The sequence below is a fragment of the Solea solea genome, chromosome 12 (genome assembly GCF_958295425.1).
Source record: "Solea solea chromosome 12, fSolSol10.1, whole genome shotgun sequence".
Lineage (NCBI taxonomy): Eukaryota > Metazoa > Chordata > Actinopteri > Pleuronectiformes > Soleidae > Solea > Solea solea.
In genome coordinates, this window is record NC_081145.1 from 21,318,330 (window position 1) to 21,379,277 (window position 60,948).

Consider the following 60,948-nt stretch of genomic DNA (forward strand, 5'->3'; position numbering starts at 1 on the left):
AATGAGTTTAACTCATGCATCATGTGTATGTAATGCTCAAGCATGTCTTGAATAGACCTGGCGTAATAGACGTTTTTTTTACATCAGATATTTCTTTAATTAAATAGTACGACAAACACAGGATTTACCAGTAACATTAATTAAGGTTCCACTCCAGTATTATAATATATATAATATACAGAGCTGTGTTATTGTTCAAGTGTAAGGGTGGATCACGCCAAATACTTGACACCTGTAGAGGATGGTTTAGGGTTTTTTTTTCAGATTTTTTTTTTTCTTCTAAACAACAAAAAACTGCATACATATTTTCTGGATGTGTTCCAGTAAAGTGAAATTAAAATAATTATCTAAGACTTCTGCACAGTACTGTGTATGTATCTATATATGTATATATACATATACATACACATACACATGTACATATATATTAGTAGTATTTCTCGGACCCCCAGGCTATGGGTTGTGGACCCCTACTTTGAGAACTACTGCTCTAAACAACCAATAACACAGTTTTTCAATCATCTAAGTGCAGGCAGACACACTGGTATGTTGCTCCTACTGTGACAAGCAGACATGTGAGAGAGAGAGAGAGGGAGAGAGAGAGAGAGAGAGACAGAGAGAGAGAGAGAGAGAGAGAGAGAGATCCACCCCGCATTGTTCCACTCGAGGCCATCCAGGGAACCAGTGAAGCCACCTAACGTACATAAAAGACCTGTCCTTCAGCGTCACCACCTGTCACACCCTGACACACAAAACAAACCTACCCTGACTGGAGGCCAGGACATACCACGCATAACGGGCATACATTTATGTAATGAACCTTACAGAAAGAGGCGTGTGACCCAGGACTAAATAAAGTCCACATGAAGCCTTGACTTGCTCAAGCATTCTAGATCAAGAAAAGAGAAGAGAAGAGAAGAGAAGAGAAGAGAAGAGAAGAGAAGAGAAGAGAGGAGAAGAGAGGAGAGGAGAGGAGAAGAGAGGAGAGGAGAGAAGGGTTAGATTGAAAGCACAAACAGGTTGACTCACTGACTTGACTGGTTCACATAGCTGACATTCCTACTCACATACACACTCCTCTATCTCTGCCTCGCTCTCTCACTCAAAGATTCCCCCGTAGAAGAAGCACAAAGGCAGAAGGGTAGAGCAGAGGTGTGAGTCAGGTTTGAAATCATTACGTCTGAGTGAGCTGATTGTCTTGGGTGTGCCTGCAGGTGAGGTCACATTGACAGAACCCTCCTGTCTCATCACACACCACCGTCACATACTGGCTCATGTATTCTGCGCTCTCTCGTAGAATTTGAATTGTAGATAAAGCAAATGGGTTCTTTTATTTATTTATTTATTTATTTTATTTCAGAATCAGAATCACCTTTATTGTCATTTACAGTGTACAACGAGATTATATATAGATTATTTGTATCGCATGTTGAATCCATAAATGTTCAGTTTTGGTATTCGTTTTACACTCAGGGGTCAGATTAACCTGTTAAGGTGCCACAGCCTTATTCTACCTGGAGCTCCCGTCCTCCCTCTTTAAATGTGACATATTTATTCTGCTGAAAGCACATTCCACCACTTTTCCATATTTACTACATGCTTAGGCGGTCTAGCCTGTGAAAACAGTTGTAGTGTTTGCACTGGGATTCATCAACAGTGCAGGTCCAGGTGGCGCTGGTGTTTGCCACTTAAAGGTACAGTAGGCAGATTGCTCTAAGACAGCAGGGGAAGCTCAGCCTCCTCTAAAATGTATGTGTATATATATTATATATATATATATATATATATGTATATAAAATGTATGTAAATAAATAATAAATAAATACGTACTGTGTTGTATTTACATTTCAACTGTTCTCTATGGGACGGAATAGTGTAGGTGTATGGTGATTGGACAAATGCAGCAAAATCATCACTTCCAGGGAAGCTCAGCTTCTCTGGGAGTCAATGGGACAGTGAGCGGACACGGACGCTGGAGGAACTGTTGGAAAGGCTGAACCAGTTTTTGATTGACAGCGGAGCCTTTTCTGCATCAGTCCTGTGTGGATTTAGTAAGAAAAGTCTGTAAGAAAGTAAAAAGAACTCTCTCTGCTGTTAGCAGTCCCCTCCCTTGTTCTTTCATCACCTTATGAACACATTTACACCAACAAACAGCCCCTAATCTCACAAGCAGAGTGATTACTCGTGTTACTGAGCAAACACTGTACAGTAGATCAGTGATCGCTGTCAGAATATAGAGTTGTTCAGAGTTTGACTGTTACATTTCACTGACAGCAACTTTAAGGTTCCCCTCGGACCAAATAATGAATTAATTCTGTGTCTCTGACAGCTTTATTGCTCAGATCGAGCGCTGACCAGTGACAAGTGAAACACAACATCTGGTCCAGACACTGAAAATAGCTTCTACATCTGTGCACTGTACAGAGTTCAAATCACCACCACTGCACAATGAAACGAAGGGGATCAGCTAGTCCACTGTGTTTTATGGCTTAACTCAAGCAGCCTGTTGTACAGCACATGGTCACATTAAGACTATTCCACATTATAAGTGAGCTGTTATCTGAGGTCCTCTGGAGACATGTAGAGCTGTGATTCATCACGTTATGTCTTTTCACCACTCAGATCTTGTCGGTGTGTTTCACAAAGATGCAAAGTTGTCAGCTGGGAAGAAAAGGTGCATGCTTTTTTGTTTATTGCTATAGCCAAAACACAATGCTCCTGAAAGACCCACATGATGAACAATGCTGCAGTGTTCTCTCTAAATCTGATAGTCTACAGACATGAAAGAAACAAAACAAAAAATACTAGGGTCTCAGCTACTCAGCGATATCCAAACGTGTCAGACTGCTATTATTGGCATTCACACTTTTGGAATTCACTGTTAAGATGATTCACCATGATGTGTGGAGATTGTTTAAAGGAACAGTTCAGGTTTTGAAAACATGGCTGGGGCGAGGTACTGACACATGACTAGTGCTGACTAGTAATGGCTGGAAACACAGGAAAAACATGATTCTAGCCATGGAACAAAATAATCTACACCTGTTTATATCTATGATATCTTCTGTATTTATTTTTAGTCGTGTGTGTCCTATACTGGCAGCCGTGTTATCATTTGGGATGAGCTCCTCTCTGGCTGGTTCTGACCATGTGCCAGGACCTCATACTTTGAAGAACCTGAACTAACTCTTTAAGACCTATCACGGTTCCTGTTAAGCATTCTCCCTTCTCTGTTATTCCTCCTCCTCAGCTTTTGCCCCCTCCCATCCACAGGATTTACACCTCCTTCTAATATGTTCCTAATCATTTTCGGTACCAGCCGGTACAGGGGCAGCAGCATGTGTGTGTGTGTGTGTACTTGACCCTTACATGCTTATGCAAGAGGCTATAATTACCAACAACAACATGCCTTCAAGACAAGGATCCATAAAGAAACAGAGAAGAGGACAGTGGAAACGTTTCCTTCCAAAAACACATTTCCATTATTCGGATCCCCTGTTGATTCCTCAGTTACTCCCTGTTCTCTTCACCTCTTCCCTTCCATCATCTCCTCAGCTTTTCTTCTCCTCCACTCCTCCGGATGACCTTACTGTCCCTCCATCGCCCCTCTGAACCTCCCCCTCCTCTCTCTGTGCTCTGTGACGATGGAATGTACAGAGCAGAGGAATGTGAGGAGAGTTTAGGGGCTTAGATTGGCATTGCATCTTGTAAAAAACAGCCAAACCATGTTCATTTGTGTTGTGTTGTGTTAATTATGTAGGCGCATGTGTGCAAGATCAGAAATGGAAGTGAGGATTTCATATCAACATTAATTCTCTTGTGTTTTACTGTGATTCCACTGATGACTCGGAGAGTTTACTTGTCAAAAGAATGTAATAACATTAATATTTTAACAATTATTGTTACAAAAGATTTTAAAAATAAATATTGAATAACATTATAAATAATATGTTTAGCCATTGTTGTTACAAAAGAGAAAGCACTCCGAGAGCGTAAACCTCCCCCCAGTCTGCTAAATGTCTCCTGTCTCCCAAGTAAACAATTTAAAATATATATATGTATAAATCATTCCTGATCCATAACAACATTCAATCTAAGCATTGCTTCCTTGGGCCATTATCTGCAGTTTCCTAACAGACAAACAAAGCCAAAAACACAACCTCTCTGGTGGAGGTAATAATACATTGTGACCATGGGTGTTGCAACAGCATAGGCAAAGCATGAGGCCCCAGGCTGAGTGGGGACAGAGCTTCCTCTGTTGTTGTCCTAAAGCTCTGAAATTACCTCCCGTCCCACCTTTCTTTTGACAACTCAGCAGCCACAAGAGTCATGCTCGACCTAAGTTGTAGCTCCATTAATGTGTACAGCAGGTACGATACATACAGAACCACAGCGTGATGCATTTTTACCGTCCATCTCGCCGCTGACTGTTTGTTTTTCTGTGACGTAGAGGTCAACAGGAAACTGATTCTATACGCACTAGCTTATAGAGCCACCTACGGAGGCGGAGTCAGACGTACTCGTCTGTCTTAGTTCTACCTCTGCTTCTGTTATTTTATCTGTAATGTGTACAACGTCTTCTTCTCTGTTTTTTTTTGGTGTAACGCTACAGCACCACTTACAGTGCTGGCATATGGACTATTAAAGCGATTTGAGTTGTTCCAGGGGGTTCCGTGTGGACGGAAATATTTCCTGAAATGATGCCGTCTTTACGGGGAAACTTTTTGAAAACAACAAAGAAAAAGATTGTTTACATTTCTGTCTGGATGTGGCCTTATTGTAGTTTCACTAAAGTGCAGTGTGAAAGCAAACGCTGACTGGCTGAACGTTGAAAGCCCCTGTTAGGTGTGAAAACTGCCTCAGCCCCCCTGTTTATATTGCACGGGGCCCTTAAGTACCTTGAAGCACCCCTGTGGCTGCGTCTATTTACAATACAAACGTATTAAAATGTATCTAAAACACAATTCAGATTTTTTTTGTTGTCTTTGGTAAAACATTGTTGATGATACATTGTCATGTTATTTTGTTTTCAGTAAGTGACGACGTTTCACAATAATCTGACCCAACCCCGAAGGAAGGTACAGTATCCTTAATGCCCCGCCCCCTCTGTTGTGAGCTCCAGTCCGGTCAGGTTAGAGGAGGAGGAGCAGGAGGAGGAGAAAGGGTTTCATAGTCGCGCTCCTCACTCGCTGCACGTCCCACACCGGATTTACAGGACTACACCTGTCGCGAGCACTATGTGTGTTGTCATTTTAGCGTCCGTGTCGTGACACCGGACAGCACGAGACTGACACGAGTGTCGACGTAACATTTAAAAAAACAAAACAACAACGAGCGCCTCCGCTCCCCCACACCGACCGACACCACCAGCTTCATGTTCCCAGTGATATTTTAATTTCACCCGAGGAGGACAGCTAGAGGAGGCAGCAGCAGAAGCAGCAGCAGAAGCAGAAGCAGCAGCAACCATAATTCCGGTGGATGGCTTTAGTGTTTTTTTAGTGGCTCAGCAGAGCAGCCAGCCGGGGAGCGGGATGTCGAGTCAGCACCATCAGCAGCAACACCATCAGCAGCAGCAGCATCATCATCAGCTTCTTGCGCAGCAGCAGGATAGCAGCAGCAGCGACACCAGCAGCAGCGTCATCCTCATCAACAGCAGACCAACCAGCCGGGAGAACAGGATGTCGAGGCAGCAGCAGCAACAGCAGCATCATCTTCAGCAGCAGCAGCAGCAGCAGCAGCGGTCGTCGCTGAAACTCTACGACACTGTGGTGGAGGTCAAGAGCAAAGTGAGTGCCGGGGCTAAATTATGGGCATGTTTGACCCTTGTTTGTTTGGGCGCTAATGACAGGACACGGACGCTGCTGTAGCTCAGTGGACAGCCGTGCTGTCTCTCTTTCTCCACACTCACTCACGTCGTCGACATTTCACGTATTTTCACGGAACATATTCAGCGTTAGCGAGGAGCGGTTGTGGAGCAGCTGACAGACAGACAGACTGACGGCCTGCCTGCCGCGGTGAGGAAGGAGCAGGCTGCCAGAGCCGAGGAGCCGCCGCCGCTGTGTTCCGCAGTCTCTCCGCCTCAGAACATCCACACTGCTGCTTTCAGTACCTCTCTCTCACCCCTCCTTTCACTCTCGTTATTGTCTCTCCACTTTCATCCAATTAGTCGTCCCATCAGGCATTTCTGTCCCTGTGCTGCAGTGTAGTGTTACCTCACTATTGTGTCGGTGAGCAGCAGCAGCAGCAGCAGTAGTAGTGGTGTGCAGACATGCTGCTCTAAGCTGCGTTTGTCTGTCATAACTTGTTTCTTGTTTCTTTCCAATATCTTAACACGAGGCTAAATATTGTTTTGGATATCATCATATCTTGATGTCTGAAAGAGCTAATGTTACAATTTGACAATATTTGTTCATGTCCTTGCAACAGAATGTGGAGCAGTTACCTGCATGTTAAAGCAGTACTATGCAGGATTTGTACCCTCATTTAACAGCTCTGGAGTCACTGTGATTGTAGCAGCTTTGATCCTGAGTAGGCTCTTGTCCATGGACCCGTGCGTACAAGTATCATTCTGCGGTCCTGATACATTTAACAACTTTTATTTTGGCAAAATAAAACATAACATAGTGACGGTCAACAAAAGAAAAAGCTCACTCTCTTTGTTACTCCTAAACCCGCCAAAGAAATTAATTGCTGATGAACCACGGGTTACAAATTACACCTTCAGTACAAAAAAATAGACAAAAACTTCAGGAGGGTCTGGTGAAGTCTCGGGTCTCGCAAGAAACTCAAATCACTACAGGGCACTACACACACACACACACACACACACATAACCTAGCCAGGTACCGGCTATAAGATCAAGGCAGCGATAGCGTTATTTTAGACGTTCATCATGACAGAGTCGGCGAAAAAGAAGCAGAGAAAATTGTTGTTGGGGGAAGCGAGAAAGAGGATATGATTGTGTGACCGAGCGAGGGGCCACACACAAGAACTGAAAAACGCAGAAGCATGCAAAATGGATGTCGACCTGTATGGACATGACTCCACGGCTTATGTTCTCCGGCTCCATTGAAAACAAATGCACATGGCCAGGAGAGGAGAAGGGAGGGAGGGTGAGTCTTTGCTACAGTGAGGATAAAGCAGAAGGCTGGATGGATGGATGGATGCTTGCGGTGGTGTCGCAGAAATATGTACTCCGGAACTGTAGGGGGAGCTCCGTAGAGAAAAAGGCGACTAACAAAGTTCCACTTTAACACAGTACACAGTAAATGTTGACTTTAAAAGGTTATATTTAAAATCAAATCATTATATGTCAGATAAATTACAATTCAACTTCCCCCCAAAATTATTCATCTCTAGTACTGATCTTAATTCAAAACTAATTTAACAAGTTTTCTCCACTTTTAAGTATAATTAATGCTACAAAAGATTTGATACTATTATTTCTTTCAAATTTGAAAAATCTGGTATCAAACATAAAAACAACTAAAGAAATATACCATTTATCATCAAAACTTACAGATAGCTGTATTTCAAATATGTAATACAGATCAACAGCTCATCAACAGCGCCTGATTGGGAATGTTTCTATTTTTCAGCATGACAAGGCTCCTTAATGTACTATGAATACAATGAAATCTTATTTAGAGAGAGATTGGTTTTATCTTAATGAAGAGACTAAAAAATAAATTATAAATTGTAATAAATTGTTGGAGGACTTGCGATCGAGGAAGACACAAACTGATTCACTCAGAACACCCCTGATAAAGTGTCAGGAGTGGCACTCGGTGTGGTCTTCTTCTGCTGTAGCCTACCTGCTTCAATGCTTGAGGTGTTGGGGGTTCAAATATGGTCTTTTGCAGCCCTAAGTTGGTTTAATATGTGGTTATTTGAGGTTCTTTTGCCTTCTGTCATCTCAAACCCATGGAGCCATTTTTCTCTGACCTCTGACATCAACCATGTCTTTTCCCCCAGAGAACCGTGGCTCACTGATTAAATATTTTCTTTCTCTTTTGAACCATTCATCCATTGTCTAGGGGTTTATCCCCCACACGTCGTGGGGTCGTGGGGTTACTGGTGCCAATCTCAAGGCAAAAGTTGAGGCACACGCTGGACAGGTTGCCAGGTCGCTTGTCCATCACACGAGTCATCAACGAGTCAACATATACTATAGAGATGAACAACCATTCATTCACACACTCGCTCACAGTTTAGAGTGACCACTTAACCCTCTGCATGTTTTTGGACATGTGGGAGGAAACCCAGGAACCTGGAGAAAACCCACACAGGGAGGACATGCAAACTTCACACAGAAAGGCCTTGACTGGGACGTGAACCAGCCACCCATACCACATTCAGCGTTACTTAAAATCTACTGTGTGCTCCTGTCACCATTGATCTTTGCCACTTGTTCTTATCTGTGAGCCTGTTTATAGCAGTTGCTGAGTTTGCAACACTTCTTAAGACCTATTTAAGCTTTTCCTTTTGGACTTTTCAGCTCCCATTTTTTCTATTCTCCACCCTGAATGCACTGCCGCGGGAAGTAAACAAAACACAGCTGTGGTAATTGAGTAATTTCTTAAATAATGTGTTAATTCTGGCAGTACTATAATAGTATATACTTACCGGTTCGTTCCTATCCACCAGTATGGATGGCTCAGGTATCATGCTAATTACATATTAAGACCTAGAAGTTTTGGATGAAACGAGAAGACGAGCGCAGTTTATGTGGCACTACGAGCCAACATCTGTTGCATTAGATTCGACTGTTTTAACGTTCTAAACCTTCTGTTTCCTTGTCAGGCTTTGCTTTCATCATAATCTAAATTATACAAGTGGTGGCGACTCCATTCAAGCATTCATTATAAAAAAGTACTTGTCAACATTATTGCATAAAGAACGCAGTTAGTTGAGGCAATAGTCCTGATAATCCAATTATATCGTTGCGTAAAACCAGGCTGCACCAACTGAACTATTTCCAGTGGTTTAATTACGGGATTTAATCTCCACACCCTAAATAATAATTATTATTTCCTGCCCAAGTACATTCAGACCCAATCAAAAACAAACTACAGGAAGTCACATGTTGACATGTTCATGACATTGAATAACGACTGGGGTGTTTTTACACAGGCTGATTTTACCCAGTCATGGATTGTTAAAGGCGACATAGAATGCTTGTATCACACATATATGTTAGTTATGGAGGTCTACTTACATATATTAACTTGTTTTCATGATTAAAATCCTCCTAATCGCTGCAAACGAGCCGATCAAAATATCTCCTCGCTGACGCTCTCGTCAGCCGCGCTGTTTCAGACCAAACAGTTGCTGTGATTGGCCAGCCAACGAGAGCTTTCCTACTGTCCTGTGATTGGCCAGGTACCTGGAAGTGACGTAATAGATAGGCCAGCTCTCAGATACACAGCTCCCCCTCTGGCACGGTGGATGCTCTGCATCTCAGCAGCTACAACGAGACTAGTTCTTCTTCTTCTTCTGCGGTTGAATGTACGCAACCGGATGTGCCCGGACTAGTGCCCACACCGGGAGGCGCTACGGTGGTGAGGATTTCTGATGACGACATCAAATTAAGGAAGTGTCGATCCGCTTCGCAGAGCCCAGGAAAACAATACAACACTATTTTCTCAGCAGTGGCTGAACTGTTTGTTCTGAAACTTTAGGGTTTCATAAACGAGGTAATGACGCAGATACACACAAAAACGCAACGTTAATTGGAGCTTCCGGTCTATGTCACCTTCAAAGGCTGATTAAACAACGAGTTGTTGAATCTTTATCTGGAAAGTGGCACCTCCAGGATCAATTGCTCAGTCCTTTGGTTTTTGCTTTTTTAACTCTTCTTAAATGTGATTGAATGAATTGAATATGCACTGTTTTCTCTTTGGTTATTTTCCTTGACTGACTAGATCAAGAGCTGTGCACCTGCTTGCTGTAATATAGTTGACAGAGATTAAAGGAGGGGTTTCTATACATTTTTCTTCATCAATATACATTAACAGTGCTCACAATTATACAAAGGTAGTGAAAAAATGTGTCATGTCTACATTGTTATAGAACTTAGTGTATCAGAAATAACAAGGGCTGAGCAATTTAGGCAAAATATGATGCTCAATTGTGATTTTTCTGGCAGATATAGTCAGTCATCATCTACCGCTTTATCCTCAACCAGAGGGTCGCGGGGGGTGCTGTGCCAATCTCAGCTACATCGGGCGATAGGCGGGGTACACCCTGGACAGTTCGCCAGTCCATCGCAGGGCCACACACAGATAGAGACAAACAACCATTCACTCTCACACTCACTCCTATGTCAATTTGGAGTGTCCAATTTACCTATCCCCACATTGCATGTTTTTGGACTGTGGGAGGAAGCCGGAGTACCCGGAGAGAACCCACGCACACACGGGGAGAACATGCAAACTCCATGCAGAAAGGCCCTTGTTCCAACCGGGGTCTTCTCGCTGCAAGGCGAGAGTGCTAACCACTAGACCACCGTGTGGCCCTGGCAGATATAGTGATTGATATAATTCTTAAAGTCGGGTTTCAGTTCAATAATAACTTGTGTTGTAGTGTCGTATAATAAAAACTAAAAACTACCATACCCTTAATAAAAGGATTTTCAATTTCAGAGACAACATGAAATTGAAAATTTGCTATGTGCTAATTGCATTGTTTTGTGTGTGTTTTCATTGTCTGCAGTTTGAGGCAGAGTACCGTCGCTTTGCTCTGAAGAGGAACGGTCCAGACGGTTTCCAGGAGTTCTACCACCTCCTCCAGACTATTCATCACATCCCTGGGGTTGACGTGATCCTGGGATATGCCGACGTCCAGGGGGACCTCCTCCCGATCAACAACGACGACAACTTTCACAAGGCTGTCTCCTCAGCCAATCCGCTGCTCCGTATCATCATAACTAAGAGAGGTATGAGGAGAGGACACGGGGAAAATCTGTCCCTGTGTTTCAAATGTGCTGTGCAAGTGTGTGTGTGTGTGACAGAGCCGGGAGCTGCTCACAGCTGCAGGGAAGGTCTTTGTTCTTCACATCAAATGTTTTTTTTCTTTACACACACACACACACACACACACACACACACACACACACACACCACCTGATGATTTTCTGCTTGCCTGTTGTTTTGGTCTCTGACACAGTTTTCATGTACTGTAGTTCTCTCCTGGGTAAATGTGTCTCCTTCATTAGACATGGCAGCGTCAGAAAGCGATGAAATAGAGTCAGTGTTTGTAGAGTTTGTATGTGAGGCTCCAGATGAGCAGAGGGATTGAACTTTATTACTTTGAGGTTGTCATTGGCAGAAGAGTTTTGCACAAAAGTCACCTTGCAGTTTTGCATTTGTTCAAGAGCTTTTGGCAATAATACACACAGTAAGGGCTGGACACTTGGGCCAGTTCCTATTTGAACAGTATCTACTAATAACACACATTTTTGGTGCCTCATGTTTTGGTTTGCTTCTATGAGCTGCCATGTCCTCCACCTCACCACATTCTCCTTTTAGCTTAGGTTTGAAAGTGACACAATTAAACGTCCATCCATCCATCTGGTATGTTACTGCACTGCCGCGTCCCAGTGTGCCCTCTCTTTCCACGTTTCTGTATCTTGCATAATTCATGATGTAATGATGCTTATCTGCTACTTAGCAGACCACAATGGTTGTTCAGAATCAGCGACAGCTTCTGGTTAATCCGATTATCTCAGTGGTCTGGGATAGAGAGGGAGCGGAAGAGAGCTCGGTAAAAGCAAGATATCGGAGAGAGAAAAAGAGGGCAAGAGGAAACTTGCTAAATGGTGTTTAGAAACATACACACACAAAGATATTCTCACCCAACATTTTCCTCGTGATCCTTTATTTTTTCATGAATGTGTGTGTGTGTGTGTGTGTAGATCCATCTCACTAGGACTGCTTCAAAGCCTCATTAGTCTCTGTGGCTCCATGTCAAGCCAGAACAGTTCAGCAGGCAGACATTGCCCAACCTCATTCATTTCATTCCTTCATTCTCTGTGACCTTTACGTAGGGTTGTTTTGTGTGTGTGTGTGTGTTCTTGTATTTGTGGCTTTTTTAGGACCAAAAATCGTCTAAACCATAGAGTTAGGACATTTTGGCTGGTCCACTTTAAAGGGATTTTCAGGGGTTAAGGGTTAGAGTTAGATGGTAGAGGTTAGGGTTAGGCACTAAGTTGTTATGGTTAAGGTTAAATTGTGGTTAGGTTTAAGCATTAACTGGTTATGGTTAAGGTTGGGGGACAGCCATTTATTTAGGCTGTGCAAGCCAATGTGTGTGTTTGTGCACATGCTCGTGTGTGTGTGTGTGTGTGTGTGTGTGTGTGCATGAGGGTGATAGTAGCCCATCTGGTGTGAGACATTAACCACTGAGTGGGATTATTTTACTCTGTAAGTGTGCATTAATCATATCAGATACCCTTATTGCCCTATATAGTGTGTAGAAGGCTGTGAGGAATCTTTTTGATTCAAGATATTTGGATATTTTGGCCTTGTGAGGACTTTAAAGGATATTTTGGAGGCAAATACCTGCCAATAGTTGCCATAGGCTGTTTTCTAATGAGTAAGGAAATCCAGCTGTACCTGAATCTGTTTAATAATGTCATGTGTAGTGAAATGCTGAGTCACACGATGATGTAGCTGGTTAAGTATTTTCCATCAGTCCATTTCATTAAGTAAGTTTTTTTTTTGCAGAAAGTACAGTCGATGATCATGACGTGTGTGTGTGCGTGGTCAAGTGGGGGGTGATTGAGAGACCGAGGGAGAGCAATTGAATGGAAGAACGAGAAGGAAGGACTGGGATTATAGCAGGAAGATAAAAAAAAGGAGAAAAACAGGGGAGGTTGGGGCGAGGGGTTTATCTTCTTCCTACCAGAGAGTGCCACAGAAATGACTCTCCCAGAAATAACAGCATCCCTCACACATACACAAAATACACACACATAAAATACTGCTGCTGGGGTTGCTGTTGTGTGTGTGTGTGTGTGTGTGTGTGTGCGTGTGTGTGTGTGTGTGTGTGTGTGTGTGTGTGTGTGAATTTGTATAGGAATGTGTTTATTTAAGTTTTAGCTGTGAGTGCCAAAGCGCTCCTCCTGCTCTCTAACGGAAATGTCTAAGTTATGGATGAATAGCTGACGATAGACAGCTGAAAATATCCGTGTACAACGTGATGATGATGGGAGGAGAAATCAAATATTTATACATAAGCAGTGAGATGCAAGGATGAAGGGGAGGGAAGACAATCCGAGAGCAGGAGAGAGGGAGAGGTTTTCTGTCCGCAGCTCGTTTTCTCTGCCCTCTGTCTTGAATTCCTGGCCTGCCGTCACAGTCATTATTCTAATGAGCTGAAATTAGTCAAACTGGAACGGACTGATACAGGAGGACTTGTGACATAAGGAAGAGAGTTAATGTTGTCTGAGGTACTTTGGCATGGAAGAGAAGAAGGAGCTGTAGTAGAGCAGTGGTTCTCGAACTTTTTATACCAGTAACACCAGTATCGCAGATTTATTCCCAATAAGAGAATTTGCTTTCTCGTCATCCTCCTCTTCCTCACATACTTCACACACTGGTATAGTGAAATTGGATATGGTCACCTGTCTTTCACTGGCCAACATTCAGAGTAGGGTTAGCGTTAGGATATATCTAATATCTAACTGTTTTTATTCAGCTCGCAGATGCACTTAGCACTCTGTCAGTCAAAGGCTTTCAAAACATGTTCCCACAGCATCACTGAGCACTGTGTGGATATCAGTCAATTATTCAGTTATACACACGGACAATTAGACACAAGACCTCTTGTTTTTATAAGCCAGTCAATGCAGCATGATGCTTATAGCTAGCCACTCACCAATTCCCACAGCATTCACCTGCTCAAGGCACATGGACAAGTCCATAATCAGTTCAGACCAACATTAATTAGCTTTATAGAGGCAGAAGGTGTTGAATTTGATCATTTTACGACCTGCAGCAGCGTTACCTGTTTGCATTTAAGCTGACTGTAGTGTTTGTTGTATGTGGGGAAGCTTTTACAACACAAAACAGATCACATTTACAACCATTGATCAAAATTGACTGGTGTTACTGAGCCTGCTTTCAGGGCCTCATCATTTACAATGGTTGTTTAAGATTATTGGTTTTCACTTTAAAATGTCCAGAAATAAAACATGAAGCTAGTCTGCGATACAGAAATAGGAAGCCTATTTTTACAGTTAATGCACTCGCCTTTCATTTTTGGTCAGGAAAACTGTGACATGATATTTTCATATTGTCCCATGTCGTGGATGTGTTGAGGGTTAATACCACACCCTCACGGCATGAGCTGAGTACGTGTTTCATCTTGTATGCCGTCCCTTTCCCTCCTCTCTACACAAGCTTGTGGACCTGCTCTCAACCCAGCCATATGGCAGCCCCTTGGGCTCCAGATGGTGGGCACTACAGAGTGAGGTCACTGTTACACACACACACACAGAGTTAATGGGAGACTTGTGATGCATTTGGGACAGATAATGGACGCACAAACACACTTGCAGATGATAACTTGCGATATCGACATGAGATCACTCACAATTTTGGTAATGTAGTTCAGGATCTTGCCGAACTCACCTACCATGTGGTAAGCATGAAGGTCACCAGTTCTAATTGTTTGCTTGTTCTCCCCTGTTTACTACTCGTGGGTTAGGATACATACTGACTCAAAATTGACCATATATGAATGAATACATGAATACATATGAATTCATGAATGGTTGTGTTTCTGCCCAGACATGTCCATTATCACAAGCTTCCCCTTATTTCAAAACATAGGACACGAGGGTAAATGTCCCTTGAAGGTTTTCCACAACAGTAGATTTGCCAACCACGAGCAGATGTTAGGGCCAAATCTTCGGTTGTGTACCTGAGCATCATGAGGTTTTTTGACAAGACACCTTCCACCACAGGGCAGTCAAACACCTGCGGTGTTTCCACTGATTCCCTCTGGCATACACATTCAGTTGGACATGAACTGATGAGATTTTGTTGGTCAAAAGGTCAAGAGTCATTGTCACTTTTGCTTTTTGTGAATGTGTCATTGTACTAATACCTCAAAATAATCCGTTCAATTTTGTCCCAAACATTGACTTGGACTCAACTGAACTGATCAGATTTTGGTTGTCGAAGGTCGAGTCTGAAAGAAAACCTCTGCTACAAATGTGTTTGGTAGATTCTCCTTGACCCTTGAATCCTCCTGATGTCTTCACTTCAGTAATATTTTCTCACTCTGAATGTTCAGGGATTGGTCCCCACACAGGCAGAATTCCACAGATACACACACACACATACCTACATACAGTAACAAACTGAACACCACGAAGAAGAGACTCAAAAGCATGACCTAGAAAGAAAGTGACTTCCCAAAACTACACAGGAGAGAAATCGAATCCAAAAGGGTCAGGCAGAGGAAAGTCGCGCTCTAAAGAACTCAACAGCTTGTGCATAAAGAACTAAGACACAGAGGGAAGGAAGCTCACAGACTAAATACACAAGAAGAGGGGAGACAATGAGACACAGGTGAAACAAACCAGGGGCAGAGCAGACACAGGGCAGGAAGACAGACTGTGGAAAGAAAAACACATGAGATATCCTCTAACATTTGGGTTCACAGTGGGATGAATTAACCAGTAACTCTATGGACTAAAAAGCTGTTAAAGAGCAGTTTACGGACAAACTAACTTTTCATTATCAATTATTATTTTCTAGGTTTCTTTGTTTAAAAGGAGCAACAGAAACCAGACACTGTTCCTCATTTAAGAAGCTAATTAATCAGAGAGAAACACTCTAACTGATATATTGATTATCAAAATTGACATGTAAATTAGCAATCACTTAAATCTTGCAGTCCCAGTTGTATGATGCTGTCGTAGACATTACAAGATTAGGCCAGTCTGTAAAATGTACAAGGAATTATAACATTGCACAGATCTGTTCATTAAATGAAAGGGCTGGTCTAGTATTTTAGGAAGACAGTCTAGTGTGTGTGTGTTTGCATGTTTAAAGGGGGCTTTAGCAGTGTCTGTGCCCTCAGGCTTTAGACTGGCTCTTTCCGTTGAGGTCCTGTCTCTGTCCTGCCTGCCCTGTCAGGAAACACACACACACACACACACATTTGCCTAGCATTCGTAGTGAGGACACTAATGCAATGATAATGCATTTCCTAGCCCCTTACCCTAACCTTAACCATTGCAACTAAACTCCTCACACTAACCCTTATCCTAACCCTAAGTCTTGATCCTCAAATATCCCAAAATGCCGTCTCTCTCTCTGAAAATGTGCTCTCTTCCTGTGGTTTATACAGGGTTTTTTTTTGGTCCTCACAAAGATACCCATACAAGAAAACATACACACATGCACCTGCATGGACACACTGGTGTGACACACAGAAAGAATGTTGTTTGAGGAGTGCAGTGGTTCAGGTATTTGTCTCCAGCAGAGATTCTAGCTTCACCTCCCTCCCGTTGTTTGCGCTTTTGTTCAACAAGCAAATTAAATAAAAGCGCTGTAAGACAATTGGTGAGTGTGTAATAATAACTTTATTTATAGAGCACCTTTCCAAACAGAGTTACAGGGCGCTTTATAAAACAAATGATGCAGGGTGTTTAAATGATTTAAGTAGCGGGAAAGCAAATGTAGCCAAAACAAAAACAAATAAATGAAAAGACTGAGTTTTAAAAAGACATTGAGAAAATGATTTGTTCCACCTTTAGTGACAACCCTGGACAAGTGTGAGGACCAAAACTGTCATCATCATTTAATCTGCTGATTATTTTCTTGATTAGTTGTTTGTTCTACACATTATGTTGGTCAGTGTTTCCCAAACTTCAAAATGACAACGTCCTCTCATGTCTTGCTTCGTCCACAAACCTCAGATACTCAGTTCAGTGTCAAGAAAACATATTTACATACGAAACTTTCTTTAATGTAGCAGCTAAAAACATGCCGGTGTAGCCAGACGTCATCATTAAACAGTGAAGTGGAATGAAAGTGGAAGACATGTTGTTTCCCTCCTCAGGGTTATGGAATGTTGTCATTCCAGTGCTGAAAGAATGTAGCTGTGCCTAAGACATTGTTGACATACTGTAGCCATGACACACCATTTAAGTGCGTCTGCAAATATGAATCATACATTCATCCATCCATCCATCCATCCATTCACTCATCCATCTTCAACCCAAGCTCATCCTTTGGCTGCACTCCCACGTACGAGCTTTAATGGTTGACTGTGGCCAATTTCATAGCTAAAGGTGCTATTGTTGCTAAAATGATGGCAACATGGTGTCAGATGTTATGCTAGTGCCAAAATGACTGACCGGTGGTGCCCAAAAGTCAGTTTAATCAAGCTAAGGCCTTAGTCCAACTAAGACTGGCAATCAGAGAACATGCTGAGTCCGTGTATACATGAGGAGAAAACTATAGTGACTCACTATCACTCTATGGATGGATCTGTGGTTCTGTGTGCTCTATATCTGTGTGTTCTATATTTTGGCACATGCGCTGAACACCACGTCCGACTAAACATCTACATGCAGGAGTAATCAGACTATAAATGGCATCATCCAGGTATGTTAGTCCGACTAAGACTAGCACGTGTTTACCTGACCTTTTTAAGAAAACTGCTATAATCGGATTATTTACGTGCATGTAAACAAAGTGACCGTCACGCCTAGTTTGCCGCATAATATAAAGACTTTCTCTGAGTACACAGAAATTTTACTCTCTGTGTACTTACTCATAGTTGCTCTATGGAAGAAATGTATTATATTAAGAGATAGAGGAAACATGTTAAAGTGAAATAGTGGTGGTTGATATGTACAATGTAGTGTATTCACAAAATGCATTTTCATTAACACAACATTAACTAATAATGCAGCAAGTATCGGTTCAGTATTCCCGTAAATATGGCCACCACGCCCCTGCACTGTTTTTAATTGGGATTACAGGAAGCGGTTGTACTTATTTGACATAGTTCATAGTAGTTACCAAGTACTAAACCCTGGGGCAGTGCTCCTGTTCTATCCTGAGATTGGTTTTGGATTCTTTAGATCACTGACTGTGAAATTGGAGCCCGTCCTTCTTAGATGCCCACGAGGATACACATTACAAAAGCAATTCAAATTCTGCTGATTTTGATTCAATGTGAAGTCAGTGTCTGTTGCAGAATGAGGTAACACAACAACTGATGACACAGCAATACTGTATGTGTGTTACTGTGTTGGACAAACGCTGTGTAGGATTTACAGGAAGCAGCAAACCTGCTCCTTCAGTGCTGTTCAGGAGCTGAAACTGAACACACTGCAACAACTCCGGCCACACCCTGATCCTCTGGCACAGGCAGAGTTTATTCAAATAGTTCTTAAAGGCTGACAGCGACGAGGCAGGTGATCTACAACTGACAGCACGGTTTGTTTGGCGCGGGATTCATGGCAACACAGGAACACAACAACACACTGTCTGTCTGTCTGTTTTCAGTGAGACAGAGACCTTGTTGAGTCTGACAGCACTTCTTAAATGAAGCTGCTGTTTGTGATTATTATTCATTTTAATCATATTCATTAGTGTGGACGACAATCTTAAGTGTCTGTAGTTTCACCTTTTAAAGATTTCCTGGGCCTTAGGTTGCACCCTTTGTCATTATTATTATTATTATTATTATTATTATTAGAATAATTATTGATTTAATAAAGGTGTAACTGACCTTGGAATTGCCTGCTTGTGGAGATGAGGCTAGGCCATGCGATGGTGCAGTGGCTAGTATTGTTGGAAGAAGGTCACTAGTTCAGATCCTGGTTCGGCCGAGTGTTTGCTGGTCTGAGTGCTAAGCCCAAAAACAGGCAGAGGCTAATTGGACACTCTAAATTGACTGTAGGTGTGAATGTGAGATTGAACGTTTGTTTGTCCTGCGATGGACTCTTAACACCAATCTTCTCAAACTGGCCCTTTGCGATGTCATGTCTTGTTTTATTGCTTGTGTTACTTTATAATTTATAATTTGCTGTCGTCCTCATGCGTTTGTTTCTCTTTTGGTTCTTTCTATATTGAATTGTCAGTGTGTTGAACCCTCTCAAATCTTGGCTCGAGTGCAGGAACATAAGCTTGTTGTGCTAGTGCTGTGTATATAAAGAAAACACACACACACACGTACTGACTTTCACAAACAGCAACACAAAGTAAGGTGTTGTTCCTCCGCGAGCCTTCGGGGAGTGTGTGTGGAAGTCTTCCAGAACACATTCCCTCAAAGCTGTAATACAATCCAGCTGATAATGGAGACAGGCAACTCTGTTGTTACAGCCAGACTGAAATAGAAACTGGACATGCTTAAAACAGAACGGGTGTGTCAGCTGTATTCTGCGAGCGAAAAGGTCCACCATGGTTTGTTCCTACCCTCGGATAGAGCTCGACAGGGAGTGTCAGTGACAGGCGCACCAGGAGACCCATGTCTTTATAGAAATAAACACGCAGTTACGATGGTGAGGAAACCGGCTCAGTTTTACAGAGGAAACAAACATCAGTCTCCTGTACGGCTGCACATATATTATTATTATTATTATTATTATTATTATTATATTTCCAAATGAGATTACATATCCTGTAAAACCTCTATAGAGAAAGTAACAAAGGAATATTTCACACAGTCACTTTAACTGCAGCTCTGTGGTCTCTTGTGTTTCAACTTCATAGAAAATGTGCCTTTTAACCCTCTGAGACTCAAATACAGTTGCTTTGTATGTAAGTGTGCAGCAGGGACTCACACATGATGGATCAAAGCTGTCATCATCATCATCATCGTCATTGTCGTCTGGAATCTTTTCAATCCCACTACTATCATCGCTGTTTACTCATATGGTTCCCTGCTGGTCATAATCCACAGTGTGTGTGTGTGTGAGAGGAGAGCAAACATAATCATCTGCCACCGAAGAACGACCACGGGATTACAGACTGAGATTAAATCGATCACATCTGGCTTAATCTGCCTCACTGTCTCAGCCCGACACCCCAGAGCCTCCGCTGATGTGACCAGATATTAATCTCGGTCATATTATGTTCTGTGTGTCAGTCATCGACTTTAGACTAGTTTAGATTAGTTCATTTGCTGAAATGTAATGAAAGTAAATATTACACACACACACACACACATAGTGAGCAGCCTTTATTTACTGCAGCTCCAGAGAGCTACAGGCCTGACAGGCTTTTTCACAGGGACAGTTACGGTCAGCTGGTTGTTTTTGTTCGACTGAGTAGTTAATGACTGACTGTGCTGTGTCTGAGATGAAAAATCTAAGAATAAAAGAAAAAAGAAAAGCTGCAAGGTCACTCCGTGAGATTCCATTAATGGTATGAAAGGAAACATGAATCGATGCAGGTTTGATAAATATTATCATGGAAAAAATCATTATTAATTATTTAATAATCGATTCTTTTCTCGATGAATCAAACACTTTTGGTCCTTTAAATGTCAGAAAATGTAGTCCAATGGTTCTCAAACCTCAAATTGATCATGTTCTCAGTTCTATGATTTCGTTTGATATCGTTGATTTGAAGTCTCGCTGTGGCCGTGCGATGGACTGCGCCTTTCACCCTCTCAGCAGGGATTGGCTCCACTGGCCCCCGTGATCCTAAATGAATGAATGAATAGAGTCCTGCTGTCACAGACCAAGCTGCATAGAGAGAAAGAGAGAGAGAGAGAAAAAGAGATAATAAACACAAGAAACAGAGTTCAGAGATGGTTACGCGAATAATGAAATACAAATATTTATACACTCTCGCTGCACGCATGAAATCTGACTCGGAGAATAATATTTCGGAGTGAATTGTTTGAAAAGAAAGAAAAATATTCACGCGTACTGTTCCACTTGATTAGATTATAAAGACGAACCTGCATTGGTGCTCTCTCTCCATGTGAATGATTATCTTATCTTTTATCAGTCTTCTTTAACTCCTCCTCCTCCTCTGCTGCTCCTCCCTGTGAATGACATTGAACCTAAAGTCAAGTAGGGATGGCCATTTCACGAGAAAATCAATATTTATGGGGGAACTGCTCAGCAGATAGATAGATAGATAGATAGATAGATAGATAGATAGATAGATAGATAGATAGATAGATAATTATTTGGCCAGATGAGAATAATACAGTATATAAAGCTGCTTTGTAAGATAGTCTTATCTAAACACATACTAGTGAAAAATGTTAGATTGGTCATAACCTGTCAGATGATATTTGTTTTAAAAACAGACTTGGACTGTGTTGTGATTGGATGCACCACAGTGAGATTAATGGACAGTTTTTCTGCCTCCCTGTGTGTGTGTTGTCTTCTTTAAGAGGATGAACCTGTTGTATTTGGAACCAACTCCCTCCAGAGGCGTAAAAAGGGTCTGGGCTTAACTGGACTGCGCCCCACCGGATCGGGCTCCACCCACTCAAGGAGCAAACCGGGCCTTATGATTGGGCTCCCGCAGAACTTCCGTCAGATCTCGTCCATCATTGACGTGGACATTTTACCAGAGACGCACAGACGTGTGCGGCTTCACAAGCACGGTACCCACAAACCACTGGGCTTCTACATCCGCGACGGGGTGAGCGTGCGCGTGACGCCGCAGGGCGTGGAGAAGGTGAGATCAGTCGCTTCCGACAAGAGGATACATTTATTGTGTGATGTGCTTTTTTTTGAATGTGATCATTTGACACGATGTTGAAACACGTGACGCGTGCTGCTGTAGGTTCCCGGAGTGTTCATATCTCGTCTGGTACGCGGTGGACTGGCGGAGAGCACGGGGCTGCTGGCTGTCAACGACGAGATTCTTGAGGTGAACGGCATCGACGTAGCGGGAAAATCTTTGGACCAGGTAAATATTTGCTCAATGGTCAAAGCACTCTAAGATACATTATGTGTGTATTTGTTACAGTTGTTTTACTATATTTTCTTTTCTTCAGTCCAAAATTCTACCTTGAAGCTGATAATTGTCAGAGATCGTTCCTGAAGTATTTTTGAGTTGTTGAGTTGATATGTGATTTTGCACAATGTTACCACAGAGCAGGAATTCATGAAATAATGGGAAGTTGTGGAAAATTCTCAATACTGAACTGAAAACAATATCAAAAAAGCAAAATAAGAACCCCAGGAAGTACACATTTCTTCCAAATATTATATTTTGCTAAGTTAAAGGAGAAGAGATGCTGAGATCCTCTTGTTATTTTTCAGGTTACAGACATGATGGTGGCCAACAGTCACAACCTCATTGTGACTGTGAAACCAGCGAACCAGAGGAACAACGTGGTGCATCGTGGGAGTAAAACCTCAATGGGAAACTCTGGTTCTGTGGGCTCAGCTGGATCGACGGGCTCGGCTTTGTCACATGACTCGCCGAGCCCCGCCTCTCAGAGCAACCCCATTACCGCGAGGTATGACTTTCACACTTTTAGAAACAGAAGTGAGGCGGTTGCACAAAACATTTACCAGAAATGGGAACCAGGAAGCGTGATTCAACCTTTACCTGTCGTATGTTTGTCACCACAGCAACAGCATCGCAGAGGGCGACAGCGACGACGACGACGACGACGGCGACCTCATCCTGGAGAACGACTGCCTGGTCCCGTACGAGTCCCACCGGCTGAACAACAGCTACAACACAAACCTCAACAGAGACTCAACGAACAACCGGTCGCCCCGCTCCACTGTGGCGAGGCCCCTCCCACAGAGCATCTCGTTGCCCAACAGCGTCGGGGCGTCTCTGACTGACAGCTCGATGACGACGACGTCCAGACACAACGAGAACGCGACCAGTAACAGTCGAGAGAGCATGAGAGAGGACGGCAACGTGATAACACTGTAGCAGGGAGGACTATTACGGGATGTCACAACCGCGGCGCGCTGTAACCACGGTAACCGCAGGTAGCCGCACTCTCCCTGGTAGACGGACGTGAGGCGGTGTGTTGCCGTTGGCGGTGACTGTTGATAGTTTACTTTTAAAGGTGGACTGAGTCTGACAGGACACACACACACACACACAGTTTCTCATCTACAGTCATGACATACGGACTTTTTATGTCTGCAAGTGTAAACTGTTCACCTGTAAGCTTCTGTGAGCAAAAAAAGAAGTACATATACATAGAGAGAGAGATATATATATGAATATATATATATATTCACTGCAAGTGAATGATTTAAATGGGAAAGATTGAGAAATAATTATAAAAAGCACCTGTAAAAGCCATAAATCCATTTGAGGTTCACTTTCAAATTTCTTTTTCCTTTTTTTTTGTCCGAAGTGACAACCATTAAACGATAACCATAAATGTGAATTACTGTGAAATCAGAGCCAGGAGAAGCCGCCCGGCCTAGTGCATCAGGACCCTGTTTCCATTTCAGCGTAAACAGCCTCTACGGCGACAGGTGTCGACGTCGCGGCTGAGAACAGCGAGATGAAATGAAATAACAACAATAAGAGATGAATGTTTGAAGGATGAGCTCAGCGTGCAAAGCCCAGGACAGATGCTTGTAATGTGCACTTTCCAAAATAGCTCTTTTAATGGCAAAAACCCTGAGTTCCAGTCATAATAGTCATGAAGTGGTTAATGAACTGTCAAAGGTGACACAAAAGGGATTAAATTATTAGGTTTTTAACTTTCTTTTTAACTTCCTTGTGATTGTTTTGATTATTTGCTTTTACTTTCTTTCACAAAACCGTTTGTTTTCAGAATATGAGACGTAATATAAACGCGTGGGTTTTAGTCAAACTTGTACTTTTACATAACATGAACTTTTTCTGAAACGTGTATAAAATTTAAAGAAATGGATCATTGGTTCCACAACACACTACTGAATAAAGAGGGTGGTCAGCTCGACTATACTGGTACACTAGATCACACTAGAGCTTATTTTACTGTCTGTTACAAATTATGGAAACGCTTAACTGTGAGTCATGTTTTATTTTATTACCATTTTATTTTTAAAGTATTTATAAAAAAAAAAAAACAGTTTTTCAGAAAAAGGTTCGGGGGTGAGAAGCTGGAAAGATCATTTGATGCAGGTGTTCACAGTTTCATCAAACTTTCACTTATGTTAATAATCAATTATCAATCGATTCCTCATTCGATAAATAGGTCGGCCCTGTTTGTACGGTAGCCCAGAAGGGACAACTGCAACAGTGGCTCTATGAAGGGCTCTTTGTGTTTTATTCTACTTGAGTCGATGTCAACAGGGCTGCAACGATTTATCGACTTTTAAGAACTTACTGAAGTTAATTGCAAGTTTGGGTGTTGTTGTTTTAACTTGTTTAACTGAATATTTCAATTATCAGCTTTCTTTGCCCCTAAACATGAATAATTTTGGTTTTGTCTGACTTTTTTTTTTTTCACGCACCAAACAAATAATTGATTAATGGAGAAAATATGAATCCAAAATAATCATAATAATAAGCCCTACTCTCAGTCATTGCTGTACTAGTGGATAGTAAAAATATGAGAATCAAAAGCTATCGTTTTATAATTCATATTCATAGGGTCGTCTTTATAGTCAAACGGAATGTGAACGGGCAAGAGACGAGATTTGAAGTCTTTTCGGTTTGTAGATTAGGAGGTGGATTAAATCTGAACAAGAGCGCAACGAGGAAAATATGTTTTGTTTTCAATCCCAACGAACACGACAAAATATGACAGTGTGGCAGAGTTTAAGTGGAGTTTCATCTGGCTCATAGATGAACCTCCGTGTTTGTGTGCGTGTGTGTGTGTGTGTGTGAGGCCCCGTGTTGCAGCTCTGGGGGTATTGTGTTACAGTTGTTACAGTCACAAATGTTGGCTGCCTCCGTCACACACTGCTCTCTTTCTTTACCTTCCTCCTTTGTCTCCCGATCAGATTACACCAAAATACTTCTGGCCGGACTTTCAATCTGAATCAGCCTCACGGTTTGTGCGAATGCAAATGACCCTCGTCCCTCCGAGGTCGTCTCTCATGTTAAATATGTTGGCTGTTGGCTGTAACACATATTTAAAATAACATTTTTGTTTGAGTTTTTGTCTCAATGTGCAAAAACCAGCCAAAAAATGGAAACTTAGTGTATGTACAGGTGTCTTTCCAACTCTTTCCTCTCTGGTGACAAAGACGCTGATTTGCCAGCTTCCTGCAACAGCACAAGTGAAATTTACCGTAATAACCACATGTTGGCTTTGACGTGCAACGTCTCAGCTTGCAGAAACCACTGGAATGTTTCCGATTGCACAAACCGTCACGTAATTGCGGTGATGCAAAACGTGTTGTCTGCGATACGCTCGCTGCTGAAGGGTTAAACTTGTGATGTTTGCATTGTATAGTGGTGGCCCATTGTAAAGGTGATAGAAAAATATATCACTTTTTATATGGATCTCGTATAAACTTTGATTTCACTGTCATTTTCTAAATTTAACTGAACCATTGGTCTGTACAGTAATAGCACATACTGAAAATAAGGAAGAGAAATAGTCAACACACAAACATTGTTTCCGTTTTAAAGGCAAAAAAAAAAGTATCTTTTATTATTATTTTTAATTTATAAAGCTCCAGTGTGTAGGATTTAGGGGGAGCTGTCAGCAAAAAAAAAAAACCTACTGCATATAATATTGCAAAAACATAACAATTATGTAATAATTTATTATCACTTGAAAATGAAGAAGTGTTGTGTTTTTTACCCTTATTTAATATGAGGAGTGATTCTTCCAATAAGTCGGCCATGTTTGTACAGTGGCCCAGAATGGACGAATCAAACAATGGTTCTATGAAGGGCTTTTTTTTTACTTTATCAAAGATTGATGTCAACAGTTATTTACACCCACACTAAGAAAGAGAGAGTTTCATTCATGATTGTGTAAAATAGACAAATTACAATTTAATACAATAAAAAAAAAAGAAGCTAGATTTCCTTGACCATAGATAAAATTTTATGTCAGACAAGATTTTTTTAAAGTGTAAAATATTGAGAGTATTTTCTTATTCTTGTACTTTGGAAATTGTACCAGAGAGGAGACGGGGAGTGGAGTCAACACTGTGCATGGACGTGTGTAGTGTTTTGGTTTCAGATGTCAAGATAAAAGATGTCTTTTTACAGAGGACGGTGACTTCATTCTGTCTTCAGTTGGAAAATTGGAAAACCTGGAGCATTCGTTAAACTCGAGTACCACGGGTGTGCGCGTTGTCACAGTCACATTCATATGACTTACCCCAGCCTCAGTGTGTAGCAATGGTGGATCTTATTTGTGGATTTGTTTGCGATGACGGACCAATATAAACTGAAATCTGACATTCTTGATCGATAACTATATAATAACCTTTCAGGATGATGCAAATCAAGTGGGAGGGGAATAAACGAGTCCTCTGCTGGACTCCCAATCTCTTGGGAAGCAGGCTTTAGCTCGCTGCAGGTGAACAGTCTGTATGGAGAGATTAGCATTGGCTATTAGTGTCTGAATTCATGTACTGTTCATATAAATGCTGTTTTTCAACCGCAACCACAGTCTCACCTTTCACGTCCTTGCTGCTCTGGACACTAGAAGCTCCCAAATATAAACGAATTCATCCCTAGATGATAGCTGATGAGAAGCTGGGTGTTGTTATTGGACACATGTGCAGCATCTTGAGTGTGGTCCTGCTTTGCAGGGTCTTCAGGTTGAACTCAGCCAAAAGAAAGAAAAGTTCTGTCATTGTGTGGTTCGAGTCCGAGCTTCTTTACTGTGTTGCACCTCAGTTAGGCACCTGTGGCAGAAATATTCATTACGCTAAGCTGTGCACTACTGATATTCTCAACTGACCTGACTGTTTGTAAAGGAACCCCAGCTGTAGTTACACTGAATAAATACATGAAATACAGTAAAGATCTAGGTATACATCTGTCCTCTGACCTTGTGTGAGGCAGCAGGGACACTTGCAGCGTCACGTGAACATTGCTGTGTCATACATAACCATAACAGGGTAGTGGAATTGTCTGGCTAAGGACGGTGCTTTGTGAAAAGATTGGTTGAAGTTGAAGCCAAGCGACCAAGTCTCCAGGATCACAGGTTGCACTTTTACATCTCCTTTACTACTGATGTGCATATTAATATAATAGTATGAGCTTTTTGGCTATGTGATGATAGGTGTGGTAAGACACAGTTCAGTTACCTGTGGTTGATTTAGGTCATAACAACTTGGGTTAGAAGTTAAAACACCCCACGACCTCGAAATAGAGTCAAAATCTGTGAAAAACAGCATGGCAAAAAAGTGTGTCTTGCTTATTACGTTCCATGTGAGATGATTTTCCCCTCAAACATTTGAGAACTGTAACTTTTAAGAGTGTAACCCCGTCTTCTGTAGCTAAGTCAGGAAATGGCGTCAGAAGAAGAACGACGACAGGAAGTAGCGGGAATGATGGAAACAGCGATGGCGATGAAACTGTCGCTCTCGTAGACACGGTCGCTCTCGCGAGGGTTTGATGATCAAACTGACCAGACGAAAGTGATGAATGAGTGAACCAGTCATGCAAGCATGGACTAGGGTTAGAAATAGCCAGTGGCAAGACACCTGGAAAAACCTGGTTTACTTTCCCATGGTTTACAGAAATGTAAAGAGTATCGGCGGAGTGTCTGCCCTTTACTGAAACAGCAGAAGCTTTCTGGCGCTTCCGGTTCCCAGTGAAACACCTCCCTCTGTGCTTGTGATGACTGTGTCAATGTTGCATCAATGTCTGTTCAGCTCTGCATGTCGTCTGTCTCCGTCCTGACAGCGGGTCAGCAGCGTGGAGATGTGCTGTGTGGTTCAATAACAAAAGAAATAAAAGTCAAGGTTGTTTCTCCACTGACTGCACAAAGGAAGTGCCTTTCTGAAGCGTATGCACTTGTGTCTGGTGCCGTACTGTGCCGACCACTGCACAGTCAAAGCGGCTCGGCGCAGCAGGCGGCAGACAATGACTCAGATGTCTGCTGAAAGTGTCTGCTTTCTGCAGAAGTCTATAACCCAACTGTGAACATCACTCGGACAAAAGAAATGATGATTACCAAATTATTACATTGAGGTAATAAAGTATTACTTGTTTCCTGCTATCCTGATTTCTTGTGTTTTTTTGGATTGATCGGGAATGGTGTGCTATGACTTTACTTTATGAAGTGTTTCGAGTAACAATGGCGACAAAAAGTCGACAAAAACTCCACTTTGGAGCCTCGCAGTGTTGTCATACTTTAACGTAGAGACGTGGTTGAAACTTTAAACGGGTCACAGGACTGGGGACTTTTCGCACATAAACCAACGTTTTGATCTCTTTTACAGTTTTTACACAATCTCAGTTTAAGTTTTTTCCTTTTTTTGGACCTTTTCAGATTTTATAATGAGTGTGTATTGCACCCGTTAGAGTGGCACACCAGTCCGTGAAAATAATCACAAAGATCTCTAAACAGCCCACAATTTCCAACCTACACAGATTTTTTTTACATGAAAAACGTTGCTATGGTTGTTTTCTAACCCTGTGTGCCTGTTCATTTTCATATGACTTGCAGTTTTTCCTAAAATCACCTAAAAGCGCAGAGAGTTCTGGTCAAACCTCCCTTTGGCTCCCATGTTAAAGAAGAAGAATTGTATTTTGTTAATCCCCTTAGGGAAAGTATTCCTCTGCATTTGACCCATCCTAGAATTAGGAGCAGTGGGCTGCTCAGCTTTGGAGTTTTTTAAGAAATGACGAGGGTGATTTTAAAACTGTCAATTCTCTTTCAATATACACCCGTTTTTCACAAATTTAAACGTGGGAGCTCCTGAAACCCTGCTGACGCTCACAAGACCAAAAAATAAATCTGCATCTTCAACCGTTTTTGAAATATGACACCTTTAAAACATGTTGCTTTCTCTGTTTTTCACAGAAACAGGTGTTTAACCCCAACCCTAACTCAGGGGGCGGAAAGCAGGGAGGGGGAGGGGCTTCTAACTTTTAAAGGTTGATTCCACTAAAACACAGCTTTGTCTCAGTACTTTATGTTGTAAATGTTATTTTCACCTTGGCACCAAGAAGAAGGCATGATCAAAATGTCATTATGGAATTTTCTAGCCTTTTTTATTCTTCCATGCTTCTCCTCCTTTTTTTAACGTTTATGATAAACTCAAACATCAAGCTCACCATGGCCTCACCAAACACATTATGGCCATAACTTCTATATCAAACATGTAATTGGGGACTGGGCTCCATCCCTCCCCCATCTGGGACTAAGGGGATGAGAGGAGCTTTGAGTGAGAGGAAAAATCCAGAGGGATTAAGGAATGAGGAGGAGGATAAAAGAATGATAGAGAATTTTTGAACTGTAATCAAGAGTGAAGAACTTTGAGCTGTGTTGAGGAGCTTTGAGCAGCGACGGGGAACTTTGGAATGCATTTGGGAACTTTGGACCGCAGTGAAGAAGGATGAGAAGAGGATGACACTGTGGAGATGAGAGGAACTGTGACAAACAAGTTTAAACTGTGATGAAGACCTTCAAAACTGTGATGAAGAACTCTGAACTGGGCTTGAGAACTTCAACCTGTGGAGGCAGCATTACACCTCTCAGTGTTACAGCCTGCAGGAAATGATTAGAAGAAGAGCAACAAAATGAAAACACATAAAGTTCACTCTGCTACAGAAGCGGTGGAAGAGGTGGAAGCAGTGAGCGGTTCACGGTTGCTCTGCAGAGGAATGTGATCGGTCTCAGGTGATATCCATTACAGGATTAGCTAAACCAAGCATTGCCTCTGTTTGTTTAACTGGGGCTTACAGGAGCTGCTTGTGTGGCTGGAGGAAATGGGGCTTTGTGCGGTGGAGGTTGTGATGAGGACAGAGCGCTCACAGTGTTCAGGTGGAAACTCTCTGCTTCAAAAAGCCTTCATTCATACAGGCCAGTGGTAAGAACCTGCTCACTGCAGCCTGCAGAGCTGCTGCAGCATTCACTCATAACACATCCTCTTCACAGCTGTCCTCACTTCCTCCTTACTAATCCTCTGCACTTCCTGAGGTACCATCTTACCTCCATCTCTCCTCTCTCCTCTCTCTCTGTCTCATTTTCAAGTATCAGCTTCTCAAAATACTCCTTCCATCTTCTCAACACACGCTGTTCACTTCTCCATCTCCGTCCTTAATCACTTTAACCTGCTGCACATCCTTTCCAGCTCGGTCTCTCTGTGTAGCCAATCGATACAATTCCTCTCATACACCTCCACCTATCCATATCCATGTATTTATTTAAATATTTACTTATGTTGCACAAAGTTGTATATTAAGATTATCCTGAACATTTCCGACAGTTGTTTAAATTTCATGCTCACAGTCCATTTTATTTGCTGTGGCAAGAAGTCAGTGAATAGAACTTTTAATAGATATTCTTCTTCTTTCGGCTTTTCCCTTTAGCACTCGCCACAGCGGGTCAGGACCTGCCTGATCGACAATGTTCTTTGTTTAAAACTAAAACTAAAAACTCTTACCGGCCCACTTTGACCAACACTGGACCATCATTAAAAGCCTTTTCTTTTGCCTTTGCCACACGCTAACACTTCACCTCCCTGCCTGTCCCACTTTTTCTTCGCCATTGTCTTCCTTTGGATACTTTTCTGTCCTTCCTCATTCCACCACCAAGTTTCCTTGTTTTTTTTCCTTCATCATACCAGTCGTGGTGGTAACTCCTCACTACCTCTAAGAGCCTGTCACAACTTCTCCCTGAGCTCTGCACAACCGTCTTCCTTTTTCAGCCGCCATCATTTAATCCAGATTTCCTAGGTCATCCTACAGACTGTTACTACGGTGCTGCCTAGCCACGTTCTCCACTGGCTACACCTTGCAGTCTCCTGTCTCCTTCAGCTCACATCTTCTGCATAGTATGTAGTCCACCTGTCAGCTTCTTCCTCCACTCTCATAGTTCACCCTAAGCCCCTTCCTCTCCCTGAAATATGTATTTGCCACAGCCGTTTCCTCTCTGCAAAAGCTACAACCACCTGTTCCAACACCTCCTCATCACCTCTGCTCCCTCTCTAACACTTTATCCAACTTACTCCAGAGCGCCTCTTTCTTCTAACCGACAGCCAATTTGTGGGGAATAAGCGCTGACAACATTCAACATCACACCTTCAATATCTGGCTTCAAACTCACGATTGTGTCTGACACTCTCGTCACCTCCAGAACAATGTTCACACACTCTTCATTCAAGATAACCCTGTTCTCTTGCACACACAATATATCTACCTTCCTTCTCTCCATTATAATCCGCCATCTCTTTCCCTTTACCAGGTTGCCTTCACCTCCACACTCCTATCCTTCCTTCAGTCTCGCTGCCTCCTAACACACCCTCCCTCTCTCCTCTTCCTTTGTCTTGGGCCAACAGCAGCACAGTTTCCATCAGGCCCCCTGGTGGTCAATAACACTGATAGTGGTCGTCGTTTAGCCGGGCCTCGACTGGTCCAGTATGGCAGTATTGTTTTCAATGATCCACTTACTTTCATTTTAGATAAGGTTAAAGGTTATGCAGTATTGCAGCATTATGGATGACATGCAGGAGGTGAAACTCTGAATTGTCATTTTTTTCCCTGCTGCTTTCTCACAAGCTTCACTTAGTTCACTTGTTCATGTGGAAACCGTCATTACTGTGGGTTAGACAGAGCAGCTGTGAATGAAAGTGCTAATGAAGTAAAAGTAGCTCAATACATGTTTGAACAACCAGTGTTCTCATCACTACCTCTTACTCACATAACTTTAATCTGTCCAGAACACCTCTGCAGTATAAACCCACTGTTGTGTGCTGCAGCTGCTACCTGGTGGTGAAAATGACACACTGCAACCAGAGAGACACTTGATTAGTAATCATATAAACGAATAACTAACGGTTCTGATAACTATATAGTGTATTTGTGTGGGTCTTGAATGTGAATATGTTCTGTTTTATTTACCAAAACAAGACGTCTGAGGATATCATCCTTGTAATGTAACCATTCTCCAACAGAAAATAAACAGACCATCTCCCATCAGTTGTTCCTCTCCTCTGCTTTATTTACAGCAAGCTGAAATCTGTGCAAGGAGCACACACACACACTTTATATTCATTATACATGAAAAAATACAAAGAGGACAACTGATATTTCTTGTTCATAAGTTGCTGATGGTGGGGCTCTGGTTCGTAGCACCGCATACGTCTCTGCCTGTCCGATACAAAATGGGCCGTCTCTGCGGTGATGTTCACTGGTGTCTGCGTGTTAATCTGTGCGTAGGAAGTGTACGTCTGTGTGTCGGACATGTTCTTAATGACCATGTGGACGGTGCGACTCAGGGTCGTCTCTCATCTGTCCTGGAGGTAGTGGATGAGGACTTTCTCTTCAGAGTTCAGCATGTGACTGGCTTTACTGAGCTGCCTCTGTTTATCTTCACACACACACACACACACACACACAGAGAGAGAGAGATTCTACATGAAATATAAAGTTCTAAACTGATCATTTCATTTTTTTGAGGTTAAAGGACACGTACATTCATGTAGACGTTACAACCCATGTTTCTCTCCTCCACCATCAACTATATTAGCGTGATCCTGCCTCCTGCGGCTTTAATCAGTTTACATGACAATTAGTGTTTATATCGTTAATGACAGTTGATTATATCTCCATTACTCGAATTAGTAGTTGGGTCCATAAAAAGGTATTCAGTTTAAATGATTTCTTTGTTTTATGGAGCAAAAAACAAGAAATCTTCACATTTAAGAAGCTGAAATATCTGAGGAAAAAAACGCTCAAACCGCCTAATCAATTACCAGAATATTTCGCAAATTAATTTATGAACCGATTAGGTGATTATTTGATGCGACCCTAGAATAATTACTGAATAGTTTCTCCTTTTAATTCAAATTGCACTTGTCATCATGGAGAACTAAGGGTGGGCTGACAAGGAAAGACTGATCTTATTGAGTTCACTGTAAAAAAAAAAAGAATATATAAATGGTGTTTGTGTCCTTAATGAAGCTGTCAACCTTTCAGTTTGAAAAATGCTGCCTTAAGCTGTGGTAAAGTCATTGTCAAAGTGCAGAAAGACACAAAGTGTGTGCTACGAGTTAACAGAGTGCTGCTATACCTTTGAGTACCGCGTACCAGCCATGCAGGGCCTGCTTCAGCAAACTGTTTTCATCCTCTGACACAAACCTCCTGCCAACTGTGGACGACAAAAACACAATTAGACAGGTCTGCACTCGTGTGCTGCTGTGTCGTGTTCGTCAGTCCAGTTTCTCCACAGAAGAAAGGTTGTGTCGGGTGCTGGCACACAGTCAGGACTCGAGAGACACAGAGGCTTGCTCTCGGTGAGGACATGGCTGCCGGCCCAGTTGACACACGTTCTTACACATGTACACCAAAACTGTGCCCTGTGTTCAGTGTCTGTCTGCACTAGAGCTGAACGATTTCATATAAATATTGAATTGTGGTTCATTTGATGATTCACACTATGAGAGCGAGCGGTCATTTTTACATATTTATTTTCATTTGAATAACATATTTAAAATGTTACTGTGTGATATTTGTGCAGATCTGTGAGGAAACAAAGATGTCCCTTTGATGTGTATAGGTTAGGACAATATTTCATCTGAAATCAATTTCAATTTCAATTATTCTGTAAATGTGCTCTTCACATGAACAGTTGGTTTAGTGTCGTCACTATTGTTTTAACTGGTGCTGCGTATCACCACTGATTTCCTGTATCAATTTGATATCATTATCCCATGACAGAGTGGTTATACTCACATTTGCCCTTCAGGTACATCATGGACTGAGGACCCCAGTGTATGTTTAGCTGAGGGGAAAAACAGAGATGGATGACAGCTTGTTTTCACACAAAAAAGTTGGAAGTTATTGGAAAGCAGTAAATCGTGTGAGGGGCTGAACAGTTTTACCTTCTGAGCATGACAGGAGCCCACCAACAGGGAGATGACAAAAGAACACGTCCAAACCACCGGGGCTTTTATCTTCTAGAAGACATGTACAAGCACACTTACAAAAAACCTGAACTATCTTTTGTCACTACTTTTACATCTGTATACAGTACATACAGTCCAAAAATAGTGTCTGTGTGTATTTGTTACCACTTTAGAACATTTTCTGGCATAACAAATGGAACTTGGCAGGACCACTAGTCTGTGTAGAGTCCAAATTAATGCTCCTAATGAAGCAGAACCTCATTTCTGAGGAAATCCTATTTCCACTGAGATTGGCACAGTGACCCTTGTGTGGAGGAAATGGCTGTAGAAGATGGATGGATGAAAAGTCTAGGGCTAAGATTTGAATAGTTAGGTATAACAGCTTTGTCTGTGCAAATGAATAGAAGTGTAAGGTTAATCTAATTAATAGCAAAAATAGCCAATAGAAATATAAATCTTTACTATTGTAACAGCAATTATTCTGTCATTATATGTTGTGCGGACAAATAACCCTTTTTTTCTTTTTTTACAAATTGTTGACACACAATTTCAGTAGAACTTTCAAAAGACAAAAACTCACATTTGACCAAAGATAAAAATTTGAAAGCATGCACATCTTCCTACTCACCATGTCTGCTTGAGTGAGAGTTGTCAGTCCGATCACAGTATGTGTTTCACAGCAATGTTCCAGGCTTCTTATATCTCCCATCAGTAGCTGCAGCGTTAACAGGTTCGATCCCACTCACCGTGGAGCCTGGCGGGACTCCTGTTTACTAGAAGCTAAAAAAACAGCAGAAAAACACAGGCTGACGTCACGGCCGTGATTTGCAGCGAGGAACATCAATAGTATGGAGCTACTGTGGTGGGCTCCATGTTTGTGTGTGTGGTTTTGTTCCACTGAGTAGCAAACACTACAAAGTATTTCCTGTTGCTGCTATTTTTTATGTTCATTACTGGTTTTACCCTCAGCTGAGCATCACTTACCATCTTTATCAGTAAGTGGGTCACATTTATGTTGGACTGTTGATATGAAGAATTACTAGGCCCTCCAGCAATACTAAGGAAGTGCACTAAAGACTTCATTTGAATCATAAATGTTACTCTAAAAAGTGGCCAATTTGTTTAGTTCTGTAAACAGTGCATCCTATTTCCTACAAATAAGACTGAGTGATGGCAACACAGTTCTTTAAATGAAAACATAATACAAACATATGTAATGTTTTATTGTTGTAATGGATGTAATGATGGATACAATTGTGATGTTTTAGAGTGGGGGTGAATGTTTTATAGTCATTTCAGACTTATTATGATTTATTCATATTTATATGTTTATATTGATGTGTTGAAAAGCACATTGACATGAAATGTTTAAACAAATTAAAAAAGGTTACGGTTATTCTGTATTTTGGATTTTGCCTTGTGTTTACAGCTTTGTATGTCTGTTTAACTCTTGTCTTATTGGTATAGTTTCCTTTTCTTCTCACATATTGTTTTGTATCCACGCTTATCTCACAGTTGCTTCCTATTTGTCTGATCACATGATCTGCTGTGATTACCATCACCTGTGTTTGCTCAGCTTTTCACCTGGTAGTCACTGCTCAGTTTTTAGTCCACACTCACCTTTAACTCCAAGCCAGATCATCTTTCCAGTTTACAGTAAGTGTGTATGTAATTGTCCCTTGTGCCAAAGATAACATGGGAAGAAATATCTGGTTTGTGGGGTTTAAGAAACATAGATTCACTTTTATTAACAGATTAACTTTTTTATAGACCAAACAAATAATTATCAGAGAAAATATTCAGCAAGGAAATAATTGTTAAGGCCTAGGGGCCCATTTGTAATGTCAGATATGACACCTCCTGTATCATCTCCAAACAACTCCTCTGTACCTGTGTTTTTTGTTTGAGAATGACAGCATACAGAAAGATAAATGCAATAAATGAAAATAAAAATCTTAAACTCATCTAAACATGCATATTTTTGTGACAATTTACAATTTGCTGAATGTTGAAAGTAAACAATTTAAATGAGGGGAAAAAAGAGGAAGAAACAATTCAGGACAACAATTTAGAAGATGTGAAATGTTAAATTTTTTAAGTGGCAGAGCAATTAAATCACTTTAAGCAAATATTCTGATAAAATCACGTTATCAGAACAGTGCACCGTCAGAGCAGAGCTCTCAGACAAGGCTGTTTTCCCTGTTGCTGGTGCTTTTGTTGGAGACCGCGACTGCTAAGGTTTTAGCAATATTAACAACTCTTGCAAAGTTGGCCATGACACACACTACTCTGCTAACTTCCGAATGCTGCCTCTAACACCAGGCATCTGGCAAGCTCATCAATAAGCATCAACACAATGCCCATGTGTGTGTACAAAAAAACACCAAAACAAAATAGTTTTTCAAGAACAAATAAAAATGTATCAAGTTGAAAATTCACATTACTCAGCAAATAGTTTTACATTAACAACTAAGAACAGAATATAGAGCTAAGAACTGTAGCTGCAGAAGAACAGACGGCTGTGCTTAAACAACAGTCGGCTGAATTTTAAAGTATGACCCCACATACGTCTCCTCCTCAGTGTCATCATAAGGTTTCAGTCGTCAGTGAACATGGCATTGGTAATCTGAGTGAGACAATCATTGAACTGTTCTAGGACAACACGCTCAGCCTGTGCACGGCTCAGCTCAGCACTCTCAGCACTCTCCGCCTGGACCAGCAGAGAGCCACACACAGCCTCCACCACAGCCACGGTTATCACAGATCCAGTCCCTCTGAGCAAACACACACACACATTGACATGGTGATGGACCTGCTCCTCCGAGGCTAACGTCACTCTATCATAAGTAACTGTTTTCATTTTAAATCTGCATTTTAACAATAGTCTTATTTCAGTTTACTGAATCTTTGGGATGCACGATATTAGACTTTATAATATTTTGCCTACTCATATTGCAGCAGATATAGATGTACATTTTGGTCATAAAGCAAAATAAATAAATAATAAATAATAGTTGTAGAGGGCACCAGCATAGAAGTCATGGAGGTACTGGCCTATTTGTTGTAGTCATTAGTCATATCGGCAGAGAATGGTGTTTGACGATATCTAATAAGCTAATACCGATATCGTGCGGATGATATTGTGCATCCCTACTGAATCTACCTCTGACACGGCAGAAATTTCACCTAGTGTATTAATAATATATGCTACACTGCCATAGCTATAGAGTTACTCTACATCTATGTATGATCTTACGTGTCCTTGTCAGACTTCACTTTGAGGATATTGCCAAAGTTTTGACAGCCAACGCACAAACACCTGGCGGCGCATATGATTCCTGCCTGCACACAGACACAACAGATTAAGTCAGTCTGAACATGTAAACAAATGTAACTATCTACAAAATGACTGAAATAGAAAGAAAAAGAATGTGTGTACCTCATAGCACTCGCAGTAGTTCTTGAGGCAACCGGAGCGTTTACAGGTGCAGCCTTTGTTGGCATGTGCTTTACGGCGTAAATACAACTGCATGACAAATGCAGTGATAGTGTAAGAAAAAACTGTATTTGCAACTATATTTAATATAACGTATATCATTTTGACTCCTCAAAAGTGTTTTTTTCGCAACAGTTTTGCCATTCTCTGCGATTGAAAGGCCCACGTCACTGAGCAAAGACTCAAGATCAGTGGTAGCTGTCTGAATATAAAGCTATTTAACAAAAGAATTTCACTGACCTCAGATTTAAGTTTAAACTGTTACTTTGGGGTTTATGACCGATCAAAGATAAAATACATTACACCTCGATGAAGTTAATATAAGAAAACACACTGTCCTCAGAAGTGACAAAAACTCAAGTGTGCTCTGAGTCTCACAGCAGAGCCTGAGGGGGCGCCTGTCATCCCCTGAGTGGTTTCCAGTAGCAGTGCTGCTGAAAGAGATCCACTAATATAGTGACACCCATCACCTTGGCTTAAACACCAATTAGAACGATTCATGCTCACCATGTTTTACTGTATGCTGTGGTGCAAACACCAGCAGCAGGCCACAATCAATAGTGTTTCAGCTGTTACTGACTGATTAGCAGTCAGCTCACACAGCAGTCCACCATCCTTTATCAGCCCACAGCTAGAGAATGAAGTTCCACCGGTATCCGTCACAGTCATACACACTCCTGCTCTCTACAAGGACTTTGTGTTCGTATGACTGTCCACTTCCAGAAGTTTTTTGTATTGTTTTATCAGTTTTCCCAAAATCCTACTCTGCCTTTCAGCTTTGCACCTGACAGAACTCAGAGCGGCACAGCAGCATACTGCTTGTGACTGTGAGCTACAATATGAGATGCACTGAGGTTTTTTCCTCAATTACAGGCATGTGCAGTGTAAACTGGAGACTGAGATGTTTGTACTAATTTAACTGTAACTATGTTTATATTGTTACAGTATGTAGAGTAAAGTACAGAAAAAGGCCTACAGTACCAAAATAAAGATAAATGTACAGGTGCTGACATAAATTCAAATGTGGGCAGTACCTAAACAATACCAATTAAAGCCATAGAAGAGAGTCCCATTGAACTACTTAGTGTGCAGTGTGCATTTCACTAGAAAAAAACTGGTCAATAGTACAAATTATTGCTTAATATCAATTATACTCATTCATTCATTGTCCTGCTACATGAGGATTGCTGGGCTTCTGGAGACAATCCCAGCTGACATAGTTAAAAGGCAGGGTACATCCTGGACAGGTCACCTGTCCTATTTGTTTAAAAAAAATATATACACTATATATTTATTTTACCTCTGAAATTGTGAACACTGTAGCATTTTCATTAATTCATTCACATTATCATTCATATGTATGATTCCATTAAATTAAGATATATTACTGTGTACTGACTCATGTAATATTGGTATTTTACAGTGTTACATTTAGTTAGTTGGTAAGTTGGCGACATCACTGGTGGAGTTACACTTCTGTCATAAAAATACATTAGTTAAGTAAAAATCCAAACCTTAGTTGCCTTTTGACGCTCTATTTCGTGCTTTTCATTGTTGTGGCAATTAAAGCAGTTGCAATTGCTGCACATCACTCCACCGGCAAAACACTCACAGTAGCTTAAAGAGACAATCACACAAAAACACATATAAATCACCATATCATTAAGAAACACACCTGAGGTAGCTGAGAAAGGCATTATAGCATTTAAGATTAGTTTTTCAAATAGTCTACATTGCACACTGCCGGTAATAATTAGATACTGTACTCACCCTTTGAGACAGTGGGATTTCATGCAGTTGCAGGGTTTCCTTGACTTTAATTCACACAAAGTACCAACAGGTCTTTAGGAGTCAAAAGAGAAAATATACCATGTTACAAGTCCACATTAAATAAAGCCCAGGATACAACACTGACACATTGACAATCTACAGGATATAAAATGTAAAACAAAAGTGATTTAGATACTAGATACTAACATTTCATAAATTTTTGTTGCAAGGTGTTGCAGATGACATGAAGTGTAAAATCAATTACTGCTTTTATATTTATTTCTTACTGTTAAAAATGTTGTTTATTCCTTTAAGGTGACTTTTTTTTCAACATATTAATATATTCAAATTCTCTTTCAATTTTGGCCTTAGTTCTCTGGCTTTATCATTTTCCTCAATAAAGACTTGTCATTATTAGAACAATGTAACTGTAATGTCATGGCAGTCTACATGCTTTTAAATTACAGAATAATTGTTGTCTTAATCTGTCACTTCATCTGTCTCATCTCAGGCTTTCTGCTTTCTTCAGAAGCTGCATTTAAAGGCTGTTGGCGACACAGTACCATAACTCAGCTGTCCCCTTTTAAAGACTGGCAAATGACTGGCCTAACAGGTAGGTCCTCCCTGGCCAAACATATCCCAGGATGTATCCAAAAAGTATCAGAAATAGCTTACAGTAGTCATTTTGACAAAAAGGTATCATGTCATTACTGATCTGTTACTGGGTGACAGCAGTAATGTAAAAGGGAAGTCCTCTGTAGAGTATACCAACTTCTATTAGTTTCAGGGTCCATGGTCCTCAGTGTCCCTGAAAACAGGCAGCCCCTGAATTGAGACATAACTTATAGTGGACACAACATTGTGAACTCAGTTCTTACTGTGCTGGAGTCTGGGTTTGCATGTTTTCTGTTTGGTCTCTGGCCTCATACTGGGGAGAAGTGTGATAGTAGTACTGGGGAACCTGTAAAATGAATAGTTGGTAAACAAATTCAGTTAATCAGTGACCATAAAATGGAGATGGGGCTGGGCCACTGTAGCTTTTTTTGGGTAGGGATGGAACAAAGTTTGCCATCATACCTGGCTGGAAGTCCCTTGCATACTTGAATCTGGTAACCACAGAGAAAAAGAGGAATTTTACAGAAACCTAATTAAAATTTAACAAATTCAAATTTAAAATTGGCCTTTGTGCAACAGCTGTACTATTGACTTTTCATTAAACATTAATGGGGAAACAGACAACATTCCTGAGAACAGACTAAGTTTCCTGAGATGTTTGGTCATTGTGGTAACGACACAACAGTAGCAAAATGGTACTTTTCCTCAAAAACTGTGTCATAATAAGCACTGACACATATCAATTGGAAAGTTTTTCTCAGAATTCAGTGAGAATTCAGTGCATTCGAGGAGTGTCAGCCAAATATCTATAAAGAAACTAACCTTCCCCTTGAGCTGGGTTAAGATCTCTGTATGTTGGCGCAGATTTCAAGTTGAGGAACACATGTCCTGGCTCACTGTTGTTGTTAACCAACCAAACCTGTATGCCTTCACTCATGTTACTCAGATCCTAAACAGGAAAGAGGAGTATCCACATAAAAAGAGGACAAGAAAAACTGAACATATAAGTGATAAAGTAAAATAAACAATGGAACAGAAAACTATTGAAGGTTACATTCAGGATTGAGAATGTGCAATTGAGTGAATAAAGCTGACTGTTGGAATTGTCCTGATGTGTCTGTGACGAATAGTGGACCAGTATAAGCAAATCTATAACCTGTGATGTAACTCACAGGCCAGGGAGCACTAAGCACTGTTTGCTGAGTTTGGCATAATGATATCACTGTAACAAACTTAACACCTTTTTATAAGGCGACAAAATGAATAAAGTTAATAATTTACAGTCCTGAAATTAATGCAGTAATAACAGCAGTCTAATGTCTGCGCCCACTACTGTGATCTCAATAACAGCACTGTAATTATTTACAGTATTCATGTAATGTCAGTAATGCTATTATACTGGTAGTGTTATTACCTTTAATGTTAACGCCTTTGCACAGCAGCCAGAAAAAGCACAGGTGTCACATTAAATATAGCTCTGTTTATGTCATGTTAATTCAGACAGTGTGATAGGGACCCGACATTCACAGTGAAACTGGGGGAAGCTTAACTGAACTCAGGCATTATTAATTTGATCATGTACACCTGTGAATTTCCTCTTGTGACGTGCCCATTGTTGCTAGCAAGTTTGTGTAAGCATTTTTAAACTACAGTAAATGAAAGTTCAGACCCTACCTATTTGTGTTCTTCCCTAAAACCCTGAGGGAGTTCATGAAGATAACGTGCAAGTTATAGTTGTCATCAAGCTACATTAGCGTCAAGCTAACCACTTAGCAATTAGCTCTGAAACCGTTGGCTGCTTTTTCTAATTACGTTTGCTTATTACAGGGCTATATGGGCCTAATCACGCAGCGGTTACGTAGTTGACGAATGACTGAATAAAAATTATAAATTTGACAACATGGAAAACAAGTCAGTTCACATTACCAGTTGGTTCACGAGTCTAGTCACTGAAGTAATGAAGCTAAGATGATTAGGCTAACTACTGTGATTCAGCATTTCAGTGAAGGTCTCCTCGTTTAGGCTTAAACAGCGTCAGACATTTACCAACTGATTGATGATGCTTCAGAACTGTTATCATAGGTGAGTAAATGAAGCGCACCCTTTCCATGGCCAGCGAACAGTGTGGCTTTTAAAAAAAAATACTTTTTACTGTCAACATACACAAGTGCAGCCACTTTAAGGAGGAAACATGTTTTCTGTTGGCAGTGAATGAGTGGGGGATAAACTGGATCAATCTACATGGTAAATTAACTGTCGAATAAATGTTTAAATTAACATTTGCATAGGAAGTCTTTCACTATTAAACAAGTTGTTTTCCCCATACTATGTGTAAAATCACATATGATATTATCCAGAATAAATCTACAGGCGTGAGTATACTTCCAAAAACAGTCTCGGCATGGGAATCACAGAAAGAGCATCTTAAATCGATATCAGTTTTGAATTTCACAAGACTTAGAGACTTAACTGATGTTGGAGTTGCAAAAAATATTACCCATTGGTAACTTTTTGTTTTTCTGTCCTGTGCTTTTTGGATTTTGGCTCACTCTGTTCTTCTCAACCTGTCACAGTTACCTGAACTCACTCCACTCCACATCCCACCTGTGCTCTAATTCTCTGCTCTCCCCCAGGTAAGACCTGTAGAACTTTATTTTCCATACTAACCTCATGATGCTCAACTGTACATTATAACCAGTGTACAGACTGCTGTGCTATGCTGGCTTATTTTTGAATGCAGTTTAAAGCCAGTCACTCATACACTGAATTTGCCACAAACATTTGCCCTTTTCCTTTTTTTTTCTTGTCAATTCTGTACCTCATTTGCTCACAGCTCATGTGGGAAGTGCACAAATGAGTCAAGACGAAATGAGGATGATAAATAATCAAATGGGATCCACAAACTGACCCTGAAATTGAATCATTCCAATGTTACATTGCTGTTAAAGTGAATTCCCTCCACATTAAGTGACTGCTCCATAGGAAGAGAAGTGTCTGTCTTAAGATGACTCATATCCACATGTTAGGTAGGCTGCATTCTGCCTGCAAACCTTGGCGCCCAATTTAGTTTGGCAGCTCACATTATTTCTTAAAGTGGCATTCATCAGCTTCCAATGTGAACCAGGCACGGACCCGACCTGGCCCCTGCATGTGCAAAAGAATAACATCATCCACGTCGTAACATGTCACACATAGTAGACTGTAATATGAAAGTAAACAACATGGAAGCCACTTAAGTCAAGCTACTGAAAATTAGGAGAAAGAGTCCAAATGTTACGTTATTAACCACCCAGAGCCTTCAGGTCATTTAGAAAAGGTTTGCTAAGTCAGAACTAAATATCAAAAAGCAGCATCAGTTCCTAAGAGCCACAGATCTGAAACTAAATCAAGAACTTGCGCTGCAAGAATTGAGTTACATATGATTAAAAGATCAGATTTGGGCCACTGGAGTTTTCTGTCTGTATATATTTAGAATCTCTCAATAGACTGCTGAGACCTTTTACTGGCCACTCGCTTTTTAAATTGATGTCTACACCCTGTTTGTTTTTAGTATATTTATGTTTGGTAATTGAGTTTGCATGTTCTTTCCCTTTGTGTGTGGGTTTTCTCCGGGTTCTGCCCTAAGATGGACTGACGATCTGTCCAGGGTGAAGCCCGCCTATCGCCCTATATCAGCGAGATTGGGGCTAGGAAATGGATGGATGGGTGGGTGGAAGTTAGGTTATTGTAAATGTTAATTTAGGAGCAAAGTCATGCTGATCAAGTTGTACAGATGCTGTACAACCTCACTGCTGGAATGGAGGCATTTTGTAGGATGTTGTACGATGTGATTCATCGTGATTGTTTTTCTCATGTGTTATTCACTATTTTTCTCTTTGCAACACTAAAGGCAATTAATTCAATCCATTCAAGTTGTCTAGTAAGTCCAGTGTCTATGTTTGTTTATTTCACACTCTTTTCCTCAATCAGATGAGATTATATTTAGGTGATAATACAGCGTTGGTCCGTCTCACTCAGATGCACTTACATTCGACAAACACACATGGACTAGAGTGGAGATCAAGTTTTATTTACACAGGAGCAGAAAGATCTGATATTTGTTTCAAGGAAAGAACCCATATCTGTCGGTTAAAGAGTTAAAGAATCAGATCTTTGATACGAGGACAAATCCAGAGTCGGAGTGTGAGTGGAGCTACAGAAAGATGAAGATGGTGGGAGCCCAAGGGTATAGCGAGGTGAGCGGCAGGGGAGGCATGAGGAAACCGTTAAGGATTGGCCAGTTCATCTGATGTCAGAGAGGAAGGTAGGCTGTCCAATGCTCCCATCTCTGTAACACACAAACACAAACATGATGTATGTAACGTTTATGCCTTTATACTGTGGCTATAAATATACAGGCAGGGCATTGTAGTCATTTCCTGAAGGTACATGCTGTTTTTTATTCATCAAGTCTTTTGTTATGTGGTTTAAGTCCTGTATTCAGTGAGAAACCTGAACAATCTGACGTCGACTTATAGATATTGATGTGACGCTGTTTAATAATGCGACAGTAGTGTGATTACCAGCACGTTTATGAGGACCCGAGTAAGTTACATAACTATAAACGTCCTCCACGTAGACGAGAGAGTGAGTGGGCAAACTCACCTTTGAGTTTGAGGTATGACAGGAAGTCAATGATCGTGTGGATGACGTCTTCATCTGCTATTCTTAGGGCACCTGTGGAAACAAAGCAGTAAATTGCAGTCGCATGTCATTAGCACAGGAGCTCTGGTAATGACATACAGTATGAGGACATTTCAGGATATAAAGACAAGGACAGAATCTCCTAACAGTTATTCTTCAAATGACAGTGAAACCAATGAACGTCTGATAGAAAACATGAAACTGTCCTGCTTCCATGTGGGGGACGAAAGACAAACCTGTTCTGAAGTCCTCCTCTTGACCCATGTCCCTCTTGCCAGCCAGACCCGGCTTGTCTCCTAGTGTCCTGTGTCCATCTATACCATCTGGACAATAAGGTGTGAACACAGTTGATACAGCCATAAGATTAGCAGAGCATATTTTTTTTATTCCACTGATTACAACCGTCTGTTCATTGTTACTTACAAATTTCAGCAAATGTCATGATTTATAGTTAAAAAATATTGTTCTTTTTGTTTGAATTTGACGGAAATCCTCAGCCGCTCCAGGATTTCCATATCTTATAACTGTGAATGAAATTATTATTCACATCTGTTGGAACTGGAAAATACAATATCTGACTTAAAAATAACCAAAGCCAGAAATGTTCAGGTGATTTATAAAGCAACACTATGCTCCTGTATAAATGAAGAATCTCTGACTAATTGCAGTTTTTCTCAGTCGCTTAGTTTTACATTTCTTACATCAGAATCCTCCACTTGTGCGCAATATATTCACAATTTCTCAGTCATTTAAACATATACAGTAATCACATGCAAAATGGTCTTCATGTCTCTCACACACACACACAAACAATTATATAGTGACTCATTCTGATCATAATGACATGTTCAAATATTTACTTTGGAGAGATAAACTATTTTTGAGCAACTTTGACCGATAGTTTAAAAATGTACCAAAGTGACCGATGTGAGTGGAGCCTTTTTAACTCTCACTCCTTACTCTGCTGAGTAAAAAAACATGAATTAATTAATTCAAGTCCAACTTTCAGTGAATAATCTTTTAACATATAAATAGGATGTACTTCCTTAATTAAAGTCAAAAGATTGTTTTTCTTTTACAGTACTTTGTCTCTGAACCCAACAGAAATAATTACTAGTGCCTGCAGAGGGCACTGCTGCTCAGCAAAACTGCATAGTGTTGCTTTAATTCACAAACAACAGCAACAACAAAACAGTCATATTTCCTTTGCTACAGTATGAGACACACATACACAGTGAACACATGGCACACCTCTATCTAGTCCTCGTAAAAAGGAGCTAAAGGACATTGTTGTACACTTGATTATTTCAGCATTTATTAGTTTGTTATTGTGCGGGTTAATTTCCAAACTTGTACGGACCATCTGCAGGGCTTGGCTCATGGAATTGCAGTAACACAAACCAACAGAAGACATAAAAGCACGTTAAAAAAAAAAAAATAAATAAGATGGATGAGTTGTACTTTTAAACACATGCATAATAATGACGAAAAGAAAGGGGTTCAGATCCTCATCCTATGAGTGCGTCAGCAATTTTACATTTTGGAAACACCGGGTGTTTCACATGTATGTTTGCCAAGGGTTGACTGTACCAGTGTTTAGGTACCATTAGGTACCAGTGTTTTTCAGTCCACACACTTGGTACGTCACTTATGCTGTGAGTGGTCATGATGTGGATTAAAGAGGAGTGATGCTAATTAGCAGAAACATTTTACAGGTTAGCTCAAGTAGTGCTTGAACTCAGTCTGTTTGTGTTGAACTGTAAGTTCTGACATCTAATTAAAATAATTAAAATGCATGGCATTGGATGAGCCCATTAGAGGAAACTAGAATACTTAAGTATTCTACAGTATATCCTACACTGTCAACCACATTGTTCTGTAGTTGAATTGTTAATATTTGCCTCTAAATCTGACAATCCTGCGTCAGGCAAAAGACTCAAATCAAGAGCAAAACTGATAAGTGGCCATGCAATTTATGCAAATGATGGAGCTAGGTGACAAAGGGTCCCAAAAAAGGAGGAAGTCAGTATGACAATAAAGCAATATGTTTATGTGCAAATGACAATTGGCAATAAAGCTCTTCTGATTCTGATTCTGACTAGATGGGTTGACAACATTCCACACATGTAAAAACAATACAAGTTGACCCCTAAAATGCAATAGAAGTATCAAATTAAAATAATGGCAAGATGGTGATGTAACCTAAATTGAGGCTGGTGAGATTAAAGAATTGGGAGAAACTGATTAGATTAAAATGCAATAACAATAACATGCAGAAACCTTAGGCTGAAATTGCTTTTATTTCAGCAAAGCTTAAGCTAAAAATGGGAGAGCATTACAATGTGGTACAATGTGTAAAATGAAGGTGAATCAATTTTCATTTGTAATAAATGGAGGGTAAAATAATTATACTTTATTATTTAAGAGTACAATCACCTGATAGTATAGATTGTTGTTTATTACCTAAACATCTGTTGGCTTTTGATGCTAACTGACAGCTACATATGTAGATTCTCCAAGAGTAGCGTTAAGTGTGAAAGAAGGAGAGAGAGAGTGGAAGACATGCAGTAAAGGGCCCACGTGTGTTAAACATGCGGCCGCTGCAGAGGACATAAGCTTGTTTAAATGCACAATTTAACCGTTATTTGCTACTTCATGGATAGGATACAAACTGCCCGCAGACTAGTGACAGAGTTGAGAGAGCTTGTTTTAGTTTCATATAGGCGTATTAACTCTTTAACACGTTTGCGCAAGCGCACTTTGCATTACCATACTTAAGCAATGGTTTGTGCTATTGGTCTCTGAAAGCTGAGAAGGAAGCCGGCGAATCAGCATCTTTGTCACCAGAGAGGAGAGAGTTGGAAAAACGCTTGTACATAGTTTCTATTTTTTGGCCCGTTTTTGTACATTGAAACAAAAACTCAAACAAATATTGTTTTAAATATGTTTTACACTGTTCAAATGTCAAATTTATCACGCAAAATCTAGTGTTCATGTACATCTACAGATTGTTAATGCACTTTTATAACATGCAGTAAATTGTAAATAAGTGCCAGATATTGAAAGTTATTCTGGAAAAATGGACAAAAGCACTTAATCACATGGCCTGTTTATGGTTAAAATAAGCAGCAACAAAAAATGCTGTATATTTTGAGGCTTAGGTGTTAAAGGGTTAAGTTCTTTCCCAACAAGCGTTTTGATATTTTCTTGACAGTTAAAAACAAATTAACTGAGCACTGTCAGGTTATTAGTGAAATTAGTGAAATCAAACCTCGAAGGTTTGAAGAACAGTCCTTGAAGCTTCAGACTAAAAAGAAGTTTGCATTGTTTACATTTGAATGCTAAACGTGTGCTAGAACACGTACTAGTTCATTCAGAGTCAGCTGATCATCTTACGTGATTTCTGTATTCCCGTAGCAGCCTCTGCATTGAAACCACTTGAAGCTCAGCTATGAAATGACAGCAGTGGAGTAGAACATTTTTATTATTATTATTATTATTGTTATTATTATTATTATTATTATTATTATTAATAAGGATAATTTTATCCTTATTTTATCCTTATTAATTTACCCTAACGTACTTTGTTCCTTGTTTTGATAATCAAGTCAGTGCAAAACTGTGACAGAAAAATTACAAATTAGTCCACGAATGGAGATTGCACGATTTCCTTTGCTTAAAGCACAGAGAGAGAGAGAGAGAGAGAGAGAGAGATGCAGTGTTTGGATGCATGAGGGCGGAGAGCAGTAGGATGACAGACGTCCTGTACTGATGAGTGGCAGAAGCAGCTCAGAGGCGGAATGTTTGGCAGAGCAATTCCCGTACTGACACCAAGGCCCTGCAGCGGCCGTATGTAGGTTTACTATCTTACATTTAGTGACCAGCTCGTCTCTGCCTCTGGCACTGGGAGAATCCTTTATCTGAATTAGGTGATCAATACGACCTGAAACACAGGCAGGAGCAACCTTTACCGGGGCTTCACACACGCACACACACACACACACACACACACTTGGATACCCAGTGGTTACTTAATGTGTCCTCCAAAGGTAATGAGCCAATTTTTAAATTACACTAAATTACCTGACACAGTGGACACGGACAAAGAGGGGGGTGAAAAAACACTGCTGATTCACCAAATGTGAGCTGGACCGTGTCTTTTGTTAGCTATAATTTCATAATTTAACATTTTCAGATAATGCACGTACAAAACCAAGCAAGCATTTCACAGAGATGAGCCACGGGTCCATTACTGATTAAAACGGTACCTATAAGGCCGCAATTTAGCAAGCGATGTACAGACAGTTCATGACTGTTATATGACATTACACTGTGGTAAATGAAGACGTGCATACATGCTACACTTTTGGTTCAAGCAGCAATACTTCACTAGTTTGGGAAATAATGCTAAATCGAGCAGGTTAGGCCAAAACTGATATAATTGAGTCTGATCCTGTCAAAAAATTGCTTTAGTTACTCTTCTGCAAACCATAGGAGACATTCTACATTGGCAACAAACTTTATGACCCTGATAACTTGTGCTTTATTACAGCGCTTGTCTGTTAAAGGTACAATAGGCATCATTTTCTTGGAATTATTCATCAATTAGTGCATAATAACCTTTCAGCATAATGTACAGCTCCAGGTTTCAGAGCAATAAATGCAAGAAAACGCAAAGGGGTTGTCTGTCACGCATGACATGACTGTAGTAGTACTAATACTAATACTAGCACTAATAACCTTTAGGTTAAAGTGAAAATTGTACGAGGGGGGAATCTGCCTACTGCAACTTTAAATATGAGGCTACTGACAACAGGGAAACAGCTCATCTGTTTCTCTCTCTCTCTAAAAACAAGCAGGACACTCTAAAAGCTGACTCATTTGCAGGTTGGTTTTTGTATGGACAGGGGGCACAAACACCGCTCTGTAAATGGGCAGCTGTTTGCAAACAGATTTACAGTATCAACTTAATGGGCCCTATTTTGTATTTATTATTCCTTTACTTGGTTCAAACTGGCACTAAGCAGAGTGCTTTTACGCGTTTTATCATTTTCCACTTTCTTTTTTTATTCCATGTCGGGATTAGAAAAACATTCAGCCTGTTCTTCTCCCCTCAGTTAGCCACAATATTTGAATTCAGAGCTATTCCATCTTAGATTGTATTTTGAATCATTTGAAACAAGTTTCCATTTTCGGATAAATCGAGCACGGAAACTGGAAACAGTTTGTGCTGACTTTAGTTAGTCTGTTGTTAGTCATGTCATGTTATGACATGTAGCAGTATGTATGCATGTATGTATGTACAAGTTTTATGACTCTTCTACAACTGAGAGAAGCAGAGTCAGTTTATATCTACAGTATCTACTGTGTAGATCCTCTTCCCAAAGACATGTGTAAATTAACTCACTCAAGTTTTTACTCCACTGGGTGTCCTAAAAGCAGCCTTGCTTAAGATAACGGACACAAATTGTTGCCTGTGTCATCACAGTGTGTGTTCATATATGTGTGTGGGTCTGTGTGTGTGCATGTGTGTGTGTAGTAAATACTTACGGGGACCGAGCAGATAGCCAGCACTGTTCAGAGTCCATCCACGCTTCTCCTTTGCCTGAAGTGACACACAATTATGAGATCAATCATAACACTTTTTTTTTGATTGCTTTAGGACATGTTCAAAAAAACCTACATCACATATAAAACAGAGCATTATTCAAGTACTTTTGTTATCTGTCAGTGTGGGGAAAAAAAGGGAAATACATTGATCACCAGACAAAATAAAATATTACTCTGTCTTCATATATCTATTAATAGTCTTTAAAGTTTTAAATTCAAGTTTGAAAAGTGTAAACCTTGTTTAAAGGCTGTAGGTTCAGGAATAATTTATTACTTGGTTGCATTAGACATGAAATACTGTAACATTGCAGGACTTAATTTAGAACTACTTTATATTGGTGTCTTTGTCATGTAGGGGATGTATGGGTTTTTGTTATTTATTTTATGTTTATTTTGCTAAGTTGGTTTTAAATCATTTCAAGGCTTTAAAGACCCTGCTTGTGTTGGCGCTTCATGCTTAAGATGATAGATAGATACTACTTCTATATATATACATATATATGTATATATATATAACTTATATCATCATCACCAAATATCATCCTCTACAGAAACCTTCCTAGAATTAGCCCTTTTTTGACCTGGTGGGGACTCAAACCAGAAATCCACCGGTTACAAGCCAAGTTCCCTTTCCACTTGGCCACAGGCTGCCCCCATGGTAATGTTCTCAGTACAACACATGACTTTAAACACGACCATTTCCACTACCTTCCTGGATTAAACTGCTGTTCTTCATCCTTGTATTTATTTGAAATTATATTTTAAACTGATTTATGTTTTTACTCTGCTTTAATTCATGTGTTATACTGCTGTATAATTATTAAATAGTCAATAAGTAAGTTATTAGGGGCACATGTAAAAAAAAAAGAAGCTTCTGACTTCAATTTTTTTGCACGTGGCACTAATAGTCTTCCATAAATGTATAATTAAGACAATTCTCATAATAATCTTTTTACTCTCATTACTTAAGTACATTCAATTAAAAGAGATCACTAGAGTAAATATGTTGTACTTTTTGTATACTTTGCAACTAGTAGTGACTTTAACTTTCAACAAAGTGTATTTATATGAACTTCTTCTCCATGTCCATGTTCAGTGTATTAGCCTAAAATGAAAGTGAAGCTCGTGTCGTGTCATGGACATCTTACCGCAATCACCAGCCCGATGGTCTCAGACAGAGTTGCGCAGAAGATGAGCGACACGCAAAAAATCCCAAAGCACTTCTGCATCTATAAGACACGCAGAGAAGAGGAAAGGAGATTCTGCGCATTATTCATCAGCTCGAGGGAACTTTTTCCAGTTCATGATGAACAAACAAAAGAACATGCACGTGACTCACCTTCTTTGATGTGACTTTTCTGCTCTGCTCTGGATTCAGCTGACTGAAGTTGGTCTCTGTGTCTCTCTGTGAGTGTGTGTGTGTCCTCGGTGTTGAGTCGAAGACTACGTCCACCTTTTATTGTCCCTCGCGCTGCTGTCCGCTGGCGTCAGCGGCTCCTCCTGCACACCGCAGGGGCAGGTCACGAGCACGACGCATAAAGAAATCCTATAATATCATTTAATGACATCATCACATTTTTCTTTGTCTCCCTCGGAGACGTGGGATTAAATTCAAAGAGGGAGAGGAAGAAAAAAATCTATCTGTACTACATAATGTGACGTCTGACTTTAACTTGTTTACTCCAATTAAACATCCTCCTGTCCATATATTATAATATCATATATATTATGACATATATATTATATTTATATATATATATATATATATATAAAATAGTTTTTGACTATTATATGACTAATACATATATCTTTATGTATTAGTCATATAATATATATGATTATAATTTACTCACCAGATTTTTGCTGTTTCTTTCAGAATACTTGTTACGGTTATTAATAGTAGCAGGAGACCAAATGTAGTGATGCATGACTGTAAAATCCTTAATATTATGATAGTAATAAGTAATAACAATAATAATAGCTGTAACTATTTAAATCTGGCATTTATGCTGAGATTGAAGAAATGTTTAGTTCACTGACTCTAAAAGAGACACTGCACAGACTAATACAAGGAAGGAAACAATGTAACATTCATGAAGCTTGCATGGAAAATTAAGAAAATTAATATGTTTGATTAGAACATTTTGATAAAACTTACTTGATCTAAACCAGCATCAGTAGAATAGTGGATCTGGAAGACCCTTTCTTTGTACACTGACACTGTAAGGACAACCTAATCAGCCTCTGTCTTCTAAATGAAGCTCATGAAGAATATCTATATAATATCCCACCCGATAACTGTTATTTACTTTGATTTCTTGCCAAACATCTGTGAGAGGATTTCTAATTGAATTTTAATAATACACACTGTATTTGCAGTTTAAGTAAAACTTACAATCCGTTGATGAAACTTGACACAGTGTAATTAAACAATATTTCATCTCAGTGTGGAGGACACACAGTGGATCTTTCTGACCGCAGTGGGAGCTAATCTGGTTTTGATACCAGTAATCTATTACAATAACCTTCATTAATTTTGGTCCCCAGGCACGATTCCACAAAGCAAGGCCACCAAGAACTGTTAACGAGGAAAATTGCACAGTAAATCCTTCTGAATCTTGACGTCAGCCTATTTGTTTTTCAGGATACATGGCCAGAAACATTCTATTTATTGTTTTTTTTGTTTGTTTGTTTTTTTAATTTTGGATTCCCATTAGCCACCACTAAGAAAACAGCTTCTCTTCCTGCGGTTCACACACAAACATGAAATTTAAAACAGAACCTGTACCGTGTAAATTGTGCTGAAAGAAATATGATTTTAGAACAAAAACCTGCAAAAGGGGTAGTTATTTGTTCCTGGCTGGCTGCTAGCAGATTATATCCACATTTACAAAATAAGATATAAGTCAGATATAGTCTGAGATATTTTAGGAATATGTTTGCTGCTTCATCTCACTATTTGACATCTTTTTTCTGACTGGAAACCCCCTCCCCGCACCACAGTCCATATAGAGTTCAAACACAATATTTAGTGATTTCTGTGTTTTAAATTGAACTAAATAGCACAAACCTAGCTACGGACTTTTATTTTTAATGGTCACATAGAGTGAACTTGGCAGAGCAGTGGACAGAACAATGAGATCAGGTGAATCCTTTCTGAAGACATTCTGTCTGAAAGCCTTACTTTATGCTGCATTGGTTTTATGCACACAATTAGTTTCTTTTAAATCTGATTCATTTTATGAGCTCATTCCAGGGTTCCTACAGGTCCTTGAAACCCTTGAAAGTGTGTGAATTTGAAAAAAACTAAGCAAGGTCCTTGAATGACAAACGTGAACAACGAGATGTTAACAGTTGGGTATCCTCTATCAGTTTGCCAGTGAATCTCAGAGTTGATGTATATCTTTGGTTTGGCAGAGAGGAGAGAGGCTTAGGTCAAGATGTCTGGCTCCTTCCTCTGCTGATACCTAGAATCGACCTTGGGTAGTCGAGTTATCGGTCCTTTTCCCCAGTTAGGTTCAACAAAGGTATAATGAGGGACATTCTGTAGACAAATTATGGGTGCCAGGGTTACACAGAGGCATTTTTGATTTGCCAGTTTCAGCTGGTCTATACTGAGTTATTAGGTTTGTGCTTAGGAATGTAAGTTGTTCATTTAAAGACGGCCGAATATCACGTTTTTCTCTTAGACCATTGACGTGTGAGTCCATGCAGAACAATGAAAGAAAGTAACGTTAAAAGCGAGAGCGCAAATTATGTGATGCCTGGGAAATGAAAATTCCAAGATCTCTGCCTTACCAAAGAAAATGACAAAGACTGACTGAAGATCACATGGACAATCACAGATGCAGAGTGTGCTGCAAATCAATGGAAGTGGACGAGGCGACTCTTAAGGGCTCCCTTGGCACAGTTCACGCGGACCCAACATTCATCGTGCCCATGACGCCATATGCGTCATCAACACGCAACGCAGAACAAACATTTCAACAACATTAGAAGTAGTCACCAAGGATAGTCATCCGAGCCTCAACCTGGCGACCCTCGAACCAGCTGACCCCCTGACTCCCCTGCCCGATGGGCCTTTCAGCTGTGAGCCGCTCGAACCAGACATGTCCAAGGGAGCTGTAGCATCGTTCTCTTCTTCTTTGGTAGGAATGCGTCCTATTGCCTGTGTCCAGACTTGTACCGCCACCAGATAGTGAAGTCAGATACTACAGGAACCTGACGCGTGAGTATACCAGGGTCCACGCACACGTGGCATATGCACAGAAGTATACCAGGGCCTTTACAAGTTGCCCTCCCATCTTAAGCTGTGTCAGCACATTCGATCCTTGAATTTAAGTGAATTGGTCCTGGAAAGTCCTTGAAAAGTCCTTGAATTTGATGTCAACCAAGGTGTGGGAACCCCTTCGTTCAGAATGATTTCATGCGCCTTTGTGGATTCAAGCCCCCTGTGAGCACAAAACAGCCTTTACAGTAATACTGACACTGTTCTGTTTGAAGGTTATTAGAACCCATGCAGGAGCCCAGAGCTACAGAGACACAGTAATCCAATTCATCCCGGATTTTTGTGAGAGAGAACATTCAAAATATATTGAATATATTTGTCATCTTCCCCTCAGTGCTGGAAATAAACACTTGGTGACAGTATAATAGGCAGGTGAAAAGTACAACATAGAGTGGGGAAGCCATTTCATTTTCTCTCTTGCTATCTCTCTCTCTCTCTCTCTCTCTCTTTCTCTCTCTCTCTCTCTCTCTAATAGCACATATCACACATTGTCCTGTAGAAAGACCTTCCTGGCAACAAACAGCAGCTCCTCCTGCCGATTTACTGTTCCTGCCTATTATGACAGTCGCTGGAGTCAGACCTGATGGAGGACATTAGACCCAAAGAGCCGGGACACCTGGGCGGTGAGACACAGCGAGACATAACACGAGCAGAAACAAAAATGGGAATGCAACATGCCAAACAAGTGTGGGCAGAACACAGAGAGACAGAAGTGAGTGAGATGACAGCAGGGAGGAGTGAGCAGAGCAGGTGAAACATGGCAAAGGAGGTGAAGAAAACGAAGGACAGAAAAGGAAAAGGGGAGCATGCGTTTGCCAAGTACCTAGTATCTGAGGAATTATGCCCATATTTGACAATTCTATACCTCTTGTGTGTCCTTTATGCCTGGAAGTGAAAAGTTCATGTCATAAAAACACAATACATTTTGCAGCAGTAAAGTTATGTTAAAAGTCAGTTTAACACCAATTCCGATCAAATCATAGACTGTATGTAATATACTTCCAGTTTCTCAGTGAAATTGATCAAGAAGTAGGAATATATAGAATAGCCACTCGGAGGCAACTCCACTGGTTGCCAAAAGAACTCTGAAGTCTACGGAAATTGAGTGAATTGCTTGTTTCAGCTCTTCTTCAGTAGCACTTGATGCCATCCATCCATATTCTACCACACATTCTACCTCCACATGAGGGTCATGGGTGCTGCTGGTGCCAATCTCAGCTGACATAGGGCAAAAGGCGAAGTACACCCTGGACAGGTTGCCAGTCCCTCACAGGGCCACATAGAGTAAAATTACCATCCACTCTCACACTCACACCTATGGTCAATTTAGCGTGTGCAATATGCCTAATAACTAGGTTTCTATTTAGAGGAAAATTTAAAATAAATCATGGCACATATGAGTGGACACCTGTGGTGACGCCTCTGAAATTCATCAACAAGGTTCCGTACCATGATCCCGATTCTAGAGCCTTCAAAACATGACTTCAGATTCTTATGGGTGACATAACAATCGGTTGCCACTTCACTTGGAAGAAGTGTTAAATTGAACTATTTTATTGTTACTTTAACAACCCTTTTTGTTGCTTAGCCCTAAACAGAGTTAATTTTAAGACTATTGAACAGTGTAGTTGGTCCTTATTGGAATTGGTGTTAAATGGGCTCGCTTAGTGTTACTTAAACACTGCGAGTTTTACTGTTGTGGACTCCTGTTTGAATCAAGCCAGCCCAGCCTCCCAGAAGATCCATGAGGAGCATTAATTTGCTATCAGGGGAGACTAGTAAGAATGGACAACAGAATAATGTGATGATAGTCTTTAAAGAATCTTTGGTGCTGGAACATGATTGAAGAGAAATCAGACCTGAGGACATCTACTTTTGCATAGTGGTCCATAGTTCAGACACTGAATGACCAATGAAGGATCAGGAACAATGAATCCGATGAGATTGTGATGGTGATAGGGAGGAGGAGGTTGCGCATGGCACCAGAGAACCAAGAGCAGAATATTCCTGAGAGAGTTTGTGTTTTCCTGATTCTACTGAAATAAATAAAAGATCGTTATACGGATAATTATAGGTGTCATCTTGTGGATTTATGATCTTCACAATTGAAGGTAGCTCCAGGCTGTTCACATGCCTGTCTTGATCAATCAATCTTTATTGATCAGGGACAATGCAGTGAGAGACATAGTGGGCATTAAGTGCATCTGATGTACTGTACTTTGCTAGTTTGCAGCTCCTGTCCCTGGCTGTTGCTTCACTTTTCTCCAAAACCATGACAGCAAAAACTCCCCAACATATACTTTCTCCAGATAAGTGAAACATTGATTTTAAGAAATCAGTTTTGTCAGCATTAATTAACAGATATTAACAAATATTCAGGATTAAACACACATAATATTTGATGTTTTTCTATCTTCTGCCGTCTGTGTTGTTCTCTTATACTGTGCGTACGCTCTGTACTTTATTGTGTCTTTTCACCTGCTCAGGGACGACAGATGGAAATTAGCCAGATCTGGCACAAATCATCTTTCCTCTTTCTGGGATAAATGTGTTTTGTACACTTTCCCTGACACAGATAGATTTAATAAACTAAACTAAAGTGAATCAAAAGGCATACAGATGTGTGCCACTTCTGGCACAGCTTTGTAACCCAGACAAATGGATGCTAGTGCCTGAAGTATCCCATACATTAAAAAAAGAAAAAGAGAAAAAAAGTGGGGTTTCCTGGCAAAGATTTTTTTTTTTCACTCTTGGCTGATATGTGGCTGTGCTGTAGCCAGATTGTGGCCTTGATTTGGCAGAAGTGGATCACTCCATTTAGACAAGGCTAGACGAGAGCCCCTCGCTCCTCTAGGAGCATAGGCCATTGACGGTTGCCCTCCAGCACCGTCTGTTCTGTGCCGCTGTCACCAGGTTTCCCCATCCCTATCCTGTCAGCTTGGCGTCTGCGTCCAGGTCCTAGTGACATGGAACCCACGGTCATTTTAGAGTGTCCAATTTACCTAATCCCCATATTGCATGTTTTTGGACTGTGGGAAGAAACCAGAGAACCCTGAGAAAACTCACGCACACACGGGGAGCACATGCAAAAAGCAGAAAGGCCTTCTTCCCTACACCATCCGTGGAGCCCTGGAATGCTACAATGTAATGAAAACATTTTTTTTATTATGGTGACCTTGCAAACACTGTCATTTATAATAAGGAAATAGTGATCACAACCCTTGTTTCAGCCAAAAGCACCACATTAGAATGGGCCTCTATAAAAAGGTAACATCATTTTGGTTCAGGAAGGGAAGCTCACATGTATCTGTGGTTTGTAGAAATGTACAATCTTGGAGACTGTGCTGAAGACACTCCTCCTCTTATAGAAGATACATTTCTCACACACTCGATAATTCTTAACCTTATTTGAGGACATGGATCGGTGCAGGCAGGTCAACAGTTTACAGTGCACAGAATCTCTTCATTTCTCACTCTAACCCAATTCAGACCTCCCCGGTGCTCGATATTGACAACAGTAAAACGAGACTGAGGCAAACCAGAGCAGGAAGATCAGGTTCAGAGGCCGAATCAAACCGATTTTAACTTAATATCCAGCCGTAACACAGTGACGTTGATGCAACGTCCGTCACATCCACCAATAAATATCACATTAGCCTGAAGATGAGGCTGCTCATTATACAAAGACAGGTAATCCAAGATCAATGATTTCAATACAAACCCAATGTGAATATTTCAGACGTAACTTTTGAAAGCCTCCTGTGTTGTGACACTTTCTAACGCACGCTCGCTGACCTCATAACAAGCAACTCCTTCAAACGGTGACTCATGTGGCTTATGAGGCTGAAGGCTTCATGGAGTCAAGAGGGTCGCTGAATGCTTCACCAAACATTAGAACTGGCAAGACAAATTGTTTTAAGTGATGTTACGTTTGCTCAGAGAGTCTGTTGTCAAACAAACACACAGTGTGTGTAACCTCTCCTCTGACTTTTGTCATATTCTACTGCATATTCATGATAAAATGCACTTCTGACTCTTTTTGTTTGGTCACATTCAGACGACTAATAAGTCTCTCACAATGGCACGGTGACGCCAAACAGACAAAAGTTCAGACTTTTTTCCTTCTCTTATTTCTTTGCTTGAAGGTGTGACCATAAAAAATAACAATAGTTGTATATTTTTAAATCATTTCATTTAATCTGACATTGCTTTGATCTATTCAATGCGAGTACATTTCTTAGCTCTTGTCTTTCATCCACAGGATTCAAGTCTTCTGCATACACATGAGAAACCTGATAGTTGTTTAAGCATAACTATATAGAGTGGGATTACAAGTCAGCAGATCTCAAGGAAACCCCTTGAAAACAAGATGGTGGATCTCAAGGGGCTTAATCCTGGGGAGAATGAGATGAAACAAAGCCATGAACAAAAAAGCAAACAAAACATTTCAGTTAAAAAAGAAAAATCTGTTCCACCCCCACCAGATCCAAATGCCCTTCATACAATTATATAGAAGGTCAAATAATCGTGATCACAGCAATATTCCAGATATGAGCCTGTTTCTGGGTTTTACTCATCATCAATTCTTCAATCTTCAATTAGTGCAATATGCAGCAACTCGTCTTCTGACCGGAAAAAGAAGGCGTGATCGTATATCACATGTTATGTCCTCCCTCCACTGGCTTCCTGCCCAGTTCAAGGATTGATTTTAACATTTTACAGCTTGTTTTTAAGTTTAAATGGGCTGGCCCCAACCTATATATGTGATCTCAACCTATTCTTGAGATCCCCAAACCAGCTGCTCTTGGATTTTTATACAAGGTGTAAAAGCGTAGGTGATCGAGCCTTTTCAGTAGCTGCACCCTGTCTATGGGAGGTCTCTCCTGAAAACACACCTCTTCCCCAGCACTATGGTCAACTAAGGCTGTTTTATATGTGCCATATAAATAAAGTTGACATTGCTGTTCACACTTCTGGTCTCCAGCATCGTATCTTGCACTTTTATAGTGAAAACCACAGATTATTGACATGTCTGCAGACGTGTATATATTAACCACCTTTTGGCCAGAATGAGGGTGATGGTAAGACGCTCAGTCTGAATCTAGGGGCTTTGTTTGTCCCTCAGCACTGTGGGGTGTTGACTTTGACAGCATGGAGAGTAGTTTCTTGGCACACACTCACCACTTTAACCCCACATCAGTCAGATAGCCACAGTGTTCCTTGCCGTTGTTTCAAAAATAGATCCATCCCTTTATCCACTGGCTGCACACATGTACGTGTAGAGCACTCACTGTCACAGGACACAGCAAGAACAAGATGGACGACGATCACCTTCACACAAAATTGTCGTAATTATTAGACAAAAAGGAAACACAAAGAACGTTGTCCGACCTAAAAGGGATTTATTTGCGAAATATCACTTTAAAGTCAATCTTAAAGCACTTCAGTCATCATTTGAAAGAATATAATGTCAAACAAAAAACAAAATCAATCTTGAGTCAACATCACATCACAGTTTATATCAGTGGTCATGATTTGGAAGGAGCGCAAACAGGGTGGACAATAATGTGGAACAATATCCATAAATCAATTCTCGGTGCGCCTACCTCAAGCAACTGCAGTCACATGATCAGCACCCAGTCAGTACTTTACCATCATGCCTTCAACAGCCTACTTATTTTGTCTCTACTTCACTATAAAAATCAGTCCTCAAACCTTGAACTAACTGAGTTAACTGACAATAAACAGGACGTCACATTAATTAAGCTACAGCTCATACTTAAGAAGCAACAAGACTTTAAAATGATGGGGGATATTTAGCGGACATGGAGTAAAAATAACTAAATACATCCCATGATGGCGGTCAGGTGGAGGAAACCTTACTTCCCTGAATTCCCATTTACCAAGTGGTGACTTTGGGACTAAGGACACACCAGGACTCCAGTTTGATCTGTTCATACCAATCTCTGCTGTCCTCAGCATCAAAGAAGACCCAGCAGCAGCAGAGAAGAACAGACCTTTATGCTCTGAAAAAGGTGCCGAGGAGAAAGAGAACAGGATGTAACCAGTGAGCTATTACAGCATCACTACCGGCTCCAGGAAAAAGGCAGATGAAGAAGAAGGACACAATAGGACAGTCACAGCAGGACACGAAGAAAACACACCACAGAGCATGTCAGTCGAAAAAATTAGCTCTCTTTATGTATTCAGATTTCTAAGTGTTATTTAAAAGGTAATAACACCGCTATTGTGACGGGCAGGTTTATGAGAAAAGTCTCTCATGCAACGTGTCTTGAAGGAATAGTTCAGATCTTATACACAAGGAATTTAAGCCACTTATGTCTTTCTCTTTTGAGAGAAAGACATTGAAATAATGATATTTCATCTCATTTCAAATTAAAAGTGTTTGTTTTGATATGGAACGATAAGCAGTTTACAATCTAAAGATATTTTGACGCAAAATGATTCTATTAAAGATGCTCTAATGGTTATCTGTGTATGTTTGCCCCAGTAAAGGCCTGTGACCTG

The 60,948-nt window shown here is 40.6% G+C and overlaps 3 protein-coding genes across 11 annotated transcripts; 1 reads left to right on the forward strand and 2 right to left on the reverse strand.

Annotated features, from left to right (window-relative positions):
• Nucleotides 1-5,163: 5,163 nt before the first annotated feature.
• Nucleotides 5,164-23,920, forward strand: pard6a (par-6 family cell polarity regulator alpha). The gene is made up of 6 exons (XM_058645833.1): nt 5,164-5,786; nt 10,714-10,936; nt 21,382-21,671; nt 21,780-21,905; nt 22,262-22,461; nt 22,577-23,920. Exons 1-6 carry the CDS (start codon nt 5,532-5,534, stop codon nt 22,890-22,892), a joined length of 1,410 nt encoding a protein of 469 aa, XP_058501816.1. The 5' UTR covers nt 5,164-5,531; the 3' UTR covers nt 22,893-23,920.
• An 8,109-nt stretch (nt 23,921-32,029) lies between these two features.
• Nucleotides 32,030-42,015, reverse strand: tesmin (testis expressed metallothionein like protein). 8 transcript variants are annotated; one of them, XM_058644367.1, is made up of 9 exons: nt 41,766-42,015; nt 40,662-40,788; nt 40,302-40,330; nt 40,103-40,185; nt 39,225-39,296; nt 38,969-39,071; nt 37,398-37,484; nt 37,215-37,300; nt 35,674-36,732 (listed from the first exon to the last, which is right to left on the reverse strand). In XM_058644367.1, the coding sequence occupies exons 2-9, from the start codon at nt 40,774-40,776 to the stop codon at nt 36,555-36,557; spliced, it is 753 nt and encodes a 250-aa protein (XP_058500350.1). In that variant the 5' UTR covers nt 40,777-40,788; nt 41,766-42,015; the 3' UTR covers nt 35,674-36,554. The 8 variants fall into 8 exon arrangements, with proteins under 8 accessions (XP_058500357.1, XP_058500355.1, XP_058500356.1 ...); XM_058644370.1 differs by lacking the exon at nt 41,766-42,015 and adding an exon at nt 41,514-41,700; XM_058644369.1 differs by lacking the exon at nt 41,766-42,015 and adding an exon at nt 41,254-41,482.
• Nucleotides 42,016-43,887: 1,872 nt separating this feature from the next.
• Nucleotides 43,888-51,624, reverse strand: gal (galanin/GMAP prepropeptide). Of its 2 annotated transcripts, XM_058644375.1 has the most exons (7): nt 51,472-51,624; nt 51,281-51,361; nt 50,073-50,127; nt 48,394-48,465; nt 44,759-44,845; nt 44,484-44,555; nt 43,888-44,166 (listed from the first exon to the last, which is right to left on the reverse strand). In XM_058644375.1, the coding sequence occupies exons 2-7, from the start codon at nt 51,359-51,361 to the stop codon at nt 44,105-44,107; spliced, it is 429 nt and encodes a 142-aa protein (XP_058500358.1). In that variant the 5' UTR covers nt 51,472-51,624; the 3' UTR covers nt 43,888-44,104. The 2 variants fall into 2 exon arrangements, with proteins under 2 accessions (XP_058500358.1, XP_058500359.1); XM_058644376.1 differs by lacking the exon at nt 48,394-48,465 and having other exon boundaries at nt 51,472-51,610.
• Between the last annotated feature and the right edge of the window lie 9,324 nt (nt 51,625-60,948).

Excerpts from the sequence above, each read along its gene's own strand:
- pard6a (XM_058645833.1), top strand. The coding sequence starts at position 5,532 with ATGTCGAGTCAGCACCATCAGCAGCAACACCATCAGCAGCAGCAGCAT. Across the intron at positions 21,906-22,261 it reads CGGGAAAATCTTTGGACCAG|GTTACAGACATGATGGTGGC; the intron begins GTAAATATTTGC and ends GTTATTTTTCAG. Across the intron at positions 22,462-22,576 it reads AGCAACCCCATTACCGCGAG|CAACAGCATCGCAGAGGGCG; the intron begins GTATGACTTTCA and ends TTGTCACCACAG.
- tesmin (XM_058644367.1), bottom strand. The coding sequence starts at position 40,776 with ATGAGTGAAGGCATACAGGTTTGGTTGGTTAACAACAACAGTGAGCCA. Across the intron at positions 40,186-40,301 it reads TGCAAGGGACTTCCAGCCAG|GTTCCCCAGTACTACTATCA; the intron begins GTATGATGGCAA and ends TTCATTTTACAG. Across the intron at positions 36,733-37,214 it reads GTGAAGTCTGACAAGGACAC|AGGGACTGGATCTGTGATAA; the intron begins GTAAGATCATAC and ends GTGTTTGCTCAG.
- gal (XM_058644375.1), bottom strand. The coding sequence starts at position 51,361 with ATGCAGAAGTGCTTTGGGATTTTTTGCGTGTCGCTCATCTTCTGCGCA. Across the intron at positions 48,466-50,072 it reads TGGCTATCTGCTCGGTCCCC|GTCGTATTGATCACCTAATT; the intron begins GTAAGTATTTAC and ends CCTGTGTTTCAG. Across the intron at positions 44,846-48,393 it reads AGACGAGCTGGTCACTAAAT|ATGGTATAGATGGACACAGG; the intron begins GTAAGATAGTAA and ends CTTATTGTCCAG.